This window comes from Medicago sativa, chromosome 4 (genome assembly GCF_051527215.1).
Source record: "Medicago sativa cultivar Bolivia chromosome 4, Bolivia_mono, whole genome shotgun sequence".
NCBI classification, from domain to species: Eukaryota; Viridiplantae; Streptophyta; class Magnoliopsida; order Fabales; family Fabaceae; genus Medicago; species Medicago sativa.
In genome coordinates this window covers 51,285,832-51,346,779 of record NC_140752.1, presented here as the reverse complement: position 1 = coordinate 51,346,779, position 60,948 = coordinate 51,285,832, and the positions used below count along the sequence as shown (strand labels likewise).

Here is a 60,948-nt window from a genome sequence, read left to right as displayed (position 1 = left end):
CTTAATAATCAACATTTTTTAATCATGCATAATAATCAACAATTTTTAATCATGCAAAATTTTGAAATTCATACATATGGTCTTAAAAAAAACAACTTTTTTAAATATTATGAAATTGAATGAAGACACCATTTTTAAGACAAAACTACTTTCTTACAAAAAAACATTGTTTGATTCATTAACATTAACATTTATGCCACGTCGTTTAGACCAGTGGCAATAGTTTTACCTATAAATATACTTACTTTGTACAACACTAGATCGTCCACCCGTGCTGCCGCACGGGTCATATATAGTTAAAAACATTACTTGCAATTCAATATAATACAATTATTCTTTTTGGTTCCTAATGATAAATATTCTAATTTTTTTTAATGAAGTTATTATTTTTACACCCCTGACTAAGGATCCTGGATAATCCACTGCAGTTGACAACAACTTAATCGTTCCCCAATTGACGTCGTGTCACACACTTTGCAAGTTGACTCATGAGCCCAAGATTTCTTTGAACGTCCAAAGATTGTGGTTACATTCATGTTCGATACATTCAACGTTCAAATATTGAGCCTATCAAATCATTGATATAAAATTGGAAACAGTCATCACTCGAAACTCAAAAGAAATATGATATTTGAATTTTATTAGTCTCTAACTCAACTATATAAATTGGTTTATAAGATGTATATATAATTATATTTGAACTATATTTTATCATTTTAACTTAATTAATTATTTTGTTCATTAAATAATATACATGTCAGTTAGTTATACAAATGTTAGAAATCACAAAATAAAAGCGTTCAATGATCTTTCGGAATGAAATTCTTACACAATGGATTAAGTTTTTGAGTTGGACTCTCTTTATTTTTTTAGGGAAAGTTGGTCTCTCTTTATTTATACGCAAGTCCTAACAAAAAAAATTGGTTATCTATGCAAATTGTTATATATGATGGCACTCCAACGTGATACATATACAGACACACCGCAGCTCACATGAACGATTTATGCAGTTTCATGCTCCAAAACATAGACTCAATAAATCAATTGCATAAAATTTTACATTTCTCTCTCTCTCTCTCTCTCTCTCTCTCTCTCTCTCTCTCTCTCTCTCTATGTATGAAAAGTGATGATCATTCTTTGTTTGGAACATAAGTGAATTAGTATACACATAAATTATCCTAAATCATATAAGCTCAAGAGTAAGAGTTTAACGTTATAATCTTAAATGTTCAAATCTCCTCAATGGTTTTTATTAAAATGATCAAGTGTCGATTTCATTAAAAAAAAAATCACCATTCTCCCTTTATTTTAAAAAATAATACACAATGTCTATAAAATCACAAACTAATAAGCATGAACCATGAAGGTCTTATAACCGTTGATCCAAAAAAACCAATAAAAGCATATCTGATATTTGTGAGCAATCATTCGTACGTGAGAACATGACCATGTGATCTGAATTCTTTATCACATTCACCTTTGAATCCTTTTGACCCGTGCAACAGATACATAAAATGGCTATGAAATAAAAAAAAAAGAGTTCATGAATTTCAAATTGCTTGAAATAAGCAAAAGAGTCTAACCAGCAAAATGAAATAACGAATATATGAATTAAATAAAGACCATTAGAAATTTTACTACAAATTTCCATTAAGAATCCCAAACGTTGAAGTATAATCTTTCTATCGATAACATTTGAATGGGAAAATATAAAATTTAAATACTTCAATCTATTGTAATTTTTTTTTATAGATATTAATGAACTCTTTTTTATGGTAAATGTTATTACACATTCCTTCAAAACTTGTTCTACATGATTAATTCTTCTTGAAATACATTTTTCCTCATTTATTTTTCTAGAAATGTAAAAAAAAAAAAAAGTGCTAGATTCTCATTTATTCAACAGGTTTAGTCTCTAAACAATTCAAAGACTAATTTATACTGTCAAATTGTGACAAACAAATTAAAGTGAAATTGATAAAAGCCATGGTAATACTTTCTATCATAATAAAGTGAAATTGATAAAAGTCATTGTGATACTTGTCTACCATAAATTATCAGTAATAACAATAATTGTTTCATAAAACATGCAACACTATTTATATAAAAGATTATGCAGCATGAGGAAGTTTCTGCATATCCTTCGATGCCTCATCAAGAGACCATCCTTTCATAATCAAGTGTTATCCATCATTCAATTCAACATAGCCTTAACAAACCATTACCATCCATAAATGATATTTGAGGCAAAGCTTCACTACTCCTAGAACATGCCTTTCAGCCCTTGCCATAAGCCCATAATGAGCTAATTTCTACAACATAATCAGCTCCATGACAATGTAAAAAAGCAGCACCAAACTTGAAAAATTTCTTTAAATAGTAAAGTAACATTCTGACCACCTCCTTTGCTGCATAATTTTACAGGTAAAAGTATCCAAAACTACTTCAAGAAGACATCTTCTATTTTGAGTCCTAGTCCTGTTACTTTTAACTGCTAAGACTTTACTTATACAAAATAATTCAAACATTCAAACCTTGCAATTGATTTTTGGGTTCAACTATAACAAACAACAAAGCAATCCAATGTAAAAAAAAGTAATGCAATTTGATAATATATATATAAAGGGAGGAGAAGAGGACTTTCATACCCACTTCATTCCTTGCATATCATTTATAGGCCAAAAATAAAAAGTCAATACAACAAAGTTAGATGTGAGGATAAGAAATTAGCAAAATGTAGAGAGTGAGAGAGGGAGAGAACAGGATCAGCAACTCAGAGTTGCCATTGGCCTATCAGACTCTATTTTCCACCATCTTACCCATTCATAGAAGTCCATCATCTTTATCCTCATTGTTCTTCATGTACTATTCCTAAGCATGTAAGATGCAGTGAAATGCTACAAAAACTTGCTACGAAACCAAGACATGCATTCTTTTTGGATTTTAATTGGTATACATTTACAATAGTCAATTGTCATCAATCATAAATGGTACTTAAAAAAAATAGTACTATTAAAACAAAAAACAATTTAAAAAAACTATGAGAAAACAGCACAATTGGTAGACCAAGTAACTAACTAACTAAAACAAAACACAATCAGAATAATAGTATGTCTCTAGTATTTCAAAAAGGGTTAATATGTGTTTACCCCCCTGTAATATAGGCCATTTCCGGTTTTACCCCCTGTAAAATATTTTTTTTGGATTTCGTCCTCGTAATTTGAAGATTTTTGGTTTTGGACCTTCATGAGCTTTAACAGTACAAAATCAAAGATATGGCAGGGGGTAAACCAAAATTTGCTCAAATGAACAGGGGGGGTAAACCAAATTTTTTTCAAATTACAAGAGGGGTAAACCTAAATTTGTTCAAATTACAGGGGGTGAAATTTTCAATGAAGGTCTAAAACCAAAATTTTTTCAAATTTCAAGGATGAAATTCAAAAAAAATATTTTACAGGGGGGACAACCGGAAATGACCTATATTACAGGGGGGGTAAACACATATTAACCCTTTCAAAAAAGATGTGCATTTTATAAAGAGATGTCGTAACAAACTAATCTTTTGAGGTCCTAATGTCAGCAAAAAACTTAACCGGTGAACACAATACATAAATAGACAGTTAAGAGACAAACAAATATTGTGAGTTGTATTAATTCATGGTTGTCCCAAAATGTCCAGCTCAAAGTGCACATGCAAAGCCAATAGCCAACAAAACCAACAAAAAACACTTGATCACAGACGTTTAGATAAGACTAAATATGATTTTTTTTTTCAACATCAACAAAGTGATGTTTCATACATTTGAAGGCACACAAAACAAACAGAAACGAACTCAGTATACTGCTCATCACATATATCATGTTTCTGCATTTATAAATAGACAAAAATAAAGTGCAGACCTCAACCTTTCTAATTACATAGCCAATCATCCTTGCCACTTCAATAGAAAGATTAGGCAATTTGCATTTAGCACATTAAAAAAGTGGGGAGAAAGAATCTAGAAGGGCAAGAAAACAATGACCAAGAAAAGATAGAAAATAGCTAAGGATACACATGATTTAAAGGACTTGCAAATGGACTTGCATGGAATGCTACGGTTAGACAGTCTTTCGACAAAATTCTATGCCATCCATTTGTGAGCATGGTGGTGGTGAAGCTTCTCTTAGTGATTGGATTGATTTTGATTTTAGTGGTGGCAGAGATAGTCGGAGAACACGACGCCAAAGCCGCTGTTAAGAAGATGAGGGTGTACAAAGTAACTGTCAGGATGAAAGAGAAACAAATGTGAAATGAGGTTCAATGTTTTATGAGTAAGCATAAAATGCAGGGCTGAAAGACAAATATATAAAACAATGTCGATAAACTTTAAAAGTGACAATATGATGTGCGGTCAATTGATGTATCAAATGAGATGATCCACTTGTATTACTTGCAATAGCAACAATGAAACACAATAACAAACATGTATAATTTCGCTCATAGTATTTCATCTACATCATAGAAAGTCACCTTTTATATTTTTGTTGTTTTCCCGCTTCAATGAATGAACACCCCCAGTTTGTCTAGCAAGAGTGTCATTGATAATGCTTTGTGGTGCTCTGTTTGATGAATCACTCAAGCTTGGATGGATTTCATTTAAAGTCTTCCAAAAATAAAAATACTACTTCAGAAAGCTCATTAATAGAACTAATATGATTCTTCATTTTCTGCTGGAACAAAATCTGATTGGAGAGAAAAGGAAGCAATAGTAAGATAACACTTACAAATGAACTAAAAATATACGCAAACACCAATGTGTAGGCTAATTCCTGCTTCAGAGTTCCATTTCTCTTTTAAATGCAAAACTACATGAGTTAATTGATAATTATCTAGCAAATTCAGTTAGGGAAATTCTTATTGTGCATAGGAGCAAACATGATGTTTTGGAATCATCAAATAAAGACGCAGATTTAACTATACATATATAAGGAAAATAATTAATCATAGAATATGATAAAGTAATAACATAACAATAAACACAGTGGCATCAAGTAAGACCTCTTCGATTACAGAGAGATCTTCCTGTCGAACAACACTTGATTCTAAAACTCTTGCTTCATCATATGGCAGTGGTTTAATTTTTTTCTAACATAGAACACCAAACTATAAGAAGATTCAAAAAGCAAGTGGATTCAATGTTCTCATAGCCTCTTTCTATTCAAGCTGAAACACTAAATTCTAATTATTTGCCATGATTAGAACAAAAACCAAAACAACCACCATAAGTAAGGGAAAAAAAAGTGAAATACAGAGTAAAACATCATGAACAAATAGACACAAAAATACATCATCTCATGTCAGAAATTATATAACACAGAAACTCACAACCATGTTTAGTTCTTCAACAATTTTTAACCAAAGCTAAAACTTTTCCAAAAAATAAATAAATTAACAACCACCAATCGAGCCAATTTACGAATTGGTTCAAAACTGTAAAACCTGAAAACCCAATTGCTCTATTTTGATAAATTGAGAGGTGGAGAGTGACGTCAACAAATTTCTGGTGATTGTATAAGAATATGAGAGATGGAGAGGAACCTCACCGGAAAGATAGAGGGCATGAACGGAAAGCACCCGCATAAACCGCCGTCAAGAAGGAGAGGAACCTCACCGGAAGGCTGGATTGTTGCCATGGATTGTTCCGGCGCATTCCCCAAATCTGTAACACAGGGAGAGTCGGGTTCTGAAGGAGATTCGATAGAGAGGTAGAAGCGGCGTTTGGTGTTGAAAGGGTCCCAGAGAGAAGAAAGACCGGAAAGGGGACGAAGGCAAAGTTAATAAAAATGTGAAATGGGATTGTAGAGAGAGAAAGAGGATTGGAAGGTGATATGAGAGAGGAAGAAAAAGGAAGGATGAAGGTTTGAGAGGGAGAGGGAGAGGGTTTGATGGAAAAGTGTAGTTAACGACATGTTACCAATACCCATGCTTTCTTGTTCCAATGTTGAAGACGGTGGAATGCTTTGTTGGGAATATGCCAGTAATTAATGCTTATGGGTTGGAGGAAGATTTGAAATTTGAATTTGAAACAGGGGCTCCATTTTTTTAACATAGATTCATCTAACGGCCAGAACAACTTGGAGCCATTTTTTTTAAGATTAGGGTTAGGCAATTAGGGTTTGCATGTTTGCTAGGATTAGATATAAAGGATATTAAAAACACAATAAATGAAACTCAAGTTATTTTCGCTAGTTTTATCCCTTTATTGTGATACATTTACCTTTATTTTACATTTACATGCATTTCTTAATCTAGTAAACAAAAATTCAAAAACATTTGTACTTTTTTGTTTTGTTTTTGAAGAAGCTAAATTAACCCACCCAAATTGGCACTGGAGAGAATCGAACCTGAGACCTCGAGGAGGAGCACACTCCCAGATCCCAAGCCAATGCCACCAGACCAACCCAAGTGGGTTCAAAAACATTTGTACTTAACGCTCAACTGTAGCGGTTAAGGAATCCACAATTGAGGGACTAGTTTCTTCCTTAATGTCAATCACTTGAATGAACTGAATCACAGTTAAGAACAACAGCTGATACCTTGGATAACTTCTAGCTCCATCAACAAATTTGCCTTGTTTGCTAGTATATAGCAAAAGTGTTTGCGTCCCCGTGAGCTTAGCTCAGTTGGTAGGGACATTGCATAATTTATGCAGAGGTCGGGGTTTGAACCCCGGACACTCCACTTCTCCACATTTAATTGTGTGAGCTCTAGCCACTAGGCTACTAGACACACACAAAAAAAAAGTGTTTGCTGACGTTTTAAATCTAAAATGTAAGATATTTTTTGTTTTCAGCATGTGTGATCGCATTGACTTGATTTCGACTAAACTCAATACGAGAGTTTTCAAAATAAGAAGTAAAACTACGCTTAAATTCAGATACCATATAACCAAACTCTGTAATGTCATTCCCTCCCTTATTGAGAGAGTCAACAACTTTCTTAGATTCAAGGACAATATCAACGTAGTTGTTAATAATATTTTGTTGGAACAAAATGTGCATAACAATGAACCTTAAAGAGTTTTAATGATAACAAGGTATTAAAAATTGTAAATTGGACTAGCTAATATTTGTTCAAGTGTACAGGACCATAGTGAAAAATTTACATCATATAAAGGTTCTAAAGAACAAAAAGAAAGCTAAGGAATCAAGAAAAAGAAGCTTGAAAGCATCTGAAGAGTGCATCTGAAGGGAAGTGCTCCTGAAGAATGATGACGTCATCAGAAGCTGAAAATCATCAGAAGCGGATAGTTCAAAAGCGCCTTCATCAGAACCTAAAGCTCATCAGAAGCTGATTATCATACAAGCTGATGATTCAAGGATCAACACTTCAAAAGCTGTCTATTGGATTCGAAAACACTGCAGAAGATTAGTGGAAATTTGCAACGGTCATTTTGGTGAATATTTGAAGGCATTGGATGCTTATCTTCAAAAAGCGTTGACATTGTACTTTGTACGAACTGTACAACCATCTTCTCCACTACTCTGGTTTGTGTCCACGCTACAAGACAAGAAAACAGCTCCAGAATAACAGCTATGCCTGCAAAGATGTTCCTTCACAATGGGAATGGATTTCAAATTGGTTCTTCATAGGACAACAACCAAATCAGGCAAAAGATCGTTGGTGAAAGATCAAGCTTCAACAACGACTCTTTTGATGTGCTGGCAATTTCACAACATCTCTTTCACACCTCTATATAAAGGAGTGAAGACTTAGAGATTTGGTAATGCTGAACAAAAGACTCTCAACATTTTTACAAGTGCCAAACCTCTGCTGAAATTGTTCTGCATTCACTTAAAATTTCTGTTTCTCAAGTTTTATCTTAGAAATTTTTAAGTCTTAGAGTCTATATCTGATTGTATTATGAGCACCTCTGATTGTATATTAAGTGTTCAATCTCAAACATTATTCTTTGTAATCTTGTTTGTTTAGAAGTCTCTTGCAGTTGTGCTTGAGCATAGAAGTCTCTTGATTGTGTTCTTGAGCATAGGAAGACTCTTGCGAAGTGTGCTTGAGCAAAGGAAGTCTCTTGCTGTGTGCTTGAGCAATTGTAATCAGATATTACATTCTAGTGAAATCTCCTTGGAAGTGCAAGGGGGACTGGACTACTTCCGGATTGTGGAAGGAACCAGTATAATTACTTTGTGTCTTTCTTCTTCTCTCTCTATTTTATTCCGCTGCGTTCAGATTCTGTTTATCACTTCAGAAGCTATCTCACTTAGCTTCTGACCAGTGTGTTTAGTTTTTAGGAGAAACGAAGAATTTTTCAAAACACAATTCAACCCCCCTTCTTGTGTTTTTCTCACCTTCAATTGGTATCTAGAGCCTTGGTTCTGTTGATAACACCTAACAGTGTAACAGACCAAGATCTGAGAAAAACATGTCTGGAGAATCTCCTATTCCTACTACTGGTCATACTAGCTATAATAATGTCGCATATGATTATAGTGATAGTAAGAAATCCAGTGTTGGAAAGATTCCAAAGTTCAACGGAGACCCTGAAGAATTCTCTTGGTGGAAAACCAACTTTTATAGTTATGTCATGAGTTTAGACGAAGAACTCTGGGACATACTAGAAGAAGGTGTTGGTGATGACTTGGTTCTTGATGAAGAAGGAGCCGCTGTTGATAGAAAGAAACATACTCCTGCTCAGAAGAAGATCTACAAGAAACATCATATCATCAGAGGAGCACTTGTCACTGCTATTCCTAAAGCAGAGTACATGAAGATGAGTGACAAGTCAACTGCTAAAGCAATGTTTGCTTCTTTTTGTGCTAACTATGAAGGCAGCAAGAAGGTCAGAGAAGCAAAGGCTCTTATGCTTGTACATCAGTATGAGTTGTTCAAGATGAAGGATGATGAAACTATTAAGGAGATGTACTCAAGGTTTCAAACCTTAGTCTCTGGACTACATATATTGAAAAAGAGCTATGTTGCTTCTGATCATGTGAGCAAGATACTCAGAAGTCTGCCTGCTAGATGGAGACCAAAGGTGACTGCCATTGAGGAAGCTAAAGATTTAAACACTTTAAGTGTCGAAGATCTTGTTAGTTCTCTCAAAGTTCATGAGTTAAGTCTTAATGAACATGAGTCTACTAAGAAGAGTAAATCAATAGCCCTTCCATCCAAAGGCAAGTCATCAAAAGCTCTCAAAGTGGTTGAATCTGAAGAAGAAGAAGAACCATCATGTTCAGATTCTAAACCAGATGCTGCTGAGATGGCTATGCTCTCCATCATGTTCAGATTCTGAACCAGATGCTGCTGAGATGGCTATGCTCTCCAACATTCAAACCAAGAAAATTCAAGAAGCAGATTAAGCAGAGTTTAATGGCAACCTGGGGTGATTTAGGAAGTGAATCTGGGTCTGATAAAGGGGAAGCTGATGAAGATGCAAAGATAGCTGTTGGGTTAGTAGCTACAGCAACTTCAGAAGCTGGATCAGAATCAGATTCTGAAGATGAAAACGAGGTATATTCTAGAATTCCCAGAGATGAACTTGTTGAGTCACTTAAAGAATTTCTTACACATTTTGAAGTAAGAACCAATGAGTTGAAGGATTTAAAAGAAAAATATGTTGATTTGGTAAAACAACAAAAATCAACTCTATTGGATCTGAAGGATTTTGAAGAAGGACTTAGAGGCTTTGACTTCATTTGTAAAACTTATGAAGATAAGCTAAGGTTCTTATGTCAGAAGCTACAAGAAAAGTTTAATGAAAAACCTTTAAACAACCATGAAATTGCTCTTGAGGATTTTATCATGTCTGGTATTGACAGAAGCAGTGTTGCTTCAATGATTTACAACATTTACAGAAACAGTGGCAGAGGGATTGGTTTTTCAGGAGGGAAACCTAATGAAATCAGTCTCAAAGCATGTTGTGAATGCATCAAGGAAGGATTGAAAACCTTCTTTGTACCTAAAGGTGTTGAGTTGGAAACTGTTGTTCAATCAGAACCTGAAGCTTCTAGCTCTAAGGCTCAGATTACTTCAAAGCCAAAGAACTCCAAGCCAAAGGCTATGATCAACTCTGATTCCAAGACTTCAAAGATCAGGATTCTGAAGAGATCAGAACCTGTTCCTCAGAGTCTGGTGAAACCAAAATCTGACGTTCTGAAGTCGAAGTTTCAGAAGAAGACAGTTACTGCTTCTGAAGTATCAAAACCAAAGGTTGTTAAACCTAAGGTGATGGTTAATCAGAAGCAACTCAACTCACATCACAAGGTACAAGAAGTGAATAGTAAAACTTCTAGTACTAACCTGAGAGTACCCATAAGACAATGGGTACCTAAATCTGAAAATGTTAATAATGCAGGTATGTCTAAGAGCAAAGGTGAAACAAAGATCATGGTACCTAGACAGCAGTTGCTCAAGACACATGACAGGAGAGAAGTCAATGTTCCTCAACCTAACAATGAAAGAAGGAGGAAGTGTGAAATTTGAAGGCAACCAGTCTGGCAAGATCATAGGTACAGGAACTATTGGTAATTCCTCTACCTCAATTAATAGTGTATGGTTGGTAGATGGTCTTGAACATAACCTTTTGAGCATTAGTCAATTTTGTGACAATGGTTATGATGTGTTATTTGAGAAAGCCAACTGTACTGTAATCAACAAGGAAGAAAAATCCATTGTGTTCAAGGGAAAGAGGGTAGAAAATGTCTACAAAATCAATTTTTATGAACTGGCTGACCAGAAGGAGATTTGCCTTCTGTCATTGAATGATAAGAAATGGATGTGGCACAGAAGGTTGGGACATGCTAACTGGAGATTAATCTCTAAGCTTAGTAAGTTACAACTTGTCAAAGGCCTTCCAGACATTGACTATCATTCAGATGCACTTTGTGGTGCATGCCAGAGAGGGAAAATTGTGAAATCATCTTTTAAAACAAAAGACATTGTCTCAACCTCCAGACCCTTAGAACTACTCCATATTGAATTATTTGGACCAGTCAGTACTGCATCCTTATATGGAAGTAAATATGGATTAGTCATTGTTGATGATTATAGCAGATGGACTTGGGTAAAATTCCTAAAGAGTAAAGATGTTGCTTGTGATGTATTCAGTAGTTTCTGCACCCAAATTTAATCTGAAAAAGAAACAAAGATTTTGAAAATCAGAAGTGATCATGGTGGAGAGTTTGAAAATGAGCCATTTGAAGCTTTTTGTGAAAAACATGGAATTGTCCATGAATTCTCTTCTCCTAGAACTCCACAACAAAATGGGGTTGTAGAAAGAAAGAATAGAACTTTACAAGAAATGGCCAGAACCATGATCCATGAAAACAATTTAGCAAAACATTTTTGGGCAGAAGCAGTGAATACAACATGTTATGTCCAGAATAGGATCTATATCAGACCTATCTTGGAGAAAACAGCATATGAACTCTTTAAAGGAAGGAAACCCAATATCTCTTACTTTCATCAATTTGGATGTACATGTTACATTCTGAATAACAAGCTCTACCTAAAGAAATTTGATGCCAATGCCCAAAGAGGAATCTTCTTAGATTACTCTGAAAGGTCAAATGCATACAAAGTGTATAATTCAGAAACACTTTGTGTTGAAGAATCTATGCACGTTAAATTTGATGACAAAGAGCTTGAAGATAACACTTCAAAGCAAGGTGAAAGTTATGCAGAGATACAGGTTCCTGTAGATACTCTAGAACCTGATCAGATAGCTGAATCTGAAGAAAGTCCGAAGCTGAACCCACATCAGAAGCACAAGATGAAGCTGCTTCTGATGAAGCACAAGACGGCTCATATCAAGAAGATCCTCCCAGAAACACATTCAAGCACAAGTCTTCATATCCAGAGGAGTTAATCATTGGAAACAAAGATAGTCCAAGAAGAACAAGATCATACTTCAGACAATAATGTTCAATGATTGGACTGATCTCAATGATTGAACCTACAACAGTTGATGAAGCACTTTCAGATGATGGATGAATCTTAGCTATGCAAGAAGAGTTGAATCAATTTCAAAGAAATGATGTGTGGGATCTGGTACCCAAACCTCAACACAAGAACATTATTGGAACAAAATGGGTATTCAAAAACAAGTTGAATGAGCAAGGAGAAGTAACAAGAAACAAAGCAAGACTTGTTGCATAAGGTTACAGTCAACAAGAAGGCATTGATTATACTGAAACATTTGCTCCAGTTGCAAGATTGGAAGCAATCAGGTTACTTCTTTCCTATGCAGTTAATCATGGCATAATATTATATCAAATGGATGTCAAGAGTGCATTTCTTAATGGTGTCATAGAAGAAGAAGTGTATGTCAAGCAACCTCCTGGTTTTGAGGATATTAAATATCCTGATCATGTTTTTAAATTGAAGAAATCACTATATGACTTGAAACAAGCTCCCAGAGCTTGGTATGATAGACTAAGTAATTTCTTAATCAAAAATGATTTTAAAAGAGGACAGGTTGACACAACACTCTTCAGAAGGACCCTTGGAAAAGATATTCTTGTTGTGCAGATATATGTTGATGATATATTATTTGGTTCTACTAATGCATCTCTTTGCAAGGAATTCTCTAAGTTAATACAGGATGAATTTGAAATGAGCATGATGGGAGAGCTGAAGTTCTTCCTGGGCATTCAGATCAATCAATGCAAAGATGGAGTCTACGTTCATCAATCAAAGTATACAAAGGAGCTTATGAAGAAATTCAGGCTTGAAGATTGTAAAGTGATGAACACTCCAATGCATCCTACGTGCACCTTAAGCAAAGAAGATGCAGGAGCTAAAGTAGATCAGAAGCTGTACAAAGGTATGATTGGTTCTTTGTTATACCTCACTGCATCTAGGCCAGATATTTTATTCAGTGTATGCTTGTGTGCAAGGTTCCAATCAGATCCTAGAGAATCTCATATGACTGCTGTCAAGAGAATCTTCAGGTATTTGAAGGGAACAACTAATCTTGGACTCCTTTATAGGAAATCCTTAGATTATAAGCTAATTGGATTCTGTGATTCTGACTATGCTGGTGATAGGATTGAAAGAAAGTCAACCAGTGGCAATTGTCAATTTCTGGGTGATAATCTTATATCCTGGGCTAGCAAAAGACAAACAACTATTGCTATTTCTACAGCAGAAGCAGAATACATTTCAGCTGCAAGTTGTTGTACACAACTACTTTGGATGAAACATCAGTTGGAAGACTATCAGATAATTGCCAACAGTATTCCCATTTATTGTGATAATACTGCTGCTATTTGTTTGTCTAAAAATCCAATTTTGCATTCAAGAGCTAAGCATATTGAAATCAAACACCATTTCATCAGAGACTATGTTCAAAAAGGAATTTTAGATATACAATTCATTGATACTGAGAATCAATGGGCTGATATATTTACTAAGCCCTTAACTGTTGAAAGATTTGATTTTATAAAGAAAAATTTGAACATGCACTTTGTGTCTGATTAAAAGCTTGCTTACTTCTGAATAGGCTTTTAGGTTCTGAAGTCAGTTCAGAAGCTATGGTCCATCAGAAGCTCTTTATTGAGGTTCTGAGGAAAATATGTTTCTGATGATGACGTCAGCATCTGAAGTCCAGAAGCTGGATTTTATGCTTCTGAATAGTAGAGTTGGTGGAAACGCTGGAAGTTCCTTTTTGTAGTAACATTGGCCCACTAACTTGGCAGTTACGCTGGAATGGATAATATATTACATCTAACCTCTTGAGGGCGATTGCCAAGTACCACTCTGCCACCATACTTGTTTGCTTCTCTAGATGCCGAACGAAACTCAGCACCAGGAAAAGAGATGTCAAGCATACTGTAAAGCTGTTAGATATTCAAGGGAAGAAAAAAAAACATGGTACATGATCGTTGCAACATTCTTGAATAAGAAAATTGAAATATTCACAGTTTAAAAATGTAATAGGCCGAGATATATGACTGTCAAACAATGTAACATGCCTGGTATTTGGACCAAAATCTTAATATTTGAAAGATGCTATATTTTTGCAAAACTATTTGAAAGATGCTTCCTCAATGCAATCATTTCTTCCACAGTAGGTGCCTGGAAGAAAGAAACTGGTTACCCTATGATGTTGTTGCAAAACTATATGGTTTGATTGGATAGCAATCTGAGTATATGAAAATCAAATTCAAATAGTTTGCTGATGCTGTCAAAATCATGGCACAGTTTTGCAACCGTGTCACGATTTTCCCATGATATTGTTGGTAGAAGCAAACTGTTTTTTGAACATAAAATTGTGCGCGATTTGCAGAACCGCTCTTGGCCATCTATATTTATGAAAGCTAACGAAATTTAAACCCCTCTTTGCCATCTATATTTATGTAGGCTTTATATAGACGTCATATTAAGTTATGTAAAGATTATAATTAGGTGTAGAAGATGTGATGACCTTACAATAGGATTTAAAATGAAGAATTGAATTGATATGAATATGAAGGTTAATGTAAGATGTGAATATTGGGAAAATAGATGGACTTTGGAAAATGATGAATTATGACATGTTAGCTTGTAATTGTTTATATGATAATGATAAAGTGATGATATAAGATTGAATTGGTTAATGATATTTGTGCGAAATATTGATTAACTAAGTGTAAGTGGCGAAATGTCTAATATGCGTATTGACTAAATGAAGTGAATAATGATGTTGGTGTGATAAACATGATGTTGTTATATCGATGATGAAAAAGATGATGATGTTATATTGATGATGAAAATGATGATAATGTTATATTGATGATGAAATGATGATGTTATAGTGACGATGAAATGATGATGTTGACTAGTGACGATGAATGTATATACATATAAAGTGACATTGTTGATGATGTGTATTGTATTGTATGTAGATATGGATTGTTGACTCATATGTTCATGCATTCATATGTTTCCAAGTGACAATGACAAGTGAGGATGGGATCACTCGGTAACATAACTCTGATATCCAAAACAGTACCACATGCATATAGAGTCGCATAGGGCATTGCATGCATATGAGTCTATACAAGAGTCGTGTATTTGAGTATGTGAATCATTGTGAAGGTGTTTACACGACTATGTGTGTTTATGGGATGATTGGTGTTTTGATGATGGTGAAGTTTGAATGATATATATTTGACTTGGTGATAAAATGAAGATGTGAATACTTTCTATATCTTGTGATGATAATTTGAGAATTGTTGTATTTGTTTAATTGATTTTTAATGAGATTAAATTTGAATATGTGTGTGTATATTTGAATCCTAAATATTATGCTTGAGTTCATATTCTTTTTATGTTGAACGTATATCTTACCCTCCGGTGACTTTTTGGTTTCCTGCATCCTTGTAGTGTAGACGTGCAGGTTGCGGACACTTGATCGGCGTGAGTTCCCGGGGACAGCTTGATGTCTACTCATCCTTTATATGCTTTTATATTGGAGTCTTGTAGCAGTGCTCTAATTAGGATGTCGAGGGTCTTATTTATTTTATGAAATTTATAGTTGAGGAACTCTGAGTCTTTTATGAGATGTATCTGAGATTTTGAAGACTATGACTTATGATGTTATTTCCGCTGCGATTGTGTTACGATTATGTTGTTTTATGATTGTTTTGGGTTAATGATGACGTAGCACCTTGAACTTCAAGGAATATATGTTGATTTATTTATTAAATATTGTATGTGGGGTTTGAGGATGTTACAAAAATGGTTTAACAAATCATTGTTACATACATTCTGCACCCGTTTCTCTCTACGCTGGTACTTTGAGTTTATATAACTTTTGATAAATGATTTGTGACCCATTTTTCTATGAAAACGACTATATATTCATAAGAAAAATAACTAACAGACCAACGGTCAAAAACTAAATCCTTTCAACAGCTTTGGCATGTTTTGCACGTCTCTTGACCTTTAATCTTGTCTCTTCAGTGAGGATTTGAATTTTTACAGTCGAATTATCTTTGTCGAAATCTTTGTTCCTTATCTTGTACTTAAAGGATTTTGTGGTTCTAAGAACCATTTTGTTTGTCGAAATGCACACTTAAAAATCCAGGCTGACAATAATTAGGTTTTTTCACAAACACGTCTTTTTTTGGTCAATTTGTCTAGTGGCTAAACTTCACACGATTTAAATATGGATAAGTGTGGAGTCAAGAGTTTGAATCCCAACCACTATATAATATTGTCTTTGCAACTACCAACTAAGTTGGGCTTACATGACCACAAACCATAGTTTTAAAAACTGGCTTGGACCAGCCGGTTGAACGGTTCGACTGGGAACCGGTGGTGTGTCCGGTTCGATCTATTTATTGGATCGGTCATGCAATCGATCCGGTGTAAATCGACGTGGCTTGAGCAGAAACCGGTGAATCGGCCCGTTTGCTGAATCAGACCGGTTCAATACTTAACTTAAAAAAAATAGGAAACAAAAAATAGAAAGAAGAAATGTTGGATGCTAGATCGTAAACTGGAAAATAGAATGGGAGATGATCCTTTGATGAAAATGCAAAGAAGAAGTGGAGAAATCGAAGAAATTTTTTTAGCAGTAACACTGTTGTTGTGTGAGAGGCGGCTGGTGTTCTGTGAAGAAGTATACTTTCTTATGCTGATGTTGATCCTTTGAGTGGATATTAAGGGTTTGTGGTCTGATGGGCTTCTCAAATATAGGCCCAATTTTAATGTTTCATGGACATATGGTCACATATGTCAACAAAAATAACAAAACAATCGGTTTTTTTTTCTTCTACTACTATTAACAATTATGTTTTTTTTTTACAAATACCAACAAAAACTTTTTTATTAAGACGAACATTATTTTTTATGATTATTTGTTTAATCTTGATATTTTATGACTTTTTTTATTTGAAAGCTTGATATTGTATGACTTGTAAAATGAAAATTAAATTTAGTATGATATTGTTTTTAAGTATTAATTTATTTTGAGATCGAAGTATATGATTCAACTCGGTTTAATACTTATTATACAAAAAAATTATATGACCAATTCATACGACCAAGTTATTCGATTCAAACTGAGTTAGTCATGTGGTTCGACCAGTGACCCAATGGTTCAACCATTTGAATTAGGATAATTATTTTCAGTTAATAATATCTATATACATTAACAATGTAATAAATTTTACACATGTATCCAATTGAATCATACAAAATAGATATTTTCATAGATGTTTTATGAACCAAACTAAAAATAGGACATCATTTGCAAAATAAAAAAAAAATTACACCATTGATGTTTACAATTTTTTTTGGGCAAGAGTAAAGCAGGAAGTATTACCCAAAATTCATTGAAAAGAAAAAAAAAAGTAACAAATTATACATATATATACACACACACAAACACTATCTAATGTAGGATACAAAATAAAATAAAATAAAATAGTATTTCTCATTTATATTATACTTTTTTCTCATTAAAGTGAATTCAACCTCTACTTTTGACTTGTTCAAATACTCACTATCTAGAATTTAAACGAAGAGTTTACTAACAAAAAAAAGAGAACTTAATAATTATAAAAAGAACATAATCAAATTTTTTATTTAGAAAAATAAAATTATAAAAAACAAACAAAATAATAAAATATAATAAAAGTACGCAATATATTTGTCATTAAATACATTTTTTGAAAAATTTAATAATTTACTTATATTAATCATGATTTTATATATATATATATATATATATATATATATATATATATATAGTAATAATGTTTTCATAAAGAAAGAATAACCTTGAACTTTGAACAAACCACATTTTAAATACATTTTTTAAAAATTTTAATAATTTACTTATATTAGTCATGATTTAGTAAAAAAAAAAAATATAGTAATAATGTTCTCATAAAGAAAGATTAACCTTGAACTTTGAACAAACCACATTTTAAATACATTTTTTGAAAAATTTAATAATTTACTTATATTAGTCATGATTTAGTCAAAAAAAAAAAAAAAAAATATATAGTAATAATGTTCTCATAAAGAAAGATTAACCTTGAACTTTAAACTAACCACATTTTAAATACATTTTTGAAAAATTTAATAATTTACTTATATTAGTCATGATTTAGTCAAATAATAATGTTCTCATAAAGAAAGATTAACCTTGAACTTTGAACAAACCACATTAAATAATTGGTTACTATTTGTAACATAATATTATTTCAACTTTTTTTAAACAACTAAAATATTATTAAAAAGTATACTTAGCCACAAGCTCTAGCAGGGAGGACACAAATGATACAGACAATCAAAAACAGTCAAGTAGAACACTAAAACCACGGGAACCACACTAGGAGCAAAAATCTAGGGGCAAACTAAAACATAAATATTTGTCAACCTCATATTTTATTGAAACCTAATATTTTAAGGGTAGTGTTAACTTGTACCTTAAGGGTACAAGTTAAGAATATATAAATGGAATTAAAACATAACTTTTGTCTTGAAAATATAAGATTTTAAATTTCTAGAATATTGAATGCACAATTTTCAACAAAATGTTTCTATCTTTGGTTTCTTAATTTGTCGCATATTTTAAATAGACAAACTATTTTTCAACCATATTATAAAAAAAAATATTGTTGCTCAACATCTTTTTCGTTTACAATAAATGTTCACGTTTTACACGTGAAAACGTTGGTTAAATCGAAGTTGTTTTGCCTAAAATACCCTTCAAAAAAGCCTATAAAATGTCATAAGGTGTTATACTTCTCCACTCATCTCACTTTTCTCAGTTTTTTGTCACATCCTTCAAATTAGTGATGTTTTGTATTTTTGGGTGTTACTAGGGGGATTTTGATTGTGTAACATCTTAAGTTGCAAATGATGGAAAACTCACAAAAGCATATTGAGAGTTTGAGACCAAACCAAACAGGGAAGAACAAACGAAAGATTTCTTTTCAACAAACAATTGATGTTGGCAACAATATCATGACTAATGGTAGACATTTGTATCCTCATTCAGATTATTATGAACTTGTCGAAGATGAATTCAAGAGTTTTATTCAGCACAAGACGGGAAATAAATCAAAAGTGTTAAGGCCATCAGTTCCGGTTCAAGTTTCGCCTCCAAGACCTCCTTCACAAGCGCTATACAATGCACTTCCAGCACATCCTGTTCAGCCTATTACTGGTAACCTTTTTGTTGACAATTCACATAGTAATATTGCTAAGTTTCCAATATCTTATTTGATGAGAAACTCTCAAGACATACTGCCATTGAACATTGGTAATTCAGGAGGTAATCAGTTTCAACCTTACCCTCATCAATCACAAGTCTTTAACAACATAGATGTTAAATATCAGCCAATAATTAAATCTCAAGAACATTATTATCCTATTAATGGTAGTAACCAATTTGTGAATTGTTTCCATTCCTCACAAAAAAATGCTAATAACCAACTTCTGAATGGTTTTCCTTCAATACAAACAAATGTGGCTAATCCTTCAACGTCTCTTAATGGTACCAATCAAAATTTCAATGTTAACAACAATAACCAACTTGTGAATGGTTTCCCTTACACACCAAAATCTCAGGAAGAGGTTACAAGGTTGCAAAATACGCGGCCTCCACCATTGTCCATTGAAAGGCCACCAATTTCGGTCATGGTTTCGAGACCAATACCTCCCTCACAAGCTCCATACAATACAATTCCAGGAAATCATGTGCAATCTATTAATTGTCCTCCTATGGTTTACAATATACAAAATAATCTTGTTGAGTCTCCAATGTCTGCTTTCATGAGAAACTTTCAAGACCCAACAATGAACTATGATTATTCAAGAGGTAACCAATTTCAAGTTTGCCCGCCTCAACCACAGGTATTCAACAATATAAATGTGCAATATCAACCAATAATCCAATCTCAGGAATATTATTATCCTTCGAATGGTAGTAACCAAGTTGTCAATGGTTTTCCTTCAACACAAACAAATGTGTCTAATTCTTCAATGACTCTGAATGCTACCAATCCAACTTTCACTATGAACGGCAGTAACCAACCTGTGATTGGTTTTTCTTCCTCAGAAACAAATGACCCCCTATCACCAACTTTGGAAATTATGCTGCCTTCACCAAAAAACAACATGAATTTCCTATCCCCCCAGTCACCTTATAGACCTCTCCTATCACCAAGCCTTTTTTCTTCACCATCATCGCCTGAATACCCTTTATTATCACATTTAGTTCCGGATCCCCCGTCTCCACCTTCTTCAAGCCTTTTTCATTCGACTACAAGTCCTGAGAGGCTAGATTATCATTAGCTTGGTCATGCTTCATCAAGGGTGGTCCATTCTATCCAAATTTATCTTAATTCACAGTCTCATGGGAGGTTTTTTTTATGTAGGGATACTCTTTCTTAATATAAATAAATATATACAAGGGGATTTCTTGTCATAATGTCTTCTTTTATTGTTATATTTCTTTACTATGTATGAAATTAATTTTAAAATATTGATTTTATTTGGCAAGTGAATTTGCAATAAAAGATATTATGTATTTCTTCAACATTTATATTCCTATTTCTTCAATGGTTGTTTTGGATGATTTTGTTTGCTAACATGAATTGAGGAAAAGAATAAAAAAAATTATAACTTTTGTACCAAATTTGAGTGCATTGACTAGCCTTCTTTTGGTTTACATATTTTAATAAATCGAATGAACATATTAAAAATTATTTATGTTTTCTTGATATAGTAGACAAAAAGTGTGTAGGTATTAAAATACATTTTATGAAATCAGGAATATTACTATTTTTATAAGATTCCTTTATAAATATTGGGCACTCTTAGAATGTCTTAAATTAAATTGGAATAGCTAGATTTTTCAAATTGAATCTACGGACATATTTATAGATTTTCAAAGTACATTGATTGTCCTATCATTGGTTCAAAATCGAGATATCAATTAAATTTTCTTATTTTCTATTCTAGTATTACATTTGCGAATTTAGTTATAAGTTTGTGAAGTTTTGTTTTGGTTTGATTTCTGTTCTTCGTTTGAAACCAGTAACTTGACTTGTGGTAATGTAATTATATGAGCTCCCCTCTCAATTTTACTTTTAATACATCCCTCTCACAAAAACATCTCTATTCATAATTCACTTTATCATCGTTTTTATATTGATTTATTACATATTATAAGTTTTTTTTTTTATGTATCTTGTAATTTATATATTTTTTTTAAACAAGGGAACCTTGCAAGAGAAGCAAGCCCCAAAATATATTATGAAATAGAGAAGAAACAAACAAAAGAGGGGGGGCAAGAACCTAAACCCTCAAGGAGATCAACGAAATCTGAAATAGGGCAATCCTATCCAATTTCTAACAAAATCACTCCTAATCCGAGAGGGAATTTAATCCCATCATTCACTATGTTGCACAGTTAGACCAATAGCTGACAATTTGTCTGCACAATGGTTCCCCTATACACATGAGCTACAATAAAAGACAGAGGAGATAATGTGCAGGCAGTTTTCCCATCGGTTTTTAAGGTGCCAAGGAACAATTTTGTGAGACTTAAATGCTAAGTTGGCTAACATATAATTTGTTTTTAACCAATTATGAGACCATCCCTTTTGAGCAGCTAGTTCAATAACATATATTACTCTATTTAGCTCAGCATTGAGAGAGTTTGAAATTCTCAAGTTATAAGCAAATGCTCCTAGAAATGCACCTAAAAAAAAAGTTCCAAACGTATATTCTCATTTTTGTTAGTAAAATAGTAGATTTTACAAATAAAATGAAGAATGAATTTAGTATTTTACTAAAAACAGTGATTTTTTTATTTTTTTTTACTTTTTTTTTTACCTTTTTATGAGGTCATACAGAAAGCAATCTTATTAACAATGCTTCACATTTTTGTAAAAAAGATAAGCATCAAATATCTTCTAGATTGATCAGACATTCGAAGATTAGTAGATTACTAGTTGTATATTTTATCTGAAGACATGCATAGTCTAGTTATTGAGACAAGCTGGCAAGCCGATCCTGGTTACACTTTTTGGTTCTACGGGTCTCTCATTCCATGTTATTGTCTCGTGTAACCGATAAACAGGGATGCAAGTGAAACTTTGAATACTTTGCAAATATACAAAAGGTTTAGAACATATCCTTGGAGGGGATGGCTATCTTAATCTTAATAATATACAAACATGAAACAACAAATAGCAAAATTTTTTACACCAATCCATTGTGGCGAACTCTCAACCCCCCGAATGTCACATCATGATTAAAAACTAATTTTATTTTTTCCATTTTAAGCATTCACACAATACTAACAATAAAATATTATTATCACACATTTTCCCTCTTCAATTCAAATTTCAAATTTCAAATCCTTCTTTCCCTCCTACTTTTTCTCTTATCCCAATAAACATCATTTTCTATATCCTTTCTCTCTCATTCATTCCAAACTTATTTCTCATTTTTTTCTCACTCTCTCTCTCCAACTCAATACCCACTCCCACGTAGACCTCCTCCATTCATGAAACCCATTATTGCTCTGCCTTCTTTCTTCATTTCCGATCAAATCCGGCCTCCTCATTCAAAAATAAAACCACCATCGTCTTCCTCTAATCATCCTCTACAAAACCCATTCATTTTTTCCTTGACCGGAGCAAAAACACCCTCGACCACCGTAACCGGAATTTGCCGCTGCCGCGCCGGAGTTACAATCAAAACCTTCTTTTATTTTCATTAAGATTTCCTCAAAGGTTATTTGTTAATTTCGTTTATCTTCATCTCATTTTCAACCACCTGCAATATTAACATATGTTTCTGTTTTGAATTTTTGTGCAGTAAGTGGATGAAAAATCACTGCTCCAGGATTGTACACATAACCTTCAACTTCAGGTATGATTCTCAAATTTATTCAATCTGTTTTATGTTTTTAATTTGATTTCCGTGTTTATTATTTTTTTTTATTCCTAAAATTACTACCCTCTGATTCACAATCTAAAATTAATTTTAATATGAATGTTCAAAAAGGGCTAAATAACTAATTTTGTTTTGTATTGTTTAAATAATGGATTATTGTTATTCAAATTCCTAATTCTTTTTTTGGTGTTAGGAGTTGGAGAAGAAGATAAATGAAATATCTATCTTGAATCGAGAGAAAGAAGCTAATGAACAAATTGGGGGTCAGGTTGCAGGTGCTTTAGTTTTTGTTCAAACTATTTTCAATCGAAAAAAATTGATATCTCTGTGTATACTGGAAAAAAATATACTAAAAATATTTGATATTTTTGTTTAAACTATGGTTGAAGATTGTGTTTGAATTAGAGAGATTTCTCATGTTCACACACACTTTGGGTTATTGTTGGAATAGTTTATAAATTTGTTTGTTGAAGTGCTTTTATTGGATTGGGATTGTTAATCTGTTTGCTGTTTGTTTTGTTATTATCTTTAAGTTTTATTTTTTTGTTAAACATGCAGTCATGGCAGGAATGAGTGAATCAGCTCAAGTATCCTTAGAATGAATGAAAAGTAGCTTGCTTTTCTCTTGGTAAGCATTGTTTTTATTACTTGATTAGTTGATTATTTGGTAAACAGTATTATTTATTACTTGATTAGTATAGTTTATCCAATTAGTGGTTTATATAGTGTCTTTCAAGCTATAATCTATTAGTTTTGTTGTTTTCAAATTGCAGACTGAAATAGTTTCTCCCAAAAAGTAACACAACTTTATATTAGATAAACTTATTTACTATGTCATAAACACAACTATTTGGTGATAGATTTTATGCTAAGTTGAAGCAATTGATTGTTAGATATCCAATTCGACCACCTCCTGAGTCCCAATTAGGATGTACGAATTTAGAAAGCAACTATTCATTTGTTGTATGCTTAGTGTCCTGTTTTCAAAATAATAATATTTGAATGATATGGTGCATGATTGGATTATGAATATAGTTTGTCTTATAAATCTTTTACATAATTTAGAAAGAACTGAAGTTGCTAATTTTAAATCTATTAAATTAGAAGAAGTTGACTTTAGTTGCTATCTAGCATGATTTAAAATGGCATGCTCACTTTATTGAAAAGTGAATTAAATATGTGCTTTTTTGAATGTTGCATGCATATGGTATCACTCTAACTCACTCTAGCTGTTTTCTCTTTGGTGCATCTCTTATAGTTTCTTGGATTTTTTGAGAAGTTGGAGCACCCCTTTTGGAGAAAACTCCATGTAAGTTCGTTTTTTTAGCTAAAGATTTTAACTTTTTTACTAATTTTTCATTTGGGTATGTGTGTTAATGATTGGTTAAGTTTGATAAATTGGGTTTGCTTTTGTTTCATATTCATAGTCAATGTGGAATTTTCTTATCATATTCATTTTGTTGCCACTGTGTATGTGATTTGATTAGATTAAATTTTGGTTTTGTTTGTGTTCTAATTTCCCTAATCACTTCATTTTTTGGTTTCGGGTCTAACTATTCATGTGTGTACAAATAGGTTGATAACATGCATTTTAGATAGGTAAACTTTAGCTTTAATTTCTGACATACCTTTCTCATTTCATTCTTTTGTTTTCCTGACATCTGAGATACTTGAGATAGTAGCTAATATGCAAGTCAATTACCTTTCTCATTTGCTTTTGTTTATCTGACATTTGAATTTTCTCAGTTTAGATTCACATGAGATAATAGCTTTTTGATAAACTATGTGCCTTAAAATACTTGGTCTAGCTTTTTTAGTTCATATTATGCATATATTTGGAACTTTTAATGATTGGTATTGTTTCCTTGATAACAGACTATTAGGACTAAATATGGGGTCGGAGCTAACAGTTTTCTTCAACTTATGTAAATTAGATCGTAGATGGGATGCTTATAAGTGTTCTTCAACTTATTTTAATCAATTGTTATCTAAAGTTGACTGTCATGACTAAAATATCTTATATCTATCGAAGTTTAAATCTTTGAGTTTGAAACTGACTTATCAAACTCACGGGACTGCTAGCCACCGTGAAACTGACATACTAAAACCTACTTAAAACTGATGAGTATGTGAAACTGAGTTCTAAATCAACTTTCTTAGTTTGCAAAGATGTTTATTATTTTGTTCCAATTACTCTCTGTCTGGATATGCAAGACATGTTATTTTGAATAAAATATATGATGGCATATTTTATTCAATTGTTAATCTTTGGTTTTGTTTGGTGACAGATTTTATGCATCAAGTTTGAAAGAGTTCAAGTAAATGACATTAGAGACGCAATCAAACTGAAGGTATAATCATGGCTTGAAATTTATTGTTAAACTACTTTTTGGACGCTATATTTTATATAGTTTACATATATGTGTGGCTACTTCTTGCCAATGAGTAGTTTTGTTATTTCAGATTCCAAAAAAAATCTATGCATACAGTTTAATTTCTATGAAAGTTTAATTTCGTATGAATTTGAAAATGACTTATCAAACTCTTGGGACTACTAGCAACTATGAAACTGACTTATTGAAACCTATTTGAAACTGATGAGTATGTGAAATTGTCACATGAAACTGATGAGTATGTATAAGCCTAGAAAAATTAACAATTTACATCCCATGTTCTGACCTTACATGTATGTGTAACTGACTTATTAAGATCATCAAATATGAATTTGGTTATGTGAAATTGTCATATGAAACTCATGATTATTTATAAGCCTAACAAAGTTAACTATCTCATATGAAACTCATGTTTGTGATTTGCATTGAGTTGATCAACTGAGTTTAAATTTTTTTACCATTTTCTTGAGTTTGCGATTTAGCCAAAAATTTAAATATTTGCATAATGTTGAAGTTCAAAATTTGATCTAAATATGACTCTTTCTTTTGGTTTTTTCTTTGATAATCTTTGTGTATGAATATTTTGCTATAAAAGGGTAGTCTTTGATTGAACATAATTGTACACACATCTGAAAATAAACATCTCTGTTACACACATGCACATTGTGCACGCTGCTCTGTTAAATAACAAAAGTCCAACTTAAAGAGACGTTACTATAATTTTTCAATGCATATAGCAAGATAGGTAGATCTTAGAAGTGATTCTTACAAAAATTAGTTATAAGATTATTTTTTCTATCATTGTTGAGAAACATGTTCTGTTTTAGTTATTTAGTATCTTTATTCTTTTAGCCATTTTGACTAAGATGCAGATTTATGCATATTTAACTCTTCAAATATGTTAGATAGGTAACGTGTTTTTTATTCTTTTCATTCTTTTTTACATGTAGTTGTAGTAGGTAACACTGTCATTGATTTAACAAAGGCTTAATATTTCAATTTCTTTAGAGTATTATGGAACTATTAACATTCAACTAAAGCATACTTTTTGAATTTATTTAGCCTTTTCTTTGGACATATTAAGGTTCAACTAAGGCTTAATATTGAGAAGCTTTGTTGCTTCGATCTCTTAAGGTTGCATATTTGTAAAAACCCAAGAATGTAGTTTGGACTATTGAAGTATTTACAAAATTCACTGTTGAAATACCCAACATGTTTTAATTGGACAAATCTATTTCATAGTTTGTTGTTTGGTTCTTTGTTGGTGACCTATCTATTCAAATTGATGATTTGTTGTAACATGACTAACCAGTTTTGACAAAATACTATGTAGGAATTGACCATTGAGGGAGATGTTACTATTGAAAAGGGAACCGGACTTGATGATGTTGCTATTGGAAAGGGAGCTGGACTTGATGATGTTGGTACATCATCAAAAAGTGGTTCTCATGATGAGAAGGAATTTGAAGTCTATTTTTTCATTATTTTCATGAAGACAATAACATTTGATTTATCTATGAATTGTATAATATGTTTTTAATTTTGTGATATGTTTAAAGTAAGAGCATTGCTATTTATCTAAAGAGTTTTTATCAAGCATTTATCAAGAAAATGTCTCAACCAATTAAATTTGTTATTTGGCGGAAATTAAGGGAGGTAATGATGTGTAATTAAGGAAAGGTGTTAGCAAATACACTGTCTTGAAATTTTCTTGATAAATTTTGTCAACACCACAAAGTAAACTTTATCAACGAAAAAAACTTTATAGTAAATTTTGTCTTGATAGTACACTGTATCTATCATTTCCCTTAAAGTAAACTTTATCAACACCACAATAAAACTTTGTTCGCCCGTGCGTTGCACGGGTGGAAATGCTAGTTGGTACATAATACGTCGATCTAAATTTTAGTTTTCAATAGTTTTTCCAAGAAACAAAGTCAATCATCTAGTATCGATCGAGTGAGACTTAGAAGGACGACTTACACAAGAATTGCAAACCAAACGACTCAATAGTTAATTTTTTTTCTCTCTATATTTTGATGTTTCCATGTGACTCAAACGTATCCATGATATTTATTTTTGTGGTGGTCGGGGTTCGATCCCCAAACCTTGCATATATTATGCAGTGTATCCATGTGTTTACACCGATTTTTGGTAACATAAACTTCATTATCCATCAATGGTTTAGGACCGGATAATGTCTTTTTAAAGTGGTTCGTCCAAGCCTCGCGGTTTACGATATCACTTCATGCATTCTTTAAGAACAAAATTATCGTTCTTTTTGATGTTAGAATTGCATCCGACATCTTTTAATAACAAGTTGTCTCATGACAACATAATAGAAAAAAAATGCTCAAGTGAGCATATTCAAAAGGAGAAGAAAGAAAAGAAAGATGAAAAGAAATACAAATTGCAAAAGAAAAAGGAAAATAAAATAAAATAAGAACAGTAATATTAAATTGCAGGAATGTAAAGGGTGGTTGGAATCTGTCAATCTATCCACTCGTGAACCCATTTGCTCCGCGACGGGGGTGTTAGAGTTTCAGAAATCAAGAAGGCAACCTCTTGTTATTATTACAAACTGTTATATATAGACCTTGCATGAAAAACTACCAATAACTTCCTATACTTAGAGCCCTACACTTGACATAATTACAATACACTAGAAAATAACTTTCATGCACTTCAGCCTTGTTTCCTGCCATGCGCTCCAATTGCAACCTCAAATTATTTCTCCTTGTCTTTGGTCGAAAACCATATGCATGCAACACATTAAGTCACTTGGTCGAAATTGCGGTGTGTCGAAGTCTGTATGTTCTTGGTCGAAATTGTGGTATCTCTTTGCACTGTTCAGTATGTCGAAAAAACCCATCTAACTTGTCGAAATATAATCATGACTTCGACCAAATATTTTATTTTTGATATTAACTCCATGATATTTTGTATATTGATATTTTACCAATGTTATTCTAGTTTATTGGTATATGAATGTTGTGGTTTATTCAACCAACAATTAGTATCAATTATGTACTCTACCGATTCAGCCAATTAAGTGTATCAGACACATCAAATTCTAGTTCCTATTTTACACCGAGTGGGGTCCCAAAGCCATTTCTTTTTCCCACTTATAATCCCTCACGTTAAGTGAGGAAAAAAAGGAAACTTTTGTTTCTTTGTTATAGTAGCGGTTGCTCATCATGATGACTCACCTGATCAACCATGCTAAACTCGCTCGATTCGTTTCTTTCACTCACCACCCCAAATTTTCTCTCCTCCGATTCTCAACCATAACAACCACCCAGTGCGGTGGAGAACAGTCACCGGAAACAAAACACCGTAGAGTGGAGTTACCAAAGGAGCTTTCGAAAAATGTGATCACTCTGTCGTGTGAGTCTACAGCCAAGGGTGGTGTTTGTGACATCTACGTCGTTGGCACCATTCATATCTCCGAGGTAACTATGGTTTCTTTACTGCATTTTGTTTTTTACGTAGTCACTATCTTCATACTTGAGTTTCTTTTAACAGTATTTTGATTTTCACAACAAAAACTGTTGTAGTTTTTCGAGGACCTATTTAAATTCACCACGGTTTGATTGACCGTTCTAAGCGGAAATGGACTCTGGTAATCCAAAGTTCTGTCTAAGTATAACGTGTCCAAAGATTGTTCCACTCAAGAATCGAACTCATATTCGTCTGAACAATTCGTAATTTAGTGGATCTCATTAACCACCTGAACCTATTTTCTTGGTTAAATTATACATAACTTTGTACGACTAGTTTTGTCATTTAAATCTAAATGTAATTTATATTATATTTATCATTATTTACGTTTTGTGAAGTTGAGTTAAGCCCAACTGAAAAAATTTAAGATGGTATCAGAGCTTACTCAAGATTTGTTGGGCCGTTTGCTATTAGATTTTCCGCTATAAGGCTACTCGGGTTATGCTCATGTCTTATGGTCCTGGGAGTGAAAGGTGTGTTAAGAATGTGTTAAAAGTCTCACTATTAGAAGGATAAGACATGAACACATACTTAATTTATAAGTAGTTATCAGTAGAAAAGTTTATCTTAAATATATCGTGCCTGCTCTCTTTAAGTCTCTCTTTGTGTGTGTGTATGTGTGTATATAACAAGGAAAGTTAGTATTTGTGTATAAAAAATCTTATTCATATGTTATTCATATTTAACCCTTTTATTCCATTGTCCCTTATGTTGAACTATGTCACAGAAATCAAGCAAACAAGTTGAAGAAATTGTCAAATTTCTCAAACCAGAGGTGGTTTTTCCCTTCTCATATCAATATGTTTGTTCCCCTTATTTTCCTTGTACATATTTTTATGATGAAATTGTATGATTCACTACTCTTTATTGCAGATTGTCTTTTTGGAATTGTGCTCAAGCCGTAAAAACGTGCTTTTTCATGAAAATATGAAGGTTTCCATTCTTTAACTATGGATTTTAGATTGAGCTAGTATGCCAACACACTAATGAGATGATTCACCATACACTCATTGCAATCCAATCAAATTCTTAAGTTTGGCCACCATTCTCACACTATATAACTAATTCCTTGATTTCATCATTACCTTGGTTCTTAGTAAGTTATCTTTTTTCATGTTTATTTAGTTTCTGCTTCTTCCAGGTACCTACCGTGAAAGAAATGTTTGCAATATGGAAGAAAAAACGCAACTTCTTTCGAATACTTTACAGCTGGTTCCAAGCCAAGGCATGTTTTCAATGACTACATCCTATTACAGTTTTGAACCATAAATCTTCCATTGCATCTTATTCAAGAATGTTGTATTGATTTTTGAAAAAATAAATGTTTCGATTATCATGTACTGTTCTTTTCCTTCCTTTGACTTTCTGACAGTGTGGCCGTGAGCTTGGCGTCTATCCTGGTGCTGAGTTTCGTTCGGGATATAGAGAAGCAAAGAAGTATGGTGGCAAAGTGGTACTTGGTGATCGCCCTGTAGAGGTTAGATTAAATTTTATTTCATGAAAAACTGATGAAATTGCAGAAGTATTATGTAATATGTTAGCCATTCTTTAGAAAGTTTTCGATTCTTGATAATTCGATGAATCAATAGTTCTTAGGCTAGTAGTAATATTTTGTGACTCAACAATGAATGATACTTTACTTACCCCTCTCTTTTGTAAGAATTTTTCATATCCCCTTTGCTGGCATAGTTTTAGTCAAAAGAAAAACTTATATTCGTTCTTTTCATAGAAGTTAAAAATGGCAGCCTCCAAAACATATGTTTTGAAAAATAAGCTACGTTATAAGAGAATTTTTTTCATTGTTTACAATTTTATCAAATGTTCCTTTAGCTTGGTTTCCAACGTGAGATTATGGTTTACAACATAGTTACTGGATTGATCGATCTTAATTTTGATTGAGACACATTACAAGTAAGAGAACATGGAGGAAGCTGCCACTATGGCACATCCTAAGATTGTTGATTAGTCCTTCTTCTACTCCAAGAAGTGTGTCTTTGTCATACTTTTCATCCTTCTCTGATAATCTTAAAAACATGGTATATGTCATGATCTAATGATCTAGTGATAAGTGTGAATTAATCATTCCTATGCTAAGTTCATGTCTATGCTAACACGAATTTTACTTTGCCCCTTCAGTTGAAAGAAGTGGAAGACATTGACAGAACGAAACGAAAACAAACAATGAGTAAGACATTGCCAACTGTAATGGAGACCCTTGTGCACGAAAGAGATCAGTAAGTTCTAACATTTCGCTAATTTGAATTAGTAGTGTCATCTGCGGTGAGACTTGTTTGGGGAATTAGTAGGAAAAGCTATGAAGCCCAGATACAAATATTTCATTTATTTTTGTTCCTAACTAGTAGGAAAAGCTATGATATCAGTTAATTGTTCTTAGATCTCTTTCTTCAAAAAAAAAATTGTTCTTAGATCTCACTCCCAATCCCAAAAATTAGTTCAAAGGACGAGTGTTCTATAGCACTCTGGTATTTCGAAGAGGCAATTTCTTTATGAGTGCAATTACCATTAAATTGTAGTCCCTCATATTATGAGTGATTAACATTTTCTTTTATAGGTAGGAATTTATTTTTGAAACGGCTTAATAGGCACAATGTTAAGAATAATGATATTGGTAAGGGCCATGAATGCTAATGTTATAACCTTTCTTTTGGTATTTATGTCTCTGGTGTTCTTGTAACCAAGTCTCAAACAAGTCAATTCAAACAAACTCTTTACGTAAATTTGGTTGTCGATAAAATTATTTATGTATGCTCCGTCTTATATTATGTATGATAAACTTTATATTGTATTTATCCAGGTACATGTCCTACACATTATTAAAAGTGGCAAGTGAGAGCAGAACAGTTGTTGCTGTTGTTGGAAGAGGGCATCTAGAAGGAATAAAGAACAATTGGAAGCAACCTGTCAATGTTAGTGAATGTGGTTACACCAAAATGCATTTCGCACATATAGAATTATTCTGTTTCTCCTCTCATTTCTTTTCGAAATTGTAGTAGTATTCTTTTTTCCGTAGTTGAAAGATTTTCTAACCCCATTTTTTCTTATTATTTTCAGATTAAGGATCTCCAGACAATTCCACCTCCCAAACCAGTTGTCGCTGCAATCAAGATCTTTGCATATGTCGGCGTTGTCGTGGCTGGGGTGGCCATAATATCAAGATCCTGTCTTTAAATGCAAAGAATGACTTTCCTAGATAGTGTCATTTACATCAACTCCGGGTGAACATATAAGGCACTTAATAGCTATCGACAATTGTTAAGTGATTGACAAGTGTTAGTCATCCATAGGGCAACCTGCTATATCAGGTATCTCACCAGGCTACTATAAATGCTTTGTTGTAACTGATTTATTAATCAATGAAAATAGATTCTCAGTTTCACAATTATTTATGTACTTTTATGCTTGTTCGTTCATGACCAAAACTCTTATGGATATTCTTTCGTCATTGCATTGAAGATCTATGAGAAACTGAACTATAAAAACTTTCTCATTTAGCATCAACAAGTTGAATCGTACATCAACGCTCATAATCTTGATGATTTTATTGTTTTACCATTGATTTTGTCGCTTTTTCTCACTGCGACAGATCATGCTTCTGGATTGCTGAATCCTGTGAATTGTCAATGGCGTCAAAAGGACCTGATGTTGTTCTCCTGGCTTTTATTTACGCTATCTAGTAAAGTTCTTGCATGTGTGATTGTATGCTCTCATGCCTACGACCAATGGGAAAAATTACGTGTACTTTCACAAGCAAATGCGTGCCAAAGCTCAACAATTTTACGAGCTATGGGCATATCAGTTGATTAGGAAAAACTCTTCCCTAACAAAGATGCGAATAAAATACTAAAAAGTCTTCCCCAAACTTAACTACTACTACTAAATAATGAATTCACACCAGTTCACCAAAGAGGCCCTAAGTGTTGAAAGGATTTTCCCTCTTCATTTCGAAACAGTACTGCATGATTAGGATTAGCAAATTGTGAAGCAGGCATTTCACTAGTAGTTATTGTGAACAGGCATTTCACTAGTAGTTATAAAAGCATGTTGGTTGTAGTGAGGAACTAAGTTGAAAGAGGAAGCCACATTTGTTCTAAGACGCTTTATGTTGCCAAACTGATGTGATAATTGATAGTCTTCCTGCTCATTGACATGTTTCCTTACTTGACTTTGTCGCATTTCAACTAGAGGTTGTTTTTCTTCACGGTGTTGCACTCTAACTTGATTCTTGGTACCTGCTACATCATAAGGCTTCTTTTGGGCTAGGTCTTGCTCTTTAACTTGATTCGTAGAGACTGCTTTTCTAGCACGTTTCTTCTCGTTGGAAAGAGACTCTGATGCGATGGCAACATTATTTTCCCTCTGGTTTTCTTGTTCTAACACAAAAATGCGCTTTTTAATCTCACCAACTAGACTGCGGTGATACTCTAGGTTGCAATCTGAAATGCACTGTAGAATATCCCTCAGACCAGCAATTTCTGTATCTCTGGCCTTAACCTAAATTAACATTTAATATATTACTGGCATGCAACTGTATGAATACTAAAAATGTAATGAGATAGAATTTTAATAGGGAAAGAGAACCTTTGGTTCGCGGTGTTTTTCTCTGCGAACAACTTCATAGGAAATCTGTTTTGCTTTCTCCATCTCTATTTGCAGCATGATACTAACTAGTCTGCACTTGTCAGCCAAATTATATGCAGAAATGAATCTAACAGCTCCAATATGCCGCATATTCTTTATAAGATTATCCACAAAATCTGTGGTCCAATTTAAATTTACTTGATCAAATCAAACAAGAAAAGTTCCTCCAGTTATCACTTTGGAAGAGATACAGCCAGAAAACCAGTTTTAGTAAGAAATGGATCGTCTGAGATTATCTATTAAACATGCACGCACAAATACTTTAAAGTCGAAAACAGAATGTCTAAGATCATTTAGAAGATGCAAAAGATACACAAGCATACACAAAGAGAGATTAGAAGTAAAAAATAGAACATCTAAGATTATTTAGAAAAGGAAGACGTATGCACACACACACACACACAAAGAGATTAAATTCCAAGTATCGAGCAAGCTATAAATCATTCTTTAACTAAATATAGAATGAACTTTCTTCAAACAGAAAATATCTAGCACGTTTCTTTTCTTTGGAATGAGATTCTGATGCGATGGAAACACTTTTTTCCGTCCGGTTTTTTTAAATAGTAACTTTTATACATCTATGTAATATTTTCTTATACTTATTTTCATATACAGAAGTATGCATATGGTATCGAGAAAAAATGTATGATGACCCGAAAAAGAACATCTTTAACAAACATACCTGATATTTTGTTCTCGAAACCAAGGGTCCGAAACAGCTCTACAGCTTCCTTGTGATGAGCAACAACCTCAAAAAGCTTCAAACTTCATCTTCTTTAAAATTAGAATGAGGAAACAATCCATAACTAGACAAAAGTAGTAGAAAACCCAGAACCACCGAAGAATTTTCAGCACATCCTCTCGCGGTCTCTTTCAACTCAAGAGCCAGCTTCATTGCCTCGTATTTTACGTCAGGATCTATATGTGGCGAGATTCTCGTCAGCTGGTCTAACAGAAATATTTGTCTCTTCTCAATAACCATGCCTTCATCCGGTCGAAGCTTAGGATTCCGAATTATATCCAAAACAAGTTGTGCTGGATTCGGTGCTGTTTGGAGATTAACCAAAATGCCATGGTCATTCAATTCAGACCCATCTGAGAGCAACTGGAAATTTCCTCCATCATTGGTGGTGAGACTTGGTTGATAACCTGAGCAACAATAAAATTAAATATTTAGGTAGAATGTACTTAAGATCTGAAAGTATTAAGTATCGGAAAGCTTCCTAATATGCATTGTTTATCGAAGGAAAAGTGCTTATAGAAGCAATCATCATAATGCTATAGCTTCATCGGATATCGTATATAAAACAACACAATGTAATACATGGAAGTGGTAGAATCAATGCAGGTTTAGTTTCAATACTTTATCCATATTATTGCATCATACAGTTGATTGAGATGAATAAGTGTCATTTAACATTAAATACTTACATAGGTTGGAAGGAAAATGTATTGGTGGTATACAAAAACACTGAGGCAATAGTCATGAATCACATTATTTCAAATTACAATCAACAAGTAATGATGCAAAACAGTGCAAAATGATTCAGCACATGTATTTATTTACCTGGTACTTTAAGAGGACGGAGTTGTGGAGCCTGACATGAACCAATATCATAAGTAGCAACAAACTTGAAATAATTCAGCACCTCCAAATTATTCTTAGCAAGTACAGATAAATTTGCCTTCCACTCAGTTGCAAATTTGATTGCTTCTTCTTTGACATGAAAACTAATGACTGGTGAAGTTTTATATAGTTCATCCACCAAAAAGTTACGTACATGAGAAGGACAACAACCTTTTATTGTCTCCAACACCAGTTTAGCAGGGTCGGATGATGCTCGAAGAACAGCCGAAACTTGACTACTTATGGACTCAAGTTGTTTCACAAGGTTGAAGCGCTCTCGAACTTCAGACTGTTTTTCTTTCGTCTCTAGACGCTTTTCTCTCAGTTTGAACTGCTTCTCCTGATCTTCAAGCTGCTTTTGTTTCGTCTCAAGATGCTTTAATTTCAGTTCTAACTTCTTTTCTTCCCAAAGAAGCACCTTCTCTCTTTCTTCAGATTCCTTCTCTATTGAAACAAGCACATCTAATTGTTTATCATAGTCCTCCTCATTTGAACGAAGCACCTTCTCTCTTTCTTCAACTATTGATTCAAGTTCCTGCAGCTCTACAAACTTCGACTCAAGGCACTCCACCCTTCCTTTATGCGCCTTTTCTTGTTTTACAAATTGATCCTCCCTTGATTGAAGATCCTTCTCTCTTTCTTCAAATTTCTCCTCCTGTTCCTTGCCTTGGATTTGAATTCTTGATTCAAGCTCCTGCAGCTCTACAAACTTAGACTCGAGGCACTTCACCTTTTCTTCATGCGCCTTTTCTTGCTCTACAAACTGCTCCTCCTTTGTTTGGAGATCCTTCTCTCTTTCTTCAATCTCTTGTTGTTTCAACTTGAGATGTTTGTACTGATTTTCGATACCCCTGCCCTTTTCTCGAAGCCTTTTCTCTTTTTCATCAACCTCATAGTTTCTTTCTTTCATCAACTCTCTCTTCTTAGCATTCAACTCATGTTGAACGCATTGCAAGCGTTGTTGTTTTTCATCAACCGTCCTGGTTAGACAATCAAACTCTCTCAGCTTAGCATAGAGGTCGCCGCTACACAATGTCAACTCGTTTTTAACAAATTTCAAGTGTTTTTCTGCTGCTCGACTCTCAATGCGCCATCTGTGGATCGAATTTTCATGCCATTCGAGTTCTTGACGAAGAGCTATGCAGTCTTCTCTTATTGAATGCGGTGGTTTCATGTCTCTCAAAGCAAAGGTTTCTTTCTTTATTTCTTTCTTTGCTTGCGAGTGTTGTTTGACACGAACTGGACAGTGATATATATAGTGAAAGTCTCTAGGGTTTCTGTCTAAACTATAAATTAGAATCAAATCTCACAAATATTTCTGTCTAAAACTATATGTATTCCAAATATTTTTCTAGATCCAGCATTAAACTATATTTATTTGTTTTATTATTATTTATTGCTTCATATTTCATTTCCAAATCTTATAAAATAAAATTATATTTTGTTTATAGTTACCAATTAATATTTGATTTTTTTATAGACCAATTAATATTTGATGAAATATATAGTGTAATATCTGATTAAATATTTTTTTCGGGGATCTATTAAAATATCATTTTATTGTATAATTAGTCATGCTATTAATTTTTATTTAAAAAAATATTTATACTTTTTTAGGGAAAAAATATATATTCATACTTAATATGCTAGTATTCATCTTAAAAAAAAAAACTACTGTTTTCATATTACAATTTTTTACGAAATTAACTTTTATGCATTGACGGTGATAAACTTTTTTTTACACATGCACTTAATCAAACCATGATAAATAGATATATGTAGCGATATTTAAAGAATTTATTTAAAAATGTGATATTATAGAGTAATTTAGTTGGATGTATGTGTAAGAATACTTTACACTCTTCAGTGTTTGTCAATTAAATTAATTTTTTATTGCACCTTTCATCATTTCTCTATTTTTACTTTTTTTACAAAATGAAACTTAATGCATTTAATTTATAATAATAGTAGATATACAAGATGGGATCATCACAGTTTAGCCACTCTTGCTAAATTATGAGTGACTTCGTTGGTTTGTCTCTTAATGAACCTAACATTAGAGGTTGCTAAATCAGAATCTAGCAGGCGTCTATAATCATTAATCACTGCAGTGTAATTAGAAACGTCACTTTTACTACCATAGATACTATCTATCAACACATGAAGAAAATAAAGAGCAATAAGATAGCTTGGGGCGCAAGTTAACTAATTAGTAGCATTTGCATTTACATTTCATTTACCAATTGTAATTTCACTCGCATCTAGTTAGTTAGAAGAATGATGAGCTGGCATCAATGTGTATATAACTAAGTGTAATGAACCTTCACAAGTTAATGAAATTCAGTTACACTTTTTGCTTCACTTTGAAGCTTTCTCTCTCCTAACCATGGCGGTTTATTCTTCTCTGATGGTATCAGAGCAAGTTAAAGCTTGCTCTGCTTCCGCAATTGCCATTACTCTGTTTTCTACCGTTTAATTACGTGATTCTTTCATCAGTTCACAAATCAATTTCTTCTTCTTCTTCTTCGTTTCAAGTTTCAATCTTGATTCGTTTTTCGTTCAATTTGATTCTTTTCAACCAATTTTTGGATTTGTTTGAGTTGTTTTTCTATTGAATCATGGTGAGAAACAACAATAATCAGAATCAGGATCAAGGTCTTGATCCATACTTTGTGCATCCTTCTGAAAATTCTTCAACTATGAGTGTTACACCGCAACTAAATGGTGATAACTATCATGCTTGGTCTATGAAGATGAGAAGAGCTTTAGCCATGAAGAACAAGTTCAAGTTCGTCGATGGCTCTATCCCTATTCCTGAAGATGATGATTTGAACCAGAGTGCTTGGGAAAGATGTAATAATCTGGTTCATACATGGATTATCAACTCAATCACACCTTCTATTGCACAAAGTGTAGTTTTCATAGAAAATGCAGTAGATATATGGAATGATTTGAAAGATCGTTTTATGAGAGGTGATAGAATTAGGGTTGCTCAACTGCATCAGGAAATTGCTAATTTGAAGCAAGGCAATCATAAGGTCACAGAATATTTACTGAATTGAGGGGTCTTTGGGAAGAATTGGAGCAATATAGACCAGTGCCTCAGTGCAATTGTCCTATAGCTTGTAATTGTACTGCTATGAGGTATGCTAAAGAGTTTAGGCTAGAGGATAGAACTATACAGTTCTTGATTGGTTTGAATGAGGAGTATTAAGGAGTAGCTTCTCAGGTTTTGCTTATGGATCCAATGCCACCAATCAATAGGGTATTTTCTATGGTAATGCAACAGGAAAGGAAACTGCAATATGGTGTTATCAATGCTCCAAATACACCACTAGAGGATGCTGCAGGTCTTGTCAATGCAGTGAATGGCCAAAAGCAGTTTGGCAGAGGAAGAGGAAATGGTTTCTCTCAAGGAAGAGGAAGAGGAAATGGAAGATATTGTACCTTTTGTGAAAGAACCAATCACATTGTAGAAACTTGTTACAAGAAGCATGGATATCCACCTAACCGGGGAAGAGGTGGAGGAAATTCCTATGCCAATATGATTGATGGAGATGATGCAGAGAATGAAACACAGACTGCATGCACTAGCAGAAATGAAGATAGTGCAGGAGTCACTCTTACTAAGGATCAATACCAGAGTTTGATGTCTCTATTGGAAAAGAGTAACTTCGAGATAAAGTGTTCAGCAGATGTGGTGAAAGGTATCAGTTACTCTTCATTTCATGGAGGTAATTCATGTTATGCTAATTTTGAAAATAAACATGATGATATTGGATGGATTGTAGACACAGGTGCTACCCATCATACTTGATTTGATATGAAATGGTTTAGTAATTGCACTAAAATTGAGCCTATTAGTGTAAATCTACCTAATGGAAACACTACATTAGCACAATGTAGAGGACAAGTAAGACTATCACAGGAATTGAGCATAAAAAATGTTCTCTATTTGCCTCAATTTGCTGTGAATCTTATTTATGCTTCAAAGTTGATTAAAGAGCAAAACTACATTTTGCACTTTGGAGCTAACGAATGTACAATACAGGAAAAGAACAGTTTGAAGAAGATTGGTTCAGCTGAAGAAAGACATGGTTTATACTACTTGAAGATTGATGAAAAGTATAATCTAGCTTTAGTGTCCAATGTATCTGTTCCAGCAAAGTCAAATAAAGAGCACGTGCCTGATGGAGTTTTGTGGCATCTCAGGCTTGGTCATCTGTCTAAGGATAGAATGATGTGTATGAATAAGTTATATAGTTATATTTCTACTAGTCCACACACTGCTTGTGATGTGTGAGATGTGTAGACAGAAAATTTTACCTTTTCCTGTTAGTAGTAAGAATGCTAAGTCTGCTTTTGAGCTTGTTCATTTTGATATTTGGGGGCCATTTGGTACAGCTTCTGTTCATGGTCGCAAATATTTCCTTACTATTCTAGATGATTGTACAAGGCATATTTGGGTTGTGATGTTGCATAATAAATCTGAAGCTTCTCAGAAAGTAAAGAGTTTTATTTCTATGGTTGAAAGACAATTTGAATGTAAAGTCAAGAAGGTTAGAAGTGATAATGGGCCAGAATTTATGTTGAAAGAATTTTATGATGAAAAAGGAATTATTCATCAAAGAAGTTGTGTATATACTCCCCAACAAAATGGGAGAGTAGAAAGAAGACACCAGCACATACTTAATATCAGTAGAGCTCTTATGTTTCAGTCTAAATTACCAAAGAAGTTTTGGTCATATGCTGTGCTACATGCAGTATACTTGATCAACAGAATTCCCACAAAAATTTTGAACAACAAATCTTCTTATGAAGTGTTGTATGGTGAAGTACCAGATTTGAGTAATCTCAAAGTGTTTGGATGCTTGAGTTATGCATCCACCTTATCAGTTAACAGACATAAATTTGATTCAAGAGCTAAGAAATGTGCTTTCTTAGGTTACAAGTCAGGAATCTAGGGCTTTGTGCTGGTTGATGTTCATACTTCTGAAATGGTAGTTTCTAGGAATGTGAAATTTTTTGATTTGGAATTTCCATTCCATTCCGCTAGTGTTACTACTGTACCCTCCACTCATATTTACCTTGACAGTCAAGTCACTAACAATGTACTTGTTAGTGACATCATTGTACACTCTTCTGAAGATCGTGATGAGGTTCCACATGAAGATTTAGTTAGTGATACTGAAGAGAGGGATATTGAAGCAGTGCCTGTAGTCACCAGAAAGTCCTCCAGATGTTCTCAGGAACCAACTTACTTGCAAGATTATGTTTGCAACTCAACAAGTGGTCACTACCCTATGACCAATTTCATCAACAATTCGGTTCTATCTCCTAAACATCTTGCTTATGTTTACTCTTTGAATAATGAGATTGAGCCCACTAGTTATCTTTCAGCTAGTAAAGATTCTAGGTGGTTAACTGCTATGCAGGCAGAAATAGAGGCTCTTAATGCAAATAAAACTTGGGAGTTTGTTGATCTTCCCTCAGATGTTATCTCCATAGGTAGTAAATGGGTATATAAGATCAAAACACATGCAGATGGTACTATAGAACGTTTCAAAGCTCGTTTGGTTGCACAATGTTTCAATCAAATTGAAGGGCTTGATTATTTTGAAACATTCTCACCTGTTGCCAAGTTATCAACCATTAGGGTGTTACTTGCTCTTGCATCTATTCATGGTTGGTATTTACATCAACTTGATGTAAACAACGCCTTCTTACATGGAGATTTAAATGAAGCAGTTTATATGAAGGTCCCTCAAGGTGTCACTCCTCCTAAACCTGGCCAAGTTTGCAAGCTTCTCAAATCCCTTTATGGCCTTAAGCAAGCCAGTAGGCAATGGTTTGAGAAGCTTACTCAGTTTCTTTATGCTCAGGGGTTCATTCAAGCCACTACAGATCACACATTGTTCACCAAAATCACTGCTACTTCTTATATTGTTGTTTTGGTGTATGTGGGTGACATTATTTTAGCAGGAACATGTCTGCAGGAGTTTGATTCTTTGAAACAAGCTCTTCACAATGCTTTTTGCATCAAGAATTTAGGGGAGCTTAAATTCTTCTTAGGTTTGGAAGTGGCACACTCCTCCCAAGGCATTTCTCTTTTTCAACGCAAGTATTGTCTGGAGCTACTTGCTGATGCTGGTTTGACTGGTTGCAAACCAGTTTCTACCCCACTTGACCCTTCTGAACGTTTGTCTCAAGATGATGGGTCCCTTCACAGTGATGTCACTGGTTATAGACGTTTGGTTGGCAGGCTGTTATACCTCACCACTATGCGCCCTGATATTGCCTTTGCAGCACAACAATCAAGCCAATTCATGGCTTCTCCCACTGAATTGCACTATAAGGCAGCTCTTAGAGTTTTGAGGTATTTAAAGCGTTCACCTGGACGAGGTTTATTTTTCCCCCACTCTTCTGAACTCCAATTGCTTGGTTTCAGTGATGCAGACTGGGGAGGTTGTGTAGACACTCGTCGTTCTATTTCAGGGTATTGCTTCTTCATTGGCAAGTCTTTGGTTTCATGGAAATCAAAGAAGCAACCAACTGTTTCATGTTCCTCTGCTGAAGTAGAATACAGGGCTTTGGCTTCTGCCACCAGAGAGCTTCAATGGTTGTGTTTTCTTCTCCATGACTTGAAGCAAGCTCCTTCATGCTTACCTGTACTCTACTGTGACAACCAGAGTGCTCTCCATATATCAGCAAATCCAGTGTTCCATGAACGCACCAAACACTTAGACATTGACTGTAATTTGGTGCATGAGAAGATTCAAGCTGGTGTTATGCGTTTGTTACCAGTCACCTCCCAACATCAAACAATTGACATGTTTACAAAGGCTTCTGGTCCGAGACAATTTCATGAATGTATGCTGAAACTAGGGATGGTAGATATCTACCAACCACCAGTTTGCGAGGGGGTATCAACACATGAAGAAAATAAAGAGCAATAAGATAGCTTGGGGCGCAAGTTAACTAATTAGTAGCATTTGCATTTACATTTCATTTACCAATTGTAATTTCACTCGCATCTATTTAGTTAGAAGAATGATGAGCTGGCATCAATGTGTATATGACTAAGTGTAATGAACCTTCACAAGTTAATGAAATTCAGTTACACTTTTTGCTTCACTTTGAAGCTTTCTCTCTCTTAACCATGGCGGTTTATTCTTCTCTGACTATCCACCGCGATTTTGGAATCAATCGCAAAGTTCACAATACCCTTATGAAGATCACGAACCCACCTGAGCGCCAATAACAAGTCTAAGCCCTCCCCCATCACAAAATGACCCTCTTCATCACGAATATACATACCAAGTTCGACTCTATTCAACACATGAGAAAAGGAAGCATCTACATTACACAGGGGCGGACCCAGGTGTGTGTCAGGGGCTGCACCTGCACACCCTGGGTTTTCAAATTTATGCCTAGTAATATACTTTATTTATGTTTTGCATACCCTTAAGTTTTATTGTTGCACCTCCCAAGATCCTCTCAGATTAAACCATGACGCCCTTGAATTTTTTAGTATAGAGCATAACACGTTCTTCTCTCATTCTACCTTGTTGCTTTTTTACTTTCAACTAACTTTTGTTTTTTTTAACTATGCATTTGGTAATTATTTGTGTATTTAATATTGGGTAATTCATTGGGTTGCTTTATTTTCAACAAAATCCAAAAAATTCTCATGTACCTAGTCTTGAACTGATGACTTAGATTTATCCTCAATTTTCTCAGCCACTTCGCTTCATCATTCAGTTGCTTTTGAATATCTATGATATATAATATATATTGCACAATATCTTTAATTTTCACTTCTGTCATTTTTTGTTTTTTAATTTTGTTTTCATTTCCTTTTATTTATAGAGACTATGACTATGCACCACCAAAAAAATAGAGACCATGACTATAGTAATCGTCTTAATTACTACTGGAAAATTTGATATGCCATAGTCCCGTGAGCATAACTCAGTTGGTAGGACAATGCATTATTATATGCAGGGGCCGAGGTTCGAACCCCGGACACCCCACTTATTCACCGTATAAGGTGAATTCTAGCCACTAGGCTACCTGACCAAAAAAATAATAATTTGATATGCCATATATATATGCGTGATCAAATTACATCGATATAATTTATGTTAAATTTTACATGGATGATCTTTATAATACAAAATTTCGATCAAATTATAGATATTATAAAAAATTTATTTGCTAAATTCTTATTGAACAATGCAACATTATTAAAAAATGACAACCTAGTGTAACCATATTGTGAAACATTAAAATTGTAAATTTAAACATATATATATATATATAGATATTATAAAAAAAATTATTTGCTAAATTCTTATTGAACAATGCAACATTATTAAAAAATGACAACCTAGTGTAACCATATATATATATATATATATATATATATATATATATATATATATATATATATATATATATATATATATGCAGGGAGTTGCCTCCATCCAAGCACTTTGACCACTTGACCAGTAGTTGTTTTAGTGATATAATATCACTTCCACTAATGCATATCCTATACCAAACAGACATTTTAAAAGGCAATTAATCTCTTTTCCTCTCCTTCCCGACTTTAACGTTATACGGTTCTGAAGTCATGTTCTCCCCTTATTCATGCGATCTCAACCCAGAAATCAGCCATTTCCATCCCTTTCTTCCCCCTTTTCCTTCGATTTCTCCGCAAAAATATGATTCCGATTCATATTTCGTCCATGATAACTTATTAATGGTATGATCACTAAACTAATTTTGATATCAATGCTATTTTATTATTTTATTCATTTTGATTTTCTGGATAGTGATTAGGGTTTCAAAATTTGGGGATTTTATGATTTTTCAATTCAATTAAGATTGTTTCTCAATCCTTGAATTTTCAAATATACAATATTCACGTTTTCTAATATAGGTTAGGATTGGCAATGGTTATAATTTATAATAGTGATTTAGTCCTAAAAAATAGGGAAAATTGCCACCTCAACATATTTTTGTTATTGTATCCTTAAACACTGCTTAGGTAGTTTTTTCAGCCTGAACACACGTGCAAATGTTGTTCCTAGAAAATAGCCACGCCAAGCATGACTGATGTGTAGTGGACTTTCATAAATCCTTGAAAATATAGTCTTGACCCTGAACACGTACAATGTTGTTGCTTGAAAACCCTTGAAAATAGCCACTCCAACCATGACTGATGTGTAGTGGGTTTAGATAAATCCTTGAAAATAGCCACGACTCCAAACATCGTGGGTGGTTTTTCATGATAACTTTCAAATTCTCACTCTCTTCTTATAAATAGGTGTCTTTGTTGTTGCCCTTCATGTTCTGTTTTCCATAATCCCATAAATCATTGAAAATAGGTAACGCTCCAAGCATAACTAATGTGTAGTGGGTGGTTTTACATAACTGACTCCCCCTTTATAATTCACTCATCTGATGAATCCTTGAAAATTGTCACCACTCCAAGCATAATAACTGATATGTAGTGAATCACAATTTATTTATTTGTACTCACTAATATGAAAACCCTAAACCTAATTCAAATCTCACAATTACCTTTGTGTCCCCCACTTTAATTTCTTTTTCATTTTCCAAAAACGTTAATTTATCTATGTCATCTCTTTTTTTTCAACTTCAATACACCATTTTTTTTTTCACTGTTCCATCTCCCTCTCTCTCACTTCTCTGTTCACTATCACCATTCATTATCCACACCATCAGTGCAGTAACCAAACAATAAGTTATCACGCCGTATCCATCTGTCATCACTAACCAACTGACAATATATTTAATGTCAGTTTCAACAAATGAAACACCTGTATCTGTTAGTAGATGGTGGAGATGGTTCTCATATTTTAGATTGCGGCGAATTTTTGAATCATTCAAATTATCCTAAATACAATGTTGTTTACAAGGAAATTTTTCGTAATGTACCAACATGATTTGTTCCCTTTTTTTTAAGTTGTATTATTATTTTTAATATTGTATTTGCACAAATAGATTACGAATTAACAGTATAATTGAATATTTTGTTTGCCATCAATATGACCCGTGCGGCAGCACGGGTGCAAGGTCTAGTATATATTATAATTATTATTAATTGAAGTTAAAATTTTTGCACCCCCTGAACCAGGGTCCTGGATCCGCCACTGACATTACATTTATACCTTCCAGGACTTGGTTTTTGCCAATGCAGCACACCCTGAATATTAGATTGTCTATGAGCATGATTGTGCATGGTTTGGGCATTCATCCAGCTAGTGAGGACGGAACCCACGTGTTAAGAGATAGATTAAGCTGATTTAATAATATTACTCCATACCATATTGTTCTTAGGCTTCCAAATACTCTAGAGGGTCGCACGAACGACTTGCTTCTAATGCTGATCAAGATGTTGTAAGATAGCAAACACATTAGTCGGAAAACTTGCAATAGGATCGAGAACAGCCACCAATTCACTCCATAAACCTGTGTACTGCCAACAAAGCACACATTTATTGCACATAAAGAAAAAATGAGCACTATCATCGACCAAGTTGTCACACACCCCACACCGTACACATATTTTTTTTTTGTAACCGGACTCTTGTACACAATCAATTACGGCAAGCTTTCCACAAAAAGTTATGTGACCAACAAATATGAAATAGTAATATATGGCCACTCCAAATACAATTATCATTATGGAGCCAAGGGTGGTCCCAAATTGGTATGCTTTCTCTCGTAGCTATGCTCCATTGGAAACCTCTTTGTGTCACATCTTTCACACTCCAGGTATTGCGCTAAACGTAGTTGAGATTATGGCCTATAGAAACTCCATAATAACAACCTCGAGGAAAATATTTATCTTTGAGTAATCGGGTAATTATAAAATCTGGATTTGAAACTAGTTTCCAAGTCTGCTTACCAATCATAGCCATGTTAGAAGCCTTAAAACTCTTAAAACCCATACCACAAAAAAACTTAAAAGTGGATGGTCTTTCCCATGACATCCAGTGTAAACCCATACCACCAAAAAACCATAGATGTCTGCCTCTTCATCAAGCCGACCTAAGCTTAGATAGGAAAAAAATTGAATAGTGCAGCTGAGCTTGATATTATGTAAGTAGTCGAAGTGTAACAGAGGCCATGTGGCCTGGTCATCCATACCAGTCCATATATCGATATGCTAATTCTTGAAAATATTATCTACCAAAATTCAAACGGTAACAAAAGAAACATTCTGAAGGTGAGAAAAACACAAGAAGGGGGTTGAATTGTGTTAGAGAGAAGAAAGAGACACAAGCAATTTATCCTGGTTCCTTCCACAATCCGGAAGTAGTCAAGTACCATTGTCATTTACAAGAGATTTTTCACTATAAGCCCGCCACTTGAATTAGGATAATTAGTTTCAGTGAATAATATCTATGTACATTGACAGTGTAATAATTTTTACACATATATCTAATTAAACCATACAAAATAGATATTTTTATAGATGTTTTAAGAATCAAACTAAAAATAGAACATCATTTGCAAAATAAAAATTAACCATCGGTGTTTACGAATTATATATATATATATATATATATATATATATATATATATATATATATATCCTATCTAATTTAGGATATAAAATAAAATAAAAGAATATTTCTCATTTATATTATACTTTTGTTCATTAAAGTGAATTCAACCTCTACTTTTGCCTTGGTCAAATAATCACTATCTATAACTTAATGGAAGAGTTTACCAACAAAGAAAAAGAGCTTAATAATTATAAAAAGAATATAATCAAATTTTTTATTTAGAAAAATAAAATTATAAAAAAAACAAACAAAACAATAAAATATAATAAAGGTACGCAATATATTTATCATTTAATACAGTTTTTGAAAAATTTAATAATTTACTTATATATTAGTCATGATTTAGTCAAAAACATATATATAAATATATATAGTAATAATGTTCTAATAAAGAAAGATCAACCTTGAACTTTGAAAAACCACATTAAATATTTGTTTACTATGTGTAACATAATATTATTTCAATTTTTTTTTAAACATCTAAATTATTATTAAAAACTAAACTTAGCCATAAGCTCTGGTAGGGAGGACACAAATGATACAATGAAACAAAAACAGTCAAGTAGAACACCAAAACTAGGGGCACCACACTAGGAGCAAAAACCTAGGCGGAAACTAAAACATAAATATTTGTCAACCATATTATCAGCCTCATATTTTATTTCAACCTAATATTTTAAATAGACAAACTATTTTTTAACAATATTATAAAAAACAATTTGTTGGTCAACATCTTTTTCATTTACAATAAATGTTCACGTTTTACACGTGAAAACGTTGGTTAAATCCAAGCTGTTTTGCCTAAAATACCCTTCAAATTCATCTTCATTTGTCATTGCTGACTTGACTATAAAACATCCTATAAATTATTATAAGGTTTTCTACTTCTTCACTCATCTCACTTTTCTCAGTTTCTTGTCACATCCTTCAAATTAGTGGTGTTTTGTATTTCTTAGGTATTACTACAAATTTGTAAAGTGGGCGATTTCGATTGTGTAACTTCTTAAGTTACAAAAAAAATGGAAAACTCACAAAATCATAGTGAGAGTTTGGGAGCAAACCAAATAGGGAAGAACAAAAGAAAGATTTATTTTCAACAAATAATTAATGTTGGCAACAATATTATAACTAACAGTAGACATCTCTATCCTCATTCAGATTATTATGAGCTTGACGAAGATGAATTCAAGAGTTTTATTCAGCACAAGACGGGAAATAAATCAAATGTATTAAGGATAACAGTTCCGGTTCAGGTTTCGGCTCCAAGACCTCCTTCATAAGCGCTATAAAATGCACTTCCAGCACATCTTGTGCAGCCTATTACTGGTAACCTACTTGCTAACAATTCACATAGTAATCTTGTTGAGTTTCCAATATCTGATTCGATGAGAAACACTCAAGACTTATTGGCGTTGAACATTGGTAATTCAGGAGGTAATCAGTTTCAATCTTACCCTCATTAATCACCAGTCTTCAACAATATATATGTTCAATATCGGCCAATAATTAAATCTCAAGAACATTATTATCCTATTAATGGTAGTAACCCATTTGTGAATTATTTCCATTTGTCACAAAAAAATCATAATAACCAACTTATGAATGGTTTTCCTTCAATGCAAACAAATGTGGCTAATCCTTCAATGTCTCTCAATGGTAATAATCAAAATTTCAATGTTAACAACAATAATCAACTTGTGAATGGTTTCCCTTACACACCAAAATCTCAGGAAGAGATTAAAAGGTTGCAGAAGATTTGGCCTCCACCATTGTCCATTGTAAGGCCACCAATTCCGTTCATGGTTTCGACACCAGTACCTCCCTCACAAGCTCCATACAATACACTTCAAGGAAATCACGTGCAATCTATTAATTGTCCTCCTATTGTTTACAATATACAAATAATCTTGTTGAGTCTCCAGTGTCTGCTTTCATGAGAAACTTTCAAGACCCAACAATGAACTTTGATTATTCAAGAGGTAACCAGTTTCAACTTTGCCCTTCTCGACCACAAGTATTCAACAATATAAATGCGCAGTATCAACCAATAATTCCATATCAGGAATATTATCATCCTTCGAATGGTAGTAACCAAGTTGTTAATGGTCGCCCTTCAACACAAACAAATGTGTCTAATTCTTCAGTGACTTTGAATGCTTCCAATCCAACTTTTTCTATGAACGACGGTAACCAACCTGTGATTGGTTTTTTTCCTCACAAACAAATGACCTCCTATCACCAAATTTTGAAATTATGTTGCCTTCACCGAAAAACAACATGAATTTCCAATCCCCTAGTCACCTTATAGGCCTCTACTATCACCAAGCCTTTTTTCTTCACCTTTATCGCCTAAATACCCTTTATTATCACATTTAGTTCCAGATCCCCCATCTCCAGTTTCTTCAAGCCTTTTTCATTCTACTACAAGTCATGAGAGGCTAGATTGTCAATAGTCTGGTCATGCTTCATTAAGGGTGCTCCATTCTTGCCAAATTTATCTTAATTCACAGTCTCATGAGAGAATTTTTATGTAAGGGTACTCTTTTGTAATTTAAATAAATATATACAAGGGAAATTCTTGTCATAATGTCTTCTTTTATTGTTATATTTCTTTACTATGTATGAAATTAATTTTTAAATGTTGAATTTATTTGGCAAGTGAATTTGCAATAAAAAATATTATGTATTTCTTCAACATTTATATACCTATTTCTTCAATGGTTGTTTTATATGACTTTATTTGCTAACATGAATTTTGGAAAAGAATAAGAAAAATTATAACTTTTGTACCAAATTTGAGTGCTTTGACTAGCCTTCTTTTGGTTTATATATTTTAATAAATCGAATGAACATATTAGAAATTATTTATGTTTTCTTGATATAGTAGACAAATAGTGTGTGGGTATTAAAATACATTTTATCAAATCAAGAATAATACTATTTTCATACGATTCCTTTAAAAATATTGAGCACAGTTAGAATGTCTTAAATTAAATTGGAATAGCTAGATTTTTCAAATTGAATCTACCGACATATTTATAGATTTTCATAGTACATTAAATGTCCTATTATTGGTTCAAAATCGAGATATAAATTAAATTTTCTTATTTTCTATAATAGTATTACATTTGTGAGTTTAGTTATAAGTTTGTGAAGCTTTGTTTTGGTTGGATTTCTATTCTTTATTTGAAACCAGTAGCTTGACTTGTGGTAATGTAATTCCCTGAGCTCCCCTCTCAGTTTTACTTATAATACATCTCTCTCACAAAAACATCTATTCATAATTCACTATCATCATTTTTATATTTATTTATTAAATATTATAAATTTCCTTTTTATTTTCTTTTTTATGTATCTTGTAATATATATATATATTATTTTTTTTAACAAGGGAACCTTGCAAGAGGAGCAAGCCCCAAAATATATAAATGAAAAAGAGAAGAAGCAAACAAGGACGGGGGGGGGGGGGGGGGGGGGGGGGGGGGGTTGGCTTAAACCCTCAAGTAGATCAACAAAATTTGAAATAGGGCAATCCCATCCTATTTCTAACAAAATCACTCCTAATCAAAGGGGGAATTTGATCCCACCATTCACTATGTTGCACAGTTAGACGAATATATAGCTGCCAGTTTGTTACCACAATGGTTCCCCTCCCTATACACATGAGTGACAATAAAAGACATAAAGGAGATAATGTTCATATGGTTTTCCCATCTGTGTTTTTAAGGTGCCAAGGGACAGGTTTGTGAGACTCAAATGCTAAGTTGACTAACATAGAGTCTATTTCTAACTAAATATGAGACCGTCCCTTTTGAGCAGCTAGTTCAATAGCATACATTTCTCCATTTAGCTTAGCATTGAGAGAGTTTGAAATTCTCAAGTTATAAGCAAATGCTCCCAGAAATGCACTAATAAAAAAGTTCCAAACGTCTATCCTCATTTTTGTTAGTAAAATAGTAGATTTTACAAATAAAATGAAGAATTAATTTAGTATTTTACTAAAAAGGTGATTTTTTTTAACCTTTTTTATGAGGTCATATAAAAAGCAAAGTTATTAACAATGGTTCACATTTTTGTAAAAAAGATAAGCATCAACAATTCAACAATCTTGTTTGGATAACTCGTTTAGTTAAGCACTAATAGTTTAAATATTAGGGGTTTAGGTAGTTCAAGTGATTTGAGTTAAAGGAATAGAAGTTGGAGGTATTGAGTTCAATCTTGGCTGAAGGAGAAACAATTTCTTGGGTGAAGGAGAAAAAATTAAACTAACAATTAATCACATAAGCAGGCTCTAGTCAATGACTTGGGCAATATGAATATGAAATAGACACATATAACTCTTATCAGGTTGAGTGAGAAAAATATAAAATAAAATGGTTAGCATGAAGCTGCAAAAAATAAACCTTTTTCTTCACAAATTATTATTATTATTATTATTATTATTATTATAGCGAAAGTCGAAACATGTATGAACATTGAATCTAATTCTAAAGAAAATACTTGTAACACTAATATTTTCACCGGTTCAAGAGAGCAGAACAAAAGTTCTATTCAGAAAGAAAGAAAAAAAAAAAACCAAAACCAAGAAGTTAGATTCTTTGACCCTTAATAAACAATTAGTAAGCCTCCAAAAGCTCTTGTTTGTAACCTCACTTGACATTTTCAGCTATATATGGATATTAATTGGTGTGCAACAAATGTAACAAATTCCTTCTAAATACTAAAAAATTCTCTTTAACATAATAAAAAAAATATTAAATTTACCATTTATCTTTATTTTTGCGTGAAATTATTGAATAATCTATTAAAAGGTTTACCTCGTTAATTAAATTTCATCATAGTCCAATTTGGTCACAAATTTATGTACATGATCATTGAATCATATACTATAAAGAATATTTCACCACTTTGAATCACAATTAAACTCTCTTTATCATCAAAAATTACATAGACATTATTGGATGAAATATTTTGTGAAAATATATAGTTTCAATCACTAATTTTTAGGTATCTTATAGGATTTTTTTTTAACAGCAAAATACGATATTCAATAAACTCATGTCCATTACAAGGCAGAAGCATAAAAGAGGTAAAATTGAGACATGACCTATTAACTAGACAAACAAACCAATGGATTATTGTGTTATTCATGGAATAAACAAGACCTAATACATGGGGTTTGGGTAGCACAGCTAGTTTGAGTTAATGGAGTTGGAGGTTTTGGCCCATAATAGAAAACGGTTACAGTGGAGGATCGTTAGACCGTAGCGGTTAGCGAATGATCCCAGACTTCTAGCGTCAAGTGATCTGTCCAGAGAGGATATATGAGTGGCAACGGTGGCGAAAAGTGCTCTGGTGTGACGGTGACGGTTTCCGATGCGGTGGTGACGAGCCGTTGCGGTGGGACGAAAGGTGTCTGCAGGCATGTTAGCACTCCAACGCTTAAGTCAGTAATGGAACTGATAAAGAGTGTTTAGAAAGTTAATCATACCTTGAAGGTGAAGCAAGTTCACTTTTATATAGGTGTGTGATGGGAATAATCGCCTTCGGGTTTTGCGCCGTGTGATTAGGGATGGTTAGAGGACACCTGTAGGGTGATCTTCACACGATGGCACGCTCTTGTGTGGTGCGGTGCATTTATGGTGGCGTGTTCCTTCAGGTGCAGATCCTTAAGGAGGTGTAAGTTAGGCCATGTGTCAACGTGTGATTGGTCTTCAGACCGGTCCAGAGCCTATTGTTTTGTTGTTGGAGCATATTGGAACAAAATGTGTTTAACATTACCACCTTAAGTTTTGATGATACAAAGTATTAAAAAGTCAATTGGATATGCTAATATTTGTTCAAGTATGCAGGACCATAGACAAAAAATTTGTAAGTGATATATACAAGTAATGGTTCTAAAAGAACAAAAGAGAGCAGAGGAATTTACAAAGGAAGCTTATGTTGCAAGACAGATTCTGAAGACCAATAGAGTCTGAAGACCATCAGAAGCTGACTACCAGAAGCCGACGTCATCAAGTGTCTGAAGATCATCAGAAGTTGAAGTTCCTCAGAGTCTAAAGACTGGAAGTTGTAGTTAGTTAAAGTTTGTTATTCTGAAGATACATGATTGGAGATGGAATAAAAGACTGCATCAACGGCTATTTCAGAGGAATTAGAAGGCATTGGGTGCTTATCCACTGAAGTACGCATAAAAATGACATAGTACAATTGTACAACCACTACTCTACTACTCCACTCTTCACGTCTACAACAGTACTAGCAACAACTGTGTCTACGCTGGTTAATTCACTATACAGGGAATGGATTTCAAATTGTTCTCTCCCAGGACATTAACCAAATCAGGCAACAGATTATTGGTTATGATCAAGCTTTGCAACAACTCTTTTTTGATGTGCTGGCAATAATCAACATATCTTTCACACCTCTATATAAAGGAGTGAAGACTTGAAGATTGTAAGAGACTCACCAACAATTTACAAGTGTCAAACCTCTACTGAAATTGTTGCACAACAAAGTTCACTTAGAATTTCTTATCAACTTTCATATTTTAGAAATTCTAGAGTCTGAAGAGTATGTATCTGATTTGTATTGTGAACACCACTGATTGTATATCATGTGTTCAACCTCAAACCTTTTTCTATGTAATTTTGTTTGTTTAGAAGTATCTTGCTTTTGTGTTTGATCATAGGAAGTCTCTTGCTTTGGTGCTTGAGCATTTGGAAGTATCTAGCTTTTTTGCTCGAGCATTTGTAATCAGATATTGATTTAGTGAACTCTCCTTGGAAGTGCAAGGGGGACAGGACTACTTCCGGATTGTGGAAGGAACCTGTATAATTGCTTTGTGTCTTTATCTTCTCTCTATCTCTTTATTTATCTGCTGCAATAGACTCTGAAGATTGGACTTAGTTTAAAAAAGAAGAAAAAGCTAACACAATTCAACCTCCCTTCTTGTGTTTTTCTCACCTTCAGAGCATGTTCACCAGGTTCGTCAAGATTTGATTCGTCTCCGGTGACGGAGGGATCAGATGAGATGGTGGAGGTAGAGGAACATCAACTGTAAGCGGAGGAGGTGAATAAAGGAGGTATTAGTTCATCATTATGGAAGGATGATCGTTGATCGTAGCATCTTGGATAACATTGTAATCATTTCCTATTTGATTCATCGGTTCGAGAATCGAAATCACTCAATCTTGGAGAACCTGAATCGCAGGACATGATTATTGTGCGGAGGAATGACTCATGGTAGTTCTTCTATAAGTTTTGGCCATCACTTCAAAGGATGGAGCAGTAATTGTCAACTGTTGTGGTGGAGGAACGTGTAACTGAAAACAGTAAAGCAAAGGAGTGGGTAATAGAAAACGGTTACGGTGGAGGATCGTTAAACCATGGCGGTTAGCAAATGATCCCCTCCTTCTAGCGTCAAATGATCTATCTGGTGAGGATATATGAGATGCAATAGTGGTGGAATGTGCTCCCGTACGGTGGCGATGAGTCTTCACGGTGGAATGAAAGGTGCATGCAAGCACGTTAGCACTCCGACGCTCAAGTCAGTAATGAACGTAAGAAAGAGTGTGTAGAAAGTGTTTTCAAAAGTGAATCATACCTTGAGGGTGAAGCAATGTCACCCTTATATAGGCACGCGTTGAGAATAACTGCCTCCGGGTTTTGCGGCATGTGATTAAGAACGATTAGAGGGCACGTGTAAGGTGATCTTCACGTGGGGGAATGCTTGGACGCGATATGGTGCATTAAATTTGGTGTGTTCCTTCAGGTTCGAGGTCTTAAAGTGGTGTAAGTTTAGGCCATGTGTCATCATCTGATTGGTCTTTTGACCAGTCCAGAACACTAGCGTCCCTCAAGCTTGGGTCTCCCTCTCATCTTTGATTTTTTGAGTTTTCCTCTTCTTTCTCTAGATCTCATTTTTTCTTTTTTTGCGCACTTTTCAAATGTTCTTATGAGTTATAACCCTAGTTCACTAGAGACTACCATCTATTATGTTCTCATGTTTTGGGCTTGGTTCTCACAACACTTAATGGGCTTAGTTTTTATCTTGTTTATTCTCCGCAAAATAAAACACTACACAATTAGTTCACTTAAATCTCCTATTTACTAATACACCTCTAACTCCTTAATTTCTCGAAAATACCTTTTTACTCCTTAACATTAAGGCTTAATAGCAGTTTTCGTCCCTTAACTTTCACGAAGTTGCGATTTTGGCCCCCTAAGAAAAAAACTACAAAACCGTCCCCTAAGTTTTGCAACTGTAGCAGTTTTCGCCCCCCAAGGCCAATTTTAAATAAAAATAAATAAATAAAAGTACACGTGGCACCTCACTTAGGGTGCCACGTCTGCGTAGACCAAGTCAAAATTGACTTTGGGGGCCAAAAACTGCCACAGGTGCAAAACTTAGGGGCGGTTTTGTAGTTTTTTCTTTTCTTAGGGGGCCAAAATCGTAACTTTGGGAAAGTTAGGGGGATAAAACTGCTATTAAGCCTAAAATTAACTAACCCATCAATTCGACCACATTAAAATTAATAAACAATTAAATTCCAAATAATACTAATATTACTAATATTGCACAGTAATGATATTAATAAAATAATAATAAAAATCTGATGTTACACTTTGGTTTTGGATAACGGGTGTCTTGCTGATGAATTTCAATTGAAGAGGAGGTAGACAAGGTGATCCGCTTTCCCCTTTTCTTTTTCTTCTAGCAGAAAAAGGTTTGAATGTTGTGATGACAACGGCTATGGAAGCAAATTTATTTACTGGCTATAGTGTTGGGTCGCATACCTCTATTGTAATCTCTCATCTGCAATTAATGGGGGATACGTTACTGCTAGGTGCCAAGAGTTGGGTGAATGTTAGAGCCTTTAGGGCTTTCCTCATTCTTTTTGAAGCTATGTCGGGGCTGAAAGTAAATTTCAATAAGAGCATGTTGGTTGATATTAACATTGAAAAGTCTTGGTTGCTTGAGACGGCCTCAAATCTGTCCTAAAATATTTGGTGGATACCTTTTATTTATCTAGGTCTCCCCATTTTATGGTGATGTTAGACATTTGATTTTGTGGGAGCCAGTTATTGCTCGTATAAAGGCTAAACTGCATGAATGGAAAAGTAGAAACTTGTCTTTTGGTGACCGCTTGATTCTCCTTTAATTCGTCTTGCCTTCTCTGCATGTTTACACCTTTTCTTTCTTCAAAGCTCTTCGGGTATAATCTCCTATATTAAATCTATTTTAATTAATTCTTTTTGGGATGGGGGTAAGGATTTTAGGAAAATTGCCTGGGTTGTCTCAAATTCTATTTGCAAGAGCACAAAGTTTGGAGGTTTGGGGATGCGGCGGTTGAAAAAATTTAATATAGCTCTTTTAGGTACATTGTGTTGGAGGTGTCTCGTGGATATGGAGGATTTGTGGTATAAGGTGTTGTATTCTCGTTATGGTGAGGAGAGGGGTTCGGATTAAAGAAGGGGTGAGGGATGGGTCTTCCTGGTGGAGGGAGGTTGTGAAAATTCATGAGGGGATTGGAGTTGAGGGCGGGAGTTGGTTTGAGGAAAACATTCAGATGAAGGTTGTTAATGGTTTTTATACTTTTTCTTGTTTGATTCTTGGGTCGGGCGGTTCCTCTTCGGGAGAGGTTTATGAGGCTTTTGACTTATCTGTTAATAAAGATTTGATGATGGCAGAGATGTACTCCTTAGGTTGGGGTGACCGAGGGGAAATTTGGGGTTGGTGGCGTCGTTTGTTAGCTTGGGAGGAGGAATTAGTAGGGGAGTGTTAGTTTCTGCTTTCTATTATTACTTTGCAGGTTCTTGTTACTGATGTTTGACAGTGGCACCTTCATGTGGGTGATGGTTACCGTTTGTGGTTTGTATCAAATGCTCATGAGACAGGAGATGAAATGTCGGACGCTATTCTGCATAAAAATGTTCCTCTTAAGGTTTCTATTTGTGCCTTTTATGCAATAGGTGGCCTACAATGGATAACTTGGTGCGTCGCGGTATTATTTTGATTGAATCTCAATTGTGTGTGTCAGGATGTGGTTATAATGAAACATCAGATCATCTTTTAATCCATTGTCCTATTTTCGGTTCTCTTTGGCAACATGTCAAGGCTTGCATTTGGTGTGCATTCAGTGGATCCCCGACATATTTTGGATCATATTACTCAGTTTGCTTATTCTTCAGGATGCTTTAAACCCCAACATTCTTTTTCACAACTAATTTGACTTTGTAATGTTTGGGTGTTATGGAATGAAACAAATCACATGATTTTCTCGAATAAAACTAAATCAATTATGCAGCTTCTGGAAAAAGTAAAAATTTCTTCCTTAGGGTGGCTGAAAGCTAAAAATGTATGTTTTCCTTTTGGTTACTATATGTGAAGGCAGCAACCTCGTGCTTGTTTGGGTATTGGTTGACTGTTTTTTTCCTTTTTACTTCAGGATACTTTGTTGTAATTTTGTCCTGCTCTTCGTTGCACACCTTGTGCTAGGGAGTAGATTTTTTCCATTGTGGTAATATATCTCATTTGTGCTTGTTTTTAAAAAAAAAATACGAGAATAAGATTCATAGAATAAAACGATTGAATGACGATTAATTTTTATAAGCGAAAGAAAAACTCCATTCCCCCATAAATAATCCCCAATTATTTCCATACTATTGTGAAACTCAGAGAATAATAACAAGAATAAAGAGAACGCAAAAAAGAGAGAAGAGGAAGAGAGAATAGGCTATTCTCTTATTCTCATGTGATCTACAATTAGATTACATATGAGTTTATCTTATATTACATATGAGTTTATTTATAGAGAAATACAATGATTTAGGAAAGAAGCACAATGGTATGTATGAACTAATAATACGACTCAATAACCCAATTACTAAATGGACATCCACTTATAATATTCATAACACATACATAATTGTCATGCGGCAAACAATACAACACAATCATTGTTGAAGTTCCTCAAATTCAATTGTACCTAAAAAAATCATTGTTGAAGTTCCTCAAATTCAATTGTACCTAAAAATATACTCCCTCCGGTCACTATTATAAGCAAAAAACTACTTTTTAGGTTTATTGAATAAATGATGTATGTGGTCTATATTACTGACCACATTCATCACTCATTCAATGAACCTAAAAAATAGCTTTTTGCTTATAATAGTGACCGGAGGGAGTATATATATATTTTTTTTATGGTGTTTTGTACCTAAAAATGTTTATAAGAGTCAGTTCATGGCAAATTATACAAAACAAAGAGCATAGAAATTTACATAAATGAATAGTTTTATTTATTCCCCAAAACTTTCAAAATCAATATTTGTTTTGGTAAATATTCAAAATAAATATTTAATAACATGTTTATTTCCCCGTTGCAGGCAGGCAAGCAACATAATTAAAATAAAAACTATAAAATAATAACTTTCTTTATCTTGTTCACTAAATACATAACAACACCATAAATCAATTAACACAGGAATGACAAGTATCAATAATATTGCAAAAACCACAAATTTAGTTTTTTCTTTTATAGGAAAAACCACAAAGTTAGTGTTCTTTTAACCACAAAGTTAGTTTTATTTTATTTTTTTGTCAAAACCACAAAGTTAGTTAGGAGGCATATATGCAAGCCTACATGATCCGATGGGAAAAATGAAATGACACCTAGTGATATTGATCTATATGACATTTCATGTGATGCAATTTAAAACACATCATCAATGTTCACATTTCAATAACAACATGCCATGAAATATAAATCCCATCCACAATTAATATTCTGATATCTTCTTTTATAATCTAAAATTGACACCAATGTCACAAGGAAGTGTTTAACAAATTAATTCATAAAATCAATTATTTTCTTCTACATCGATAGTACTATACAACAATTTATTAAGTTTATCACTTACAGAAAACAAAATATGTTAAAAAAATATGAAGTAGTGACTGAATTGAGAAAACATCGTACATTAAAAAAAAATGAGAAATAGTACATAGATTAAAAAAATACCTATTATATTTAGAGTAAATTACACTCCCCTCCCCTCAAAAATGCTTGAATTACACTCCCCTCCCCTCTTATGTCAAAATATACACTCCCCTCCCTTGAAAAGTAAAATTTATACTCCAAATTGCTTGAATTACAATCCCCTCCCTTAATAGTTAAATATGGACTACACTTTAATCTATTTTAACATAAATAAATATTTTTATAATATATATTAATTTTGAATCACCATTTAAAAAATATAAATTCATTTTTATATAATCTAAATGTCAATGACAATTAAATTTAAATATTTTGTTATTAATTTTACAATTTAGAGTATAAAATTCACTTTTAAGTAACCGTACTTAATCGACTTTACTAATTTTTCATATATTTTAATTTTATTTTTGGTTGTTTCATATTTTATAATTTTCATATATTTTAATTTTATTTTTGGTTGTTTCATATTTTATAATAGAGTTTAAAACTATATGTTAATGAGATTGTGAATAAAAAAAAAATAGAGAAAGATATGTATTCAAAATTTGATTATATTAAAATGAACCCGCACTGCTATTTTTCTTTGAAGTGTATCAGATAATTTTTTTCTAGATTATTAGAAATAAAAAAAATTATTAAAGAGGGACTAAAGCGTAGATTTTAACTTAAGAGGGGAGGGGAATGTAATTCAAGCTTCTCTCAAGGGAGGGGAGTGAAATATTTTTTAATATGTTTTGAATAAGAGGGGAGGGAAGTGTATATTTTAACAAAAGAGGGGAGGGGTAGTGTAATTCAAACATCTTTTAGGGGATGGAAGTGTAATTTACTCTTATATTTATTCTATAAAAATTGATTTATTATGATAAAATCACAGTCATTTATATTGTATTTAACATGAATTTTCTTATAAGATTGATCCTTTTTTTATAAATTTACATACAACAACATATTTTTTTTTATAGATTTTAAATAAAATAAATAATTTTAACAAACACACACATATGCCATATCTAGGAAAAAGAAAAGTATTCAAACAGAACATGGGTCCTAAATATTTAAATGAAACAAAGTATGTTACAAGAAACATAAATAAAATTTTGAAGCAAATTATAAAAGCACAAACATTATGTCATAGAAATAAATTTATGCACACCTAAAGGTAACCTAAATATTTTGAAGTTAATGATTACCCTAACACTCCCTCAAAAAAAAAATTTGATTACCCTAACACGACGTCGCAAAAATTATCAATGCACTGCGTATTAAGAGAGGGAAACATATCTGGACAATCCATATCATCAACGCAAGGAATACGATCTACATTGTCAAATGTGAAAAAAATATTACTAAAAGATGATAAAATATTGTGTATAAGATAAATAAAATTAAATAGAAAATTGTATGAAAATTGAAATACCGTCACCGGATACAATAAGAAGTATTGAAGGAATGATGATCAAAGAATAAAAGAATATTAGAATTTGAGCCATATTTTTCATCCTCTATATTTAATAAATAGAATTTTTGTGATTTGCTTTATAAGTAAAACATTCATGCTTCGTTAACTTAAATTAAATAATTTTCAACACTTAGGAGTTACGTTACGCCATTTATAAAATTGGAATATAAGTTAAATAACTCTAATCATTATGTCTTTTTTTTTATCCATTTAGCTCACTTATTTCATCACTTCATCTTATTTAAGATTACACATAACAAACTGGATGATCATTAAATTTTATTATTTTTTATTATATTTTATTATATTTTAACCTTTGGTAATAGATAAAGGGGAATCTCAGAAGAGAAGAAACAATAAAGAATGATAAAAAAAATATTCATTGTAAAAATAGTGCATCAAAATGGTGACAACATATCTATTTATTAATAAAAAGAGAAGAAAAATTCTTTTGTTGACAAACTTTTTTATCAAATATATAACGTTGTTAGCCTGCAAATTCGACATACTCATTTAATATGGTCAACATTTAGTTGACTTTTATCTTTGCAGGAATCGAAGGCTGCCTCATTTCAAATTGAGGGTTTCGACGAAATACAAGCCTAGCGTGAAGGGTTTAGAGTTCGACAAGGACAAGGCCGAAGGCGCGATACCGTCTAAGTCAAGAATAGAGGATCAAAGCGGGAAGATTCAAACCCAAGGGAAAGACGGTTTACTCAAGTGGAAACGTGGGGACAAGCGGTTGTCCAAGATGGAGGAAGTGCTGATCATGAGATTAGACTTTTTCTAGTTATT

The 60,948-nt window shown here is 33.4% G+C and overlaps 3 protein-coding genes and 2 long non-coding RNA genes across 9 annotated transcripts; 3 read left to right on the top strand and 2 right to left on the bottom strand.

Annotated features, from left to right (window-relative positions):
* Window positions 1-18,856: 18,856 nt before the first annotated feature.
* On the top strand, window positions 18,857-20,354 carry LOC146929679 (uncharacterized). Its single transcript, XM_085707384.1, has one exon. It carries the CDS (start codon window positions 18,857-18,859, stop codon window positions 20,291-20,293), a length of 1,437 nt encoding a protein of 478 aa, XP_085563510.1. The 3' UTR covers window positions 20,294-20,354.
* Window positions 20,355-22,436: 2,082 nt separating this feature from the next.
* On the top strand, window positions 22,437-26,911 carry LOC146929678 (uncharacterized). Its single transcript, XR_015006105.1, has 7 exons — window positions 22,437-22,743; window positions 22,829-22,882; window positions 23,100-23,181; window positions 23,465-23,534; window positions 24,165-24,215; window positions 25,195-25,257; window positions 26,633-26,911. It is a non-coding gene; the product is annotated as an uncharacterized LOC146929678 (long non-coding RNA).
* A 1,514-nt stretch (window positions 26,912-28,425) lies between these two features.
* Window positions 28,426-32,200, top strand: LOC146929677 (uncharacterized). Of its 2 annotated transcripts, XM_085701470.1 has the most exons (9): window positions 28,426-28,751; window positions 29,528-29,575; window positions 29,674-29,733; window positions 29,942-30,025; window positions 30,173-30,277; window positions 30,705-30,836; window positions 30,937-31,034; window positions 31,616-31,727; window positions 31,873-32,200. In XM_085701470.1, exons 1-9 carry the CDS (start codon window positions 28,497-28,499, stop codon window positions 31,987-31,989), a joined length of 1,011 nt encoding a protein of 336 aa, XP_085557596.1. In that variant the 5' UTR covers window positions 28,426-28,496; the 3' UTR covers window positions 31,990-32,200. The 2 variants fall into 2 exon arrangements, with proteins under 2 accessions (XP_085557596.1, XP_085557597.1); XM_085701471.1 differs by lacking the exon at window positions 30,705-30,836.
* A 26-nt stretch (window positions 32,201-32,226) lies between these two features.
* Window positions 32,227-33,857, bottom strand: LOC146929676 (uncharacterized). The gene is made up of 2 exons (XM_085701472.1): window positions 33,400-33,857; window positions 32,227-33,312 (listed from the first exon to the last, which is right to left on the bottom strand). Exons 1-2 carry the CDS (start codon window positions 33,547-33,549, stop codon window positions 32,815-32,817), a joined length of 648 nt encoding a protein of 215 aa, XP_085557598.1. The 5' UTR covers window positions 33,550-33,857; the 3' UTR covers window positions 32,227-32,814.
* Window positions 33,858-56,832: 22,975 nt separating this feature from the next.
* LOC146929675 (uncharacterized) lies at window positions 56,833-60,371 on the bottom strand. Of its 4 annotated transcripts, XR_015006101.1 has the most exons (4): window positions 60,112-60,371; window positions 59,918-60,011; window positions 57,722-57,911; window positions 57,416-57,680 (listed from the first exon to the last, which is right to left on the bottom strand). It is a non-coding gene; the product is annotated as an uncharacterized LOC146929675 (long non-coding RNA). The 4 variants fall into 4 exon arrangements; XR_015006103.1 differs by lacking the exons at window positions 57,416-57,680; window positions 57,722-57,911 and adding an exon at window positions 56,833-57,231 and having other exon boundaries at window positions 60,112-60,363; XR_015006102.1 differs by lacking the exon at window positions 57,722-57,911 and having other exon boundaries at window positions 57,416-57,721; window positions 60,112-60,364.
* Window positions 60,372-60,948: the final 577 nt, after the last annotated feature.

What these genes read in the sequence shown, in the direction of transcription:
- LOC146929679 (XM_085707384.1), top strand. Translation starts at nt 18,857, where the DNA reads ATGGAAAACTCACAAAAGCATATTGAGAGTTTGAGACCAAACCAAACA.
- LOC146929677 (XM_085701470.1), top strand. Translation starts at nt 28,497, where the DNA reads ATGATGACTCACCTGATCAACCATGCTAAACTCGCTCGATTCGTTTCT. An exon ending in TTGGTGATCGCCCTGTAGAG is followed by an intron (nt 30,278 to 30,704) that starts GTTAGATTAAAT and finishes TGATTGAGACAC; the next exon opens with ATTACAAGTAAGAGAACATG. An exon ending in CTTGTGCACGAAAGAGATCA is followed by an intron (nt 31,035 to 31,615) that starts GTAAGTTCTAAC and finishes GTATTTATCCAG; the next exon opens with GTACATGTCCTACACATTAT.
- LOC146929676 (XM_085701472.1), bottom strand. Translation starts at nt 33,549, where the DNA reads ATGCGGCATATTGGAGCTGTTAGATTCATTTCTGCATATAATTTGGCT. An exon ending in AAAAACACCGCGAACCAAAG is followed by an intron (nt 33,313 to 33,399) that starts GTTCTCTTTCCC and finishes ATGTTAATTTAG; the next exon opens with GTTAAGGCCAGAGATACAGA.